At 43.5% G+C, this 72,089-nt stretch overlaps 2 protein-coding genes across 2 annotated transcripts; one reads left to right on the forward strand and one right to left on the reverse strand.

Annotated features, from left to right (window-relative positions):
- Nucleotides 1–254: 254 nt before the first annotated feature.
- On the reverse strand, nt 255–28,983 carry si:ch211-195m9.3. The gene is made up of 21 exons (XM_041940778.1): nt 28,639–28,983; nt 27,514–27,744; nt 17,277–17,325; nt 17,151–17,183; nt 15,692–15,731; nt 15,028–15,161; nt 13,881–14,003; nt 13,150–13,338; nt 12,115–12,213; nt 11,758–11,943; nt 11,169–11,354; nt 10,577–10,765; nt 10,270–10,283; nt 10,121–10,143; nt 9,202–9,293; nt 7,474–7,562; nt 6,579–6,658; nt 5,571–5,730; nt 2,371–2,533; nt 2,098–2,151; nt 255–2,006 (listed from the first exon to the last, which is right to left on the reverse strand). Exons 1-21 carry the CDS (start codon nt 28,981–28,983, stop codon nt 1,750–1,752), a joined length of 2,736 nt encoding a protein of 911 aa, XP_041796712.1. The 3' UTR covers nt 255–1,749.
- A 38,993-nt stretch (nt 28,984–67,976) lies between these two features.
- Nucleotides 67,977–70,197, forward strand: gemin7 (gem (nuclear organelle) associated protein 7). The gene is made up of 2 exons (XM_041941307.1): nt 67,977–68,017; nt 69,077–70,197. Exon 2 carries the CDS (start codon nt 69,098–69,100, stop codon nt 69,482–69,484), a length of 387 nt encoding a protein of 128 aa, XP_041797241.1. The 5' UTR covers nt 67,977–68,017; nt 69,077–69,097; the 3' UTR covers nt 69,485–70,197.
- Nucleotides 70,198–72,089: the final 1,892 nt, after the last annotated feature.

Raw genomic sequence — 72,089 nt, forward strand, 5'->3', positions numbered from 1 at the left:
TTTCTACTTCAGCTATTTCTTCCAAGTTAAAATGAGAGCAAACCTTGTTTCATATTTGATGAATGTTGTCCCTGCATCCCACTGAACACTACAACTGTATCTGAATCTCACTTCTAGTATTCCCTTAACAGGTATTGAATGGAAACATGCAGTCATTCACATTTTCTTTTGTCCCTTTGTGTAAATGGAATAAAGTCTACAACCTGCAATGTCAAAGCCCAAAACTAAGTAATAAAAGACACATCAGGTTTCATTTTAGGTGTTTTTATTTAATTAAAATGTATTCAAAAGACACCGAAGGCATCCTGTCATATATTAAAAATTAACATCAGCTACAGTACATCAGCAAAACACATTTAAAGTTCTGTTTTCACGTTGCTTCCACAGAAAATGTGTTTACGTTAAAATGGGTTTTCAAGCTTAAATTTCTGTCACTCACATATGTTGTAAACATAACTTTTACAGAGGAATGTACAGTACAACAGATGAAAAACCAACACCACTTCCAATACTGTGCACTACAGTACAGAAATCACATTCACATGAAAGGTGGCCAAAAAAATACTGAGGACTAGCTAACAACCTTTTATAGCATACTGTATTTGTATCCCTGATAGTTTTTGAGGAAATGCTTATCAATTACTAGCTTCATCAATCATGTTATTTACATACGTAGAATTGCATGAGAGACAGACGTGTACAAACAGTTGCCTTTTAATGTAGTTTAGTGCAAGAATATAATAATTACATATTATCTGTTTAGCTTATGTGAAAATCAAGCTATATGTTAATATTCTTGCATGCTCTTGCCATGACAGAAAGGAAATCAGCCACTAATGTGTTCTGCTCAGGTTCTGCTGCAGCTTTCGTCAATCTTAATCCTTGTGGTATACTTCACAGTCTACAGATGAATATGTCACCATGTCTCCATGTTGGGCAGTGTTAATATAGTAGTCGATCCTTTCGGTAACAAGTAGTGTGAGGAATAATCCCATGATGGAGGTTGAGGATGACTGCTGGCATCCATCAAAGGAGAAAGAATGCAGCTTCAAAGGTGTTTAAGTTGACATTCTATTAAGATTCCACTTTAATTATTCTATAAATAATTGTGTAGTATTTTCAGTTGATTTAATGGCGTAAAAGTAATGTCCAACTTCCTACCTTTCTTCTATAGATTTAACCATTGTCTTTAGCTTTGTCTTTACCAGAGTTGGCAAAAGGACGATATGACTGGTGATTTAGCCCTATGTGAGGTTTGTCCTGAGTTGGCCTCCCTTATCTCCTCAGAGTAACCGCTGACCGATGCTGGTTTTGCTGGAATATTAGGTTGTTCCTGAGTCAGCCAAACACATCAGGGAATGTACTTAAGTCGTTTTCAATTAGATAATGCTTCAATGTTTCAACAACTCCAAAATTTTGCAGTTAAGGCCCACCCATAGCTTATTTTTGCCCTAGGGCAAAAGTAGGTTAATCAGGCACTGCCTAGCCAGTGAATACTTCCAAACTGTACGCTGGCTGTATGTTAAAAGTCAGGGTGAGGAGGCGTCTGAGTTGTCGTAAGGCATCTTTAAGGGAGATGGCTGGAGTAACAGAGAGTAATGTAACAAGTAACGCAACTGATAACTGCTGAGTTATTAGTAAAGTAATGTAATTACTTTATGAGTAATAAGTAAGGAGTGACTGATAACATTTTTAAGTGAAACTGTCCAAGTAAACTGTCCACTCACCAACAGATTAACCAGTAGTGACCTAGCGACGATAACACTTGGACATAATGAAGTGGAGTGACTGGATAGAAGAGGCGTGGTTGAAATCAATGAAGAAATTAACTTCATCGAAGAAGTAGATCTCCCCAGGGATCAGTTTAGGGGAGTTGCAGTGATCGTGTGTTTTCAGGACGTATGGCGAGGGCAGAGCTTTCACAGCTGCGCTTCTTCCGTGGATTTTCAGCACAGCGCTGAACACGACGCTGTGCGGAGACACGCTTTCCACGATCCCGATGAGCACTGGACGGGGACACAAACAAACATTATATTTACATCAATAAACTGTGTTTGCTCCCAAGTGCGCTGGAAAATTCACACTATAAGCTCTTACTGTCTTTACAAAGATCTGTTTCATTCAGGTTGTTCATTGACTGAAGTCTGGATTCTGAAAAAGAAAAGATTTGGCAGTTATTTGTGATGCCATCTGTATGTGCATTCAAACACAGATATAGTCACATTTTTTGTGCTCAAACTTTCTATACTTTAGAAAACAGAATAATCTGGAAACACAACATTTTTCAATACTTATCTGGACCTGGACTCTGTGTAAGAACCCTGTCCCATACTATTCTGTGAGTCAACGTCCAAGCATTTCACAACTGACCTTTAATCCCCTTGTTCTGATGATGTCCTGGTTGGTGTATTGGATTCAGCTGCCCTGCACAGCATGACAGCAGAGAGGTGCTGTAGTAGAGGTGACCGCAGCATCTGTATCCTGTCTTGGCAGAGTAGAGCAGCTCCTCGTCATAATGTCTGCAGCAAACGTCCTAGTAATGAAGTAGATGTAAAAGTGCGTCAAGAGAGAGGGTGGAGGCATAGTGATGTTTGTGAACAAGAGATGGTGTAATCCATCACACCCCCAGGCCTTTCTCCTCATCTCTGGAGATTTCAACCATGCTTCCCTGTCTTCAACTCTCCCCACCTTCACCCAGTATGTCAAATGCCACACCAGAGACAATAAAACACTGAATTTAATCTATGCAAACACTAAGGACACTTACAGCTCTACACCCCTTCCCCCACTGGGCAGATCTGATCACAATCTGGTTCATCTGCTACCCACTTACATACCCTTGGTGAGTAAACAAAGGCCAACCATCAGGTATGTGAAGACATGGTCAGATGAGTCCAGTATGGCGCTGAGAAACTGTTTTGACACCACCGACTGGGAAGTGTTGTGCAGTCCTCACGGGGAGGACATTGACAGTTTGACAACATACATCACGGACTTCATTTGTCGACACTGTGCCGACCAGGAAGGTACGGCGTTTCCCAAATAACAAACCCTGGGTGTCCCCTGGACTGAAAACCCTACTGAACAAGAAGAAAAGGGTTTTTAAGTCTGGGGACAGAACTGAGTTGAAGAGGGTGCAAAGGGAGCTGAAAAGAGAGATCAGGAAAGGCAAGGATAGCTATAGGAGGAAGCTGGAGGAGTGCCTGCAGGGGAACAATGCCAGAGAGGTTTGGAGGGGCCTTAAAACCATCTCAGGCCACAGCATCGACAATGGCCAGTGGACAGTGCATCCAAGATGGCGGCGCGCGCAGACGCAGCGGCTCGTAGCTCCCGTGTTTACGTTTTTGTTTGTTTGTTTTTACTCGTTTCCACGTTCACCACTCTTCTGGAAGCTCTAACACAGTACAGCAGGTCCGAACTGTTGAACTTTGGAGTACAATTCGGACTACACACACCCCCTAAACTGGACTTTATTCCACCGGAGCTGCTACGGACCCCAGAGCCCACCACCATCCCCCCACTGCTGCCAAGGAGACAGAGGAGGCACCGTAAACAAAAGCGGGGCAAGAGAGCTTGCGTGCTAGGCTACATGCTAACCCTCACAGACCGGCTCTCCCCAGTCTCTTCCTCACCAACGCCAGGTCTCTCTTGGGGGACTTTAATCACGTTCAACTGAAGGCGGTGTTTCCCAAATTTCACAAATACATAAACTTTCCAACCAGAGACAATAACATTTTGGATCAGGTTTACTGCAACATCCCTGCTGCTTACAAGGCTGCAGCAGCTCCACACCTGGGCATGTCAGACCACATCTCAGTGAAACTCATTCCTGCCTACAAGCCTCTGGCCTGCAGAACAAAGCCAACCACCAGGACAGTACAGATATGGACTGAGGAAGCCTCCTCTGCACTTCAGGACTGCTTTGAGCTTACAGACTGGACTGTGTTCAGAGAAGACCTTGAGGAGTACACATCATCTGTATTGTCCTATGTTCAGTTCTGCACTGATGCTATCCTCCCCGTTAAGACCATCACAGTGTTTCCCAACCAGAAACCATGGCTGGACAGCACAATGCGGTCCCTACTGAAAGCCCGATCAGAGACTTTCTCACCAACAGGCCTCAGGTGGTGAGAATAGGGAACACAACATCATCCCCTCTGGTCCTCAGCATGGGCACGCCACAGGGTTGTGTGCTCAGTCCGGCCCTCTTCACCCTCCTTGGTCTTCCCTGTGTTCAGCACCACTGGGTGAGCTGGTGTATCTCCTCTCTGTAGTGGGTCTCGTTGTTATTTGAGATGAGACCTACTACTGTAGTGTCATCCGCAAACTTCACGACTGTGTTGGTGGGGTGGATGGCAGCACAGTCGTGAAGTTTGTTCAGCCAACAACCTAGTGCTGAACACAGGGAAGACCAAGGAGGTCATTGTGGACTTCAGGAGGTCTAGAAAGACATATCACGCCCCCCTCCTCATGGACGGAGAAGTGGTGGAGCGTGTGGACAACATCATGTTCCTGGGCCTCCACATCACATCTGATCTCTCCTGGTCCATGAACACCTCCTGCCTGGTGAAGAAGGCCAGCAAAGGCTCTTCTTCCTCAGGAAACTGAAACGGGCTGGACTCTCCTCTCGGTTGCTCGTCAACTTCTACAGGGCCACAATTGAAAGCATCCTCTGCCTTAGTGTGACAGTGTGGTATGGCAGCTGCACGGCACAGGAGAGGAAACAACTGGCACGGGTGGTTATAACTGCACAGGGCATCGTGGGCTGCCTCCTTCCTGACCTAGACTCTATATAGGCCGGGTCAGGAAGAGGGCAAGATCCATCGCCACAGACCCCAGCCATCTGGGCCACAGACTGTCTGTACCGCTTCCATCAGGAAAGCGGTACAGGAACATCCACACCACCACTAACAGACTGAGGGACAGCTTCTTCTATCACCCCCAGCAGCCCCTCACTAGAGTGAGAGACTGTGAGGACTATGAGCCACTGCACACTGCACTTTTATACCTTCACCCCCACCTGCACCTTCTGTGTCATGTCATTGACATGTCATGGTCAATGACAATAAAGAAATCTTGAATCATGTGAGGAAGGAGCTCAGGAGGACGAGGTGGGCTACTGGCCCTGATCGCATCGGCTCCAGACTGATCAGGGATTGTGCAGATCAGCTCGGTGGGGTTATTCAGCACATCTTTAATATGAGCCTCAGCCTGGAGAGAGTTCCTGCCCTGTGGAAAACTTCCTGTCTGGTTCCGGTGCCAAAGACTGTGCATCCCAGGGAGCCTAACCAATTCAGGCCGGTAGCCTTAACTTCCAACCTGATGAGGACTCTGGAGAGGATATTTCTGAATCACCTCCATCACCTACAGTTTGCATACCGACCAGGCATTGGTGTGGCAGACGTCATCATCTACCTACTCCATTGCTCTCTTTACCACATGGGGAGCACTGGCAACACAGTGAGGATTGTGTTTCATCTTTTTAGGTACATTTAAGGTTGTGGATGTATATTATTATAATTATTATTATTGAGAAGAAGAAGAAGAAGAAGAAGAAGAAGAAAACTTACTTTTGGTTCTTGCAGAACGGATCCACAGCACTGTACCTCATGTCCAAGCTTGCCTAACCGTGTCAGGTTGTACAGTGTCCCTGCGCAGCACTTCATCTGCTGGTTTTTAATGTTGTAGGCTTGAAGCCCACAGCAGTGCATGTTTTCTGCTTTGGGATGTCTGGGTGGAGAAACAGAGCTTGCAGTTAATATCAAATCAGGTGAGTGACGTAGAAGAAGTAATGTTCTAAGGATAGATCATTTACATTCAATGTAGAGTTCGATTATGCTTCGTCTGGGCACTAACTACAATGGATGTGAGATTGGAAAGTAGACTGAAAAATGCAGGTGAGAAGCTTCCATGTGTAGCATGTGAAGCATTAAATCATAGTTGGCGACAAGGAGGTAAAATATCTCTAAAACAAGCTGACGTGCAAAAGCCCTGACATGCTATCATTAATTGCACACATACACAGAGCAAGAGTCTGCATGTGACTCTTCTCTCTTCTAACACCAAAAGTGTGACCTAAAGGTTATGACCTGTGAGGTGGGTGATAATTCTCTTTGGATAAATCGCCAACAACAACTGCATCCATATTAACACACTTGGATTGTTCAAAAAAATTCATTAATGCAGCTTCATCCAAAATGCCAGACTAAAACATGCTGTAACTGTTAAATATCAGAGCCGTATTCAGAGACTGTGAACCCCTGGAAGATGAAGAGGCACCGCTGTAAAGGAGTCATTACATGCACATGTTCAGGGCCAGGACAAACACCCACACAAACATTCCACGACTCAGCAGCTGCCCAGAGACAAGAATTTTCCCTCGCCACTCCTGTCTGTATCTGCATCCTCAGTCAAACATTAACTATTTCCCACTCCCTTCCTTAGCTGTGGAAAACACACAAAACAGAACATACCAGACACAGCGACATACCAAGCAGATTGAAAAAGGTCTCCCCATTTCACTGAATTTCATCAGTGCTTACACGAATAAGTGTAAACAAGCATGCACATGTAACCACCTGCGTCCGGCGCAGCAGATCTGAGTGTGAGGCCAATAGACTTCTGTCCCACAGCAGTGTTGTCCAGGTGAGCCCTTAAGCTGAAAAAAAAAAACATGTAGTCCATTTAGCTGGGCTCAAGGAAAACTCGTGTCTGAACAGCCTCTCCGTCCTTGTATAAGGTGTTATCGCAAGAGAGAACTCTGCCTTGCGCCAGACATACGGTGCCTCTCTGCAGCACTTGCAGACTCAGAGAAAATTAAGTGCACAGCGACACAGAGATAAGTGGGCACAGCCACACAAACACAGATATGAACATATGGAAACATATTTATATGCAAGAATTCTGAGAAAAATTTGAGGAACAATAAAGACTCGAAACAAAAAAACTAATGCAAATATTAATTCTACACATTCTACACATCTAATCTGCTCAAGTTGCTTAAGTCTTACCAGGGCATTGTTATATCATCCTTTCGCATATGTGGTTACCGTTAGCGATGCCAATGGTAGCTGGGATTTTTATCCATTAGACCCAAAACACCCTCACTTGCTGTATAAAAGGGGCTGGGAGGAGCTCCCAGCTCTCTGAAGAAAGCTTTTTTTGACAGCGAGGACTGTGATGCACTGCTGTCAGAGCTCAACTCATGATTTGCGCTGGCTACATTAAAGAAATGTGTTGTTTTACCTCAACCCAGCTTATTTATCAATCAAATTCACTGTCAGAGGGCACATACAGGAGCCTCTTATAAAGAGCACTCTGCCTGTTTTTTTTTTTCTTGTTTTTTTAGGAAGACAGATGTGAACTAATTATTTAAAAACCTACAAACGTCATGAGAAAGGGTGGTTTCAGTTTCCCACAGAAAAAGTCTACACCCAGCTGAGCAGTCCAGAAAATGACATCCAAGCACATTACTTCTATTGAAGGCGTCCACTCAGATACACGGCCATCACAGCAGATCTGTGTGCTTGGGTTATACACCGTAGGGGCAGCCTCACACTGACCTAAACAGAGGGAGGTGGGGGTGAGGGTTGGACACAGGAAAGAGTAGTTAATGTAGAATGGGAAAAAGTGCGTGGGCTTATTGGATGCTGGAACAAGCGATTAGTGACGTCTGAAAAACATGACTCAGAGGCACGTGAGAACCTGATTTAAGGAGGTCTGAACAACAGGGAGACAGGAGCTGGTGGGTGGTCATGAGAAACGTATTTTTACAAGGCTCCACGAGAAGTAAGATACTGCCCAGTCTGATGGGACAGTAGTTATCTCAGGCGAGGGTGGAGACTCTGCATAGCTTATGGTGCACATCCCAATGTTACACTGTACTTTAAAAAAACATCTCAGTATGACTTACTGCTTACTTATAATCTACACTACAAAAGCTACAATGGCCATCCACCCCTAATTTCCCACATATACCATCCTTGATATCGACCTAGCAAATAGAAAATTCCCTAAAATTACTGCATTGAAACTTCTGTGAAGGTTGGCGGAGCATAGGAAAACCCTCCACCAGTGTTCCATTCATTATTTCAAGTCCAGCAAGCATGACAAGTTCACACGCCCAAGTTCATAAAGCCTCTTTGAAGACTGTTTTCAGTGTCCATGAAATGTTTCAGTCATTCCATGTTCAGCGTCAGCTAGCCTCAGGCCACTGTGCAAACTCATTTTGTTCTTGCTAGGCTTGTGACCGTCTTTTGGTGCAGCTTCTCCCTGTGTGCTGTCATCTTCTCTCAGGTGTGACTAACAATGGGAACAACGAGCTCGCTCCCTGTTTCATATCGACCCCCCTATCCCCATCAGTCCCTATCTTCTCATCTTGTTCCCATGTAGCTTTCTCTAGGTACTGTGCTGGTGCACCGTTAATATGTTAATAAGTCAATTTCTCTGCACATTGATACTGTGTTGTTAAGTATTACTGAGAGCTTTTATGAAATAAAAATGGATGCCTCTAGCAGATCCCATCTGTAACCTGACCACCCCTCATTCCTCCACCCATACCTTACTTTCTCCACACCCAAAGGACCCCAAGTAGCTGATTACACATGTAATCTGATCTTCATCATCGTGACCTCTCAGAATCACATGTTGGAGATTTTAACACCTTATATATTTGTTGTTTAGTTGTTCTGTTAAGTCGTCTCAGGGGGAAAATAATCTGGTGATCTGGATTCCTTGACAAGGGAATGCTATTTAGCTGTGTTATCTGCAAGTTAATGTCTATTTTAAAAGATGATTGATCTTTTGTCCAAATTATTTAAAGAAAGGGGGAACTGCTCATGCTTTAAAATATACCATAAAGATCTGGGATAACAGGCATTCATTATACAGTAAGCTGTTTAAGGTCTACTGTTTTGTCACTAAGTAGTTATGCTTACAGTTTCACAAAAACCTAGTTGAATGTCATGGGGCCCTCAGGGGGACTTTGTGGTGAACGTTGTTTGCACGTTCACACTGTTTCAGAGTGTTGACAGACAAATAGCTACCAAAACTGCCAACTCAGCTCATTTCCTTGGTGAAAGACCAATTATCTGTCTATCTCAAACAAAGGCTACGGTACCAGGCAGGCAGGGCATGGTGATGTTTGGTCCCATCAGATAACAACTGACAGCGCATGCAAAACAACCGCACCCACTGTCATACCTCCGGAACACCTTGTCTGATTTCTCTCACAGCAGCGAAATCCATTTGGATTGTAGCATGATGACCCACAGAGACTTGTTTGTGGCTTAGTGCTGTGGATGTGCAGACAGAACAGAAGAAGCCATTAGAAAAGACAAGCAAAAATAAACATAAAACCAGTCCAGACATGAATGAACACTAACATACAACACAAAGCATGGAAACATAGTTTTTTATACAGTACCAAAAGTGTGCATGACCCTGATCACACTAAACATCACATTAGCATCTTTGCAATACCTGGGTTAAAGCTTCCCCATGGAGTTTCTGACCTATAGTAGTGCTAGACACACATGCTCACTGGTTATGCGCTGCCCATTCCTGCCAATGGTTTTGCACTATTATGATCTACAGGTGGCAGTAATGAGGCAAGAAACACAGAACTGTGCCAGCAGAGGCATTAATAAGAAGACTGCATGTGGGTAAACATGGATGTAAACAATGCAGGATTTAAAATACTTAAAAAAAAAAATCACAAGGAAGGACCTCACAGATGCACGCAATGCATTTTTGGGGAGCAACACTCAATGTAAACGCAAGAAAAGTCACCTTTAACTTTACCCAGTACCCAGCCACCCAAGACAGGGGGTTGTTTTGATCCAGTTTTACTTTATTTACTCATATTGACCTGTTGCTATTAAAATAAATAAAATTTGGATCCTTTGCAGTTTTGGGAATGGCACATCATTTTGTACAATAGATTTGACCATTTTAAGGTAAAGCCTGAGACTGTTGTGTCTAACACTGGATCAAAACAACTCAAAGCACTGAGTCAGCGCACTACTGACCCCAGCTGAGTCAACCCGTATTCATTTGTGAAGCATGATTTGATGATTGTCAGCGGCTGGCAAGTTGTGTTGGTCTCAGTGCAACGACTTACCAGATGGGTTGAAGTCGAGGGTTCTTAAAAGAAAAAGAAAAGTACACAAAAATGTAAATATCACAGAGGTCCACCACTCATCACCAATCATCTGTGTCAGCTTTATTTCAGAACTAATGTAGAGGATTGCAGAAGATGTTGTTTCTCACCTGTGGCTGCACACCTGCGGACACAAAGCACATATTTTGGCATGCGGGTGAAAAACAAGCAACACGATTCATTAGAGGAGTAATGTCAACAAAGTGCTGCATTTTCTGTCTAGACATCATGAAGGAGCATGTGAGAGTGACTCATCCCGCATGTTCAGACATTTAGATTGATCAGTCTCTTGTTCCTGGAAAGTCTGAAAACCAAAAGTGAACTGACCGACAGGAATAAATATAATTTTCAGGGCACTCAGCGTCTCAGTTCACATCTGTTTTGTGATTCAAGATTTGCATGAAACTGCAGACTTACCTGATACCTGTACACTGCAGTTGGAGTTAATAAGATGTATCCCAAAAGTGTTGTTCATCCAGCTGCAGCAATGAGTCTTAGTGTTGTACTGTTCACGTCCGCAGCACCGGTGATGAAGGGACTTTCTGGTCAGGATTGTCTTGTTGTGAATGGGACCGCAACACAGCTGCTTGTTCTCATCAAAAGTTTCTGTGGAAAAGATCAGGATGATGTTCTCATGTTTCTCTTTTCACCAGTATGCTGTGCTTACATCTTAAGCAGACCTCTTTGAAATACTGCTTTGTTTCGCTAAAAGCCTTTTTCGTGTCTCATGTGAAAATTGACGTTCATGAGAGACACGTGGTCAAATCATTCGTTGTAAATCTTAAATGGCAATAAGAAATTCTCGCCACATGTAAGCACTAATAGATGATCAGTATATATGCAATAGACGGGCATTCGCTGCTCAATCTGACATGTCTCCTGGTTACCATGAAGTCTGATGCAGATTGCAAATTATACCAGCCCCATCTCACACGGTGTGACATTCACTTCTGAGATCACTGTTTTCCCACAGTGTTTACAAGCATTAAGAGTTAACGTTCTGACGCACCTGAATCTACGCAGCAAGTGGAATTAATAAAATCAATCTCCGGGATGTCATTCGTCCAACTGCAGCAATGAGTCTTAGTGTTGTACTGTTCACGTCCGCAGCACCGGTGATGAAGGGACTTTCTGGTCAGGATTGTCTTGTTGTGAATGGGACCGCAACACAGCTGCTTGTTCTCATCAAAAGTTTCTGTGGAAAAGATCAGGATGATGTTCTCATGTTTCTCTTTTCACCAGTATGCTGTGCTTACATCTTAAGCAGACCTCTTTGAAATACTGCTTTGTTTCGCTAAAAGCCTTTTTCGTGTCTCATGTGAAAATTGACGTTCATGAGAGACACGTGGTCAAATCATTCGTTGTAAATCTTAAATGGCAATAAGAAATTCTCGCCACATGTAAGCACTAATAGATGATCAGTATATATGCAATAGACGGGCATTCGCTGCTCAATCTGACATGTCTCCTGGTTACCATGAAGTCTGATGCAGATTGCAAATTATACCAGCCCCATCTCACACGGTGTGACGTTCACTTCTGAGATCACTGTTTTCCCACAGTGTTTACAAGTCTTAAGAGTTAACGTTCTGACGCACCTGAATCTACGCAGCAAGTGGAATTAATAAAATCTATCTCCGGGATGTCATTCGTCCAACTGCAGCAATGAGTCTTAGTGTTGTACTGGTCATGTCCACAGCACTGGTGATGACTGGACTTCTTGGTCAGGATTGTCTTATTACGATTGGGACCACAGCACAACTCCTTGTCCTCATCAAAAGCCTCTGTGGAAGAGATCAGGATGAAACCTTAAACTGCCTTTACCTAAAGCACAAGACAGCTCACAGGTTTTTCACCAAGACGCAGTGTTTCGATCACATGCATACTTCTTTGAATGCTTTGTTTAACTGAAATGTTTATGCTTGTTTTAGGATTTTTCTTCCAGCTCTACTCACTTTCACCGCAGCATTTGATGTTAGCTGCAGGTTTGGCCACAATAGTTGATTGACAGCAGAGTTCGCTTAATGCGTCATAGGCCTTTGTTCCATTGACAGCTGGAAATTACAAGGCAACGTCAACACACAGGCACCACCTTCACATAGAAAAGAATTAATTCTAACAATGTGCCGTCTAAGAACCAATCAGAATGGGGCATTAAATGATAAAAATACACTGGCAAATGTGACACTGTAAGGACTAACAGATGCTCAGTAGCAGGATGTGCTATCAGTGTTTTTCGATATCAGTGTTATTCCTACAACACCATAATTATGCACCAGGACCATCACTGCAACTGACCAATCACATTGTCGTGATGTCACAGTATGCAACTCAGGGAAAAGGACTGGAAAAATATGCACATTGGAGAAGTTAGCCTTTAACGTTGTGAAGGGGTCTTCTTTAACCCAAAACACGATTGTCTCCCAAGCATAGCCAGGTATTTTGATGCCTACACCAAACCAAACTGTGACAGACTAATGACGGTTAAAAAAAAAGACGCTGAAAATATTAAGTGGGCCAAGTCTCAAAACAATAAATCAACAATATAACAGTAAGATTCACACAGGACACGAACTCCAGTCTCACAGGTGAAACTCCTATTCTGGACTATCCACTACCACCTGCTCCCTACGTGGACTTTGCCACTGTCAGTTGCAATGATGGTCCTGGAGCAACATTAATTATGAAGTTATAGGAACAACACCAACACAGTGATATCAGATAAACTGTACAGTGCATTGTGTCAATTCTGAACTCTGTTTTTAAATGAAGTTAGAGAAAACGGTGGCAGAAAAAAAACCCAAAGCTTGTTGTCAGCTTCATTTTCATTACTGATGTGTCTCTGCTTGCATATTGTTTTTTTTTTTTTTTTTTTTTGCTATTTACGTCATAGAGGGCATTCATTGCTCAATCTGACATGTCTCCTAGCTATCAAACACTCTGACGCAGATTGCAGCCGAGTTTTTACTGGAGTTGACGTTGAGACGCACCTGACTTCTCTGCACAGCAGCTGGGATTGACAGAATGTATCACACTGGTGTTGTTCACCCAACTGCAGCAATGAGTCTTAGTGTTGTACTGATCATGTCCACAGCACTGGTGATGACTGGACCTCTTGGTCAGGATTGTCTTATTACGATCGGGACCACAACACAACTCATTGTCCTCATCAAAAGCCTCTGTGGAAAAGATCAGGATGAAACCTTAAACTGTATCGCCTTTACCTAAAGCACAAGACAGCTGACAAGCTCCTGTGTAGCCACAAGTGTCTGGATAGAAAACAACAGGACAGAATATGTGCTACATGGACAACTGTGTAAGACTGAGGTGAAACAGTTGCAACATTAGTAGAATCAAGAATTTTTTATGTCTACCTCAATAATTTTGCAAGAGAAAATCATCACATTTATGCATAAAGATTGCCCGAAGAGTTTTTAAGTATTTGTAGTTTCTTGTGACAAAAATAACACAGGTTCTAAGCTCTTTAGCTAAACTTCACCCTTGCTGTCCTTAGAGTTAATACTCTCTAAACAAACATCTGCATCATAGGTGTCTTGTTATACTATCCTGACTGGATGGAGTTGTTTTTTTTTTTTTTTGTTTTTTTTGAAGGAATGGCTTAAATTACAACAAGGTAACCTAAAAAAAAGGTATTCTGTTAGTGTATACTGAATGGTTATGTTATATTTTACATCCATCAGTAGTGTTCAGCTCTACTCACCTTTACCACAGCATCGGGCCTTAGGTGCAGGTTTGGTTACGACAGTTGACTCACAGCACAGCTCACTGAGTGGGTTATAGGCGTTCTGTCGACAGCAATTCGACACCTTTTCACTCAGGCCCTCTGTAGTGGCAGAAGACCAGAGATCAATCATCACCAATCATCTATGTGTTGCAACAGGTACATAAGTCAGTGCTTGGAAGGTCCAGAGTTCAGAGACAGACCAAAAGTACAATGAACAAGCTGTCTCTAGTGTGAAGGCTGCCTGTCTGTCTCCCATTAAACTGCAGCAGCACAGGTGTCAGGCAGAGGTGAGGCACCTACAGGCCTGGAGCAAGATGTGTTCTTTGTACTAGGACAGCATCACATCTGTACTACATGTACTGTATATTATGCAAGGATGAGTGAAACACAAAAATTAACAGACAAAAAGAAAAATTTTGATTGTGTGGAAACACCTAAAATACAATAGTCCACTGCAAAAAATGTATGTTTTGCTGCATCTGACTTGAGTCCAATGAACAATGGGAGACCCTTTAGATCAGCCAGAAGGTACAGTGATACCACAATGAACATCGTTAGAGATACAGTAGCCAGTTTATTCGCTAAAACTAATGAGATATTAGCAAAATATTTGACACAATAAAGCACAAATCAGCTGCATCATAAACTGCAGTCACCAAAATGGCCAGAAAGTTGAGTCCATACCTCCCAGCAAAAAATGAACAACCGTTATGGAGGTGGAATACACTGTAGAACTGTTGTAATAGACTAGTTTTCCCTAGCTGTACCTAATAAACTGGCTTACGACTGATCTAATGCTTCATTCAGCCCACTGGGGGGGACTGTGGGCACTGGGAGACCAGTGTAATTCTATGTATTGGTGATTTTCACCTGGTTTGTAAGTACTGAATTCCTCAGTAGGACGCCTCGTGACAATTATATGTTTCAATAAGTCTGTCTTAACCAATAGTGCAGCTCGATCCCATGTTGTATTTATTTCCGCTGCTGGAAGAAGAACACCAAGGCTGAAACTAGCTGCAATCCAGCCATTCAACATCTCCCCGCCTGTTTTTTTTTTTTTTGTAAAATCACCAAACCAACACTCCCATTACTTGCTAGCTTGACACAAATTTGCGGTCCTGACCTGTTAAGGTGTAATTGTGTCCATCTTTACAACAAGTGGCTGCGTTAGGGTTGAACGCCTTGTCTCCACAGCATTTGAGTGCTGCCCCTGGATGAAGGCGATTCTCACAGCATACAGTATCCATACAGGTTGTCCTGCAAGACACCATTTACAAAACTCTGACAGTCATCAGTACTGCATGGGGTATATAGGATATATGCATACACTTATTTTACAGAGGGTAGCCTCCTGTCATGTCTCTGCACATTTCACCTTTATCCTTTGCAATACTGCCCTCTGATGGACTTTTGAGAAAACACTCTTAGCTGCAAGAGTTACCCAGGTACCAGTGCTGGCACATGCACACATTTACATTACTGTAAGTTGCTATTCTCAGACGCTTACCAGCAGAGATGAGGAAATGTAATGGCTTCATTTGAACTATTATTCACCCTTTAACCATTTTTCATGAGGCATGAACCCGGTCAGGAACTGCCCATTACAGTTTGATATGGATCCCCTGAGACCATTAATAGACCCAATTTTATGGAAATCCAGTTTGGATTAATTGAAGTTATGTCAAGACGAGCTTGTCTGATGATCTCATTTCTCATGGGTTTTCTACTGTTATCTTCCCCCCCCCCCCCCCCACCACACACACACACACACACACACACTGACTCACCTGTCGTCTTTATAGGCTGCACTTGTCCCCACGCTGAACCCTGTCAATAAACACAAAACTTTCAAGTTATGAGTAACAGGCAATACGATTAGCCAAAAAAGTTCGGTAGACCGCGCAACGATCACGAGACACCTTTCTGATCAATCAACACATGGCCTACAGGTGTTTACCAGCGCGTGGCACGCAATACTGGCTACTTACAGGGATAAGCATCCAAAACCAATTTAAACCAAGTTATATTTTAGATATTGCGTACAGCCGGGATTATATCGAACTCACACCGGGGTCAAACCACAGGCTCAACTCCCACACACCGGTTGAGTCAGTTTCTCACTTTCTTCTAGTAAACAACTGCCACGTGTTGCATCATTACGCTGCACACGCGCCACACCAGGTCTCCCGAGGGCACGTCCGTTTTTTCAACTCAGAAGCATTTAACTGCGTGATAAAAGGGAGCCTGGCTTTACTGCGCGCTTTCGATCAATTCGAGACGCGCTGTGCGCAAAAAGAATGCCAATATTTACCTGCGTCTCCACAGGTGACTCTGCGCGCTGCGCTCAGCCGCCCCGCCGCTCAGGAGGCAGAGCGGTCCACGTATCAGGTCCGTGGTTGGACCCCTACCCCCCGCGGTCGACCTGTATCTGCTTATCTTTTGGGCAAGAAACTGACGCCCAAATTGCTACTGGTGCAGTGTCTGTGTGACTGGTTGGCACCTTGCCACCAGTGCGTGTGTGTGTGTGTGTGTGTGTGTGTGTGTTTTCGGCTCCCGTAGTGACGCTCTTTGAGTGAGAAGAGTACATAAAAATCCATCGTTGTTATCTTAACCTTGAAAGCTCATGTAGGCTACAACTGGTGGACAGGTGCCTAAGACTGAAACGTTGTATCTTCAATATCTTATTTATCTCTCTTCTAAAATCTAACATATTCTAAAAGGTGGATTCGTCACACACAAAGCAAGAAATTCCAATGATAATCTGCTCTCTGAAACAATACGATATACATAATACTTCCAGCCGAAAATGATTGTAATTAGTTGCAATCAACTAATTAAAGTATATTCTTCAAACAAAACAGCAACAAAACAAATAATAGATATTTAATCAATAAATATAACACAAAACAATGAATAGCTCCAACACACAGCATTCCTCTTTGTGTGTGTGTGTGTGTGTGTGTGTGTGTGTGTGTGTGTGTGTGTGTGCGTGTGTGTGCGTGTGTGTGTGCGTGTGTGTGTGTGTGAATGAGTACATGTGGGTTGTGTGGTAGGGCGCTTAGAGGAGTCTGTAGACCAGAAAAGCGCTCTATAAATGATGTCCACTCCTGCAGGGCCTGATGAGGAGGTATAGCATCCCAGCGAGGACGAGGATAAACGGAACAAACACAGCAGACAACTCAACGTCCCTTTGCGCCACGAGCTCAGCCATTGAAGTGCACTGAATCATTACAGGCTACTACTTACCACACACTGTGGCGAAGTGACAGGCCAGCCACACTGAAAGAATGCAACCAGAAGCATCATTATATTCTTTACAAACTACCATTCAAACCAATCAAAATCCGCGTGTGCCAGATACGCCAGTCTTACCCAATCCGGGAGCAAAAAGCAGCAGCATCTGGGAGCCCTTGACAGCCTGCTGCACCAGAGAATGATGCAAACAGATGCAAAAAGATAGGTCTAAATAGTAGCCTCACAGTGGCCCCTCCTACCTCATGATATCGCCTAAAAATATCACATATAAAAGTGAGTCAAGGTCGGGTGACAAATGTACCCTACCCTAAATGTGCGAGAAGCAACAACCGCAAAATACGTTTTTGTACAGAAACCATATGCAATGTAAATTTGCTGAATGGCCACACCAGTCATAAAACCTCTTAATCAGTGAGAAGTTGCTCTTAAGTGTTCAGTGTTGTGCTCCACTCAGGTAGGACACAGAAGGTGAGATCTGACAGCAGTGTCGGTGGGTGACATGTAGCTGTGGATCAAGTCTCGGGATCTCTGGGATATTACACACGCGTGCAGGCTCTTTCAGCACTGTCTGTGTATGAAAGTGAAAATGTTAAGCTCCCTCTTACCATTGACATGTCCACACACGTGTCTTAGTAATGTTGGCTTGACTGATGAGATTCTGTTTCATCAACTGGTTTGAAGCAGCGTCCAGCAGCACAGATCAAAGTAGGACGCAGGATCGTAACTGTGACTAATGTAACTAACACCACCATGCAAACAAGAGAAAAACAAAATGTTTTTCACTCCTGTGTTTCGCTGATTCTTCTTTCACTTTACCAGAATCTGAGCTTGTTTTGAAGAAGATGACAAAATACGGAAATTACCAAATAGTATTTTTTATTACACCGGCTGGGCTGTCATGTTTTTGTTTGTTATGGGCTGTGCAGATATGAAGAATACATCATTTACAAAACTCAACTAATGTGTCAGTTTCCGTTCGAAATCATGCTCGTAAGAAATGTTTACATTCACATGTAATCATCCATCCATCCATCCACCCATCCTGGAGGCTCTCCCCGCTGACGGTGGGCTGCAGGAAGCGGGGTGCACGGAACAGATAGTCATTCAGTCACTGGGTGCTTCAGTTACTGTACAATGCGTCGTATTTTACACGCTCGTCACACGTTTTCAGTTTTTGAATCTGCAAAAACTACATCAGTTCAACAAATGCGGTGGGGCAAAAATCGCGTTTTATTCTGAGATGTAGCGGAAGTGGAAGAAAAGGAGCAGATGGAGGAGAAGGAGATGGAGGAAAAAGGAGGAGATGTTTAACTTGTGGCGTGGTTATAGACAGTGCAGCCACTTGGGCCCGCATCACAAGTGGGCCCCACCCTTTAAAAATAGGCCCCTAGTAAAGCTCTGGTGAAAATGCTTCGCGTCACCCTCATTTACTATCTCCAAACTTTGCCTTCACTATAGTCTCAAGAGCGGATCAGTATCAGGTATATACAGCCTCAAATGTGCACAACCACGTCTGTCATGGTGTCAGTAACGTTTTTGAAAAAACGTCAGCGGTAAAGGAAGAATAACAAAATTCTAGGCTTATTCTACAAATACCATAAAAACTATGAAGTAACTATATAAAAAACGACGATTCAATTGAATGAATATTTTCGTATTTTCCCTGGTATTCATGTGATACGCGCTGCCACAGGCGCCGTATCCAAGTCCACTGCGCCCTGCCGGTGCGCGCTCAGTGCGCAACAGTTTCCACGTGGAAACAGTGAAGCCCATTCCTGCGTCACAATGATACCTCAGTCAACACTTTTTAAAAGCACCAGTCGTCCTGGCTCCTTGTGCTGTGTACCAGTTGTCTTATTTAGCCATCGAGAGACGAACGAAACCAAAGTCGGGGTGTTTTTCGTCAGTCGTGGGAAATGACAGTGTGCGTAAACAGCGACTGGACGCCTATGGCGCTCCCAGGTGCCATATGAGGGCCACATCTATTGGACATGTACATTTTTTTTTTTAACACTGGAGCAACAGTTCTGTCATCCCAGCCTCTATGTCTTCTAAACAACACAGGCGTTGAGAAGGGGACGTTATCTGTTATTCCTCTACACAATAGAAAAAAACGAAAGGCCCGCGCGCCATACCTCCACCCCATTCTCCTTCTCCAACATGCACGATTAATGCCCCAAAAAGAGTAAATATAAACTGCATTATATCTTTCGTTTCCTTCCTCCTCTTTTGTCCTGCAGTGGTCTGGTTAGAAATCCATGTCAGCGTGGACGTGCTTTGGCAGGCTGGGACATGATTTCAACCCCAGCATAACTCCGAAATAAATTAATAAATAAATAGAGCAGGACTTAGGGTGTTGACAGTGTTAAAAGTTAAAAGTTGAAGACCATTTGAAAACAAACTGATGGCTGTTGTCTATTTTACTGTTAGAACAGCCTAAAGGAGCGCGACCTGTTTTTCCAGGTGGGGCGGGTTTTTTTTTTTTTTTTCATTCATTCGCACAAATGTGGGCTACGATATTTCAGTGCTGCTTAGTTGTAAAGGAAGATATTGATCTAAATAGGTAGAATAATTACAATATATAAAAATGTGAATTTCCGGTTATGTGTCTCTTTACCGGCCAAGAAACGTGTGGAGGACGAAGTGGGTCCCTGCATTAGAATAAAATAACTCGTCAGGATCGAAGTCTGTCGACCCTTTGGCCTGTTACGACTCATAAAAGAAAAGCTTTGAATAGGCTGTGCCCTAATCGGCTAGACCTAATCAAGACCACCCCGTGATCAAATATTTCAAATACCGATTGTGTAGCAAATATTCTGGGATGCAATAAGAATGGCAATAAAATAAGGCCCTATTTGGAAACAAACTTGTGTGGGCCCAGGATTTAAAAAAAAACAAAAAAAAAAAAAAACCGAGTGGAAATGCAACCCGCTTCCCACAGCATTCCTTCCACTCCTCACTTCCACTGATCAGAGCAAAACGTGGGTGTCATTCCCTGTGCTGAGCATTAAAAACACGATCATAAAAAACTAGTCTGGACCATCGCGGGGCTTCCTTTCCGGATTTCGCAATTTTAATCAAGACTGTGCGTCGCTGTCATCGATGGTCGGCTGGCAGTTCCCACAGCAGTGAGATCGGAGAGGAGACATTTATAGCTTTTAATTCTTCCTCCTGTTGTGTTCCTGGCAACGCTGGCCCATCGTAGCATTCATCTGAAAACATTAGTATAAAAGTTTTACTGACCAAAAGCTTAAGGCGTTCAAGTAACATCAAATGGTACACTTGATCAAAAGCTGCACTGAGCTCCAAAAGCAATAAAGCGGACGTCGGGCTGGTGTTAACAAGACCCTGCCATGCGGCTGGATTTGCTGAGCTAAGCTCTGTGTTTATCTTTTCTGGGAAACAAATATAAAGGCGTTATCTGTGATTCAGAGGCGTGGGTGGACATGCGCACTGAAGCCTGGTTGCTGAGACTGTGAAGCTAGCTGTCACTTAACGTGACTAAGCCCATAACTATGCAGCCTAGCCTTAATATAATTTAAATGAGTCAGTTTTTTCAAAAGTCACCCACTACAGTTGTCATGACCGTTGAAATTAGCTATAGAGACTAAAAATGGTTTTGTGCCAGGCCGTAAACATGTTCATTTCTGCTGTAAATTTGGCCATTTTAATATGGGGGGTCTATGGGGATTGGCCTGTTTTTGGAGCCAGCCTCAAGCTCCCATTCGAGGAACTACAGGTTTTGGCACTTCGGCGTTGGCATCAGTTTTCAGCCCCAGAAGTTGGCCAGGCTGCAACAGAATTAGAAAAATCCTGGGCTGACGAGACAGCAAATTGTAAGGACAATTGCTGGATGCGATACCTTTTTAACAGTTCTCGAGAGGCAAACTGACGCCCGTCCTCACGATGACAATGTCTCTAAAAGGGGATGGGTTGTCTGATGTCCTCCTGCAGGTTTCTCCAAGAAGAGGCTCTGAATCCAAAGGCTCTATCTGATCAGGGGGTGTAACAGCAACAGCAGCATTCTGGACCAGTTGAGGCTTGAACATGACTCAGATTTAGTGGAGATCTGCAGTCTCCCCCTGCTTTTTTCCCCATTGTCTGTTGTATGTCTCTACCCTGTCTGTCTAGTGGAGTGACATCACTCCAGGGCGTGGCCAAATGAAAACTGATGGCGCACCATCTGAAGTTTGATTGGGAGGTAGTATGTAAAAGGAGAATCATATGTTCTTGAGATGAAAGCTGCAGTTGTTGCCATACTTGTTTACATCTGTGTGCAACCGGTGCTATTACGTCTTGCTTCGCTGGTCCCTGTTCTCCATAAATGGAAATAAGTCTTGCCTAATCAAAAGAAGACTTGAGTGAAATGGGTAATTGCATCCATGAAACTGTGAGGGCTAGTTCTTATTGTATCTTTTTACTTATTCTGTGGGCAGAATTTCCCCATCAGTGTTTACCTTGACGAGCCATAATCCAGTGATTATTACACTGGATTATGGCTCGTCAAGGTAGGCCTAATTGCATTAATTTAAACTTTGATGTAAGTCTGCGTTCTATTTTCATATAATCATTCTAGGTTTTGTCTCTGGAGAGACATGTCCTGATCCGCCACCATGAGGTTGCTGTTTTTGGCACAAGGTGAAATGTCTAAACAACTATTGGAAAATAAAAGTTCAAGTTCAAAAACAGGCAATAGTCAAGACATCGCAGGGGATACGAGGAAGGGAGAAGATCAGGCTGGCAAGCAGTTGCCTGGCAAAACTCAGGCAGGCAGAGAAAATGGCTGGAACAATTAAGCAGAAGCAAAATATTTGATCTTGCAGGAAATTAATGGAGGTGAGCTTGTATATAAACTACCGGACCGATGCAGAAGTGGGAAGAGGTGTGCAGATGGGCAGGATCTGAAACGACAGGCAAGTTAGTGCATCACAGGGAACAAGACAGACAAGGAGAGTGTGAAGCTAGTAACTGGCTGGCGTTGTGACACCTTAACTGTAAAGTGCTAATTAGCAAACGTAAGATAATTAGCACAAAACTCTAAAAGCAACAACTATTTTATAAACAGCAAAAAGCTTTCAGGCATTCAAGTAATCTAGCAGGTGTATGTGCCTGCTTGGTCAGTGCAGCCTCTTACCAAATCAATCAATTAGCCTTTTACTTGTATTTCTTTATCTTTTTAAGTACTTTTTTAGTGTAATATGATTTGTGCACAACCTTTGTCTTGTTACTGTGGGAGTGGTAAACCTGTCGTAAGTTCCATTATGCCAATAAAGTAAAAAAACACACACACACACAAAAAAAACATTTTGGTTACCCCAATTCCTGTTAGTGAACGTGATGGCTCTGATACGTAATACAGTTCAGTAAATGCAAGCTCGACAACAAGAATTGACTTGTTCTCTTTTTTATATTCCAGGATTTATATTCATGGTCTGGGAATGAGACCAGGAGGCACCCACGCTGTGTCTGGTACACTCAAGACACTCAAACTGCTCTCTCTTTCCATTGTCTCTCTTTTGGACTGATTACATACCTCAATATACTGTATATGTTCATATATTTTGTTGTTTATTCTACATATATTTATACTACACCTACTATATCAACCATACTATACATACCATGTTAAACCTCATTGAATTGCTGCTTAGAAAGTTTGTACAAACAGGATGTACAGGACACAATCCCAGGTCACCGGAGTGAAACCTTTGTGTGTGTTTGTTTGACCCATCCACCAACCCCACTGCGATTTGTCCTCAAACAAAATAATAAAAACAAAACAAAAAAATCAACTAAATCAAAATCAAACGGCCACTGCGGTACCAAGGGTGCCAGCGTAAGGTTCGTTCACCTTACGCTGGGAAAAATGAGACCATTGTCCAGGCAAGCATCACCTTTAGTGCAGTTTATTTTACCATTCAGCAAGCGAACAAAGAACAATTGTGTCAAAAAAACCCCCCAAAAAACCACATAAACCCTTTCCAGTGCCTGCTCATCCTCTGCCTGCCCACCCATATATGTAAATTCACCTGACATGCCCAAGTTGCCCAGTTCCTTCAAAACAAAAGCATTAACAAGTACACAAATTAGATAAAATAATGATACTAATGTTGCTATCAAACTAGTTTAACTATATTCTTCAAACAAATCAGCAACAAAATAAATAACAGATATTTAATCATTAAATATTATAAAACAATGAATAGCTTCAACACCCACCTTCCTCCATTTGTGGACTGTCTTGCTCTTGATACTATGTCACCTTGTTTTGACCAAGATGGTCAAAGAAGATGACCCCTGGCACTGGATGAATCGACCTCTCTCCCTCACAGGATGAATTGCAGCTGTCAAAATGAAAATACTCTCCTGTATTAACTGCTATTTTCAATGCTGCCTTAGTATGATAAATGTTTCAAATCTATAGAATCTTTCATTACACATTACACATCGACTGTACAAAAAGGTAAATCTCAAGACAGGCTTGGCGCTCCGTCCAGAGAGGATGCTGTCTCCATCACCATGCACACAGCCCTGACCCACCTGCAGCAGCCCAACACCTTCGTCAGGATGCTATTTGTAGACTTTAGTTCAGCTTCCACCACTGTCATCCCAGACAAGCTGGCACTGAAGCTACATGCGGTGGGTCTGCCTGCGACACTGTGCCACTGGATCAGAGACTTTCTCACCAACAGGCCTCAGGTGGTGAGAATAGGGAACACAACATCATCCCCTCTGGTCCTCAGCACGGGCACGCCCCAGGGTTGTGTGCTCAGCCCAGCCCTCTTTGCCCTGTTTACTCATGACTGTGCTGCCATTCACCCCACCAACACAGTCATGAAGTTTACAGACGACACTACAGTAGTGGGTCTCATCTCAAATAACAATGAGACTCACTACAGAGAGGAGATACACCAGCTCACCCAGTGGTGTTCAGCCAACAACCTGGTGCTGAACACAGGGAATACCAAGGAGGTCATTGTGGACTTCAGGAGGTCTAGAAAGACAGATCACGCCCCCCTCCTCATGGACGGAGAAGTGGTGGAGCGTGTGGACAACTTCATGTTCCTGGGGCTCCACATCACATCTGATCTCTCCTGGTCCATGAACACCTCCCGCCTGGTGAAGAAGGCACAACAAAGGCTCTTCTTCCTCAGGAAACTGAAACGGGCTGGACCCTCCTCTCGCTTGCTCGTCAACTTTTACAGGGCCACAATTGAAAGCATCCTCTGCCTTAGTATGACAGTGTGGTATGGCAGCTGCACGGCACAGGAGAGGAAACAACTGGCTGGAGGAAAAAACTGCACAGGGCATCGTGGGCTGCCCCCTTCCTGACCTAGACTCTATATATGAAGGCCGCGTCAGGAAGAGGGCAAGATCCATCGCCACTGACCCCAGCCATCCGGGCCACAGACTGTTTGTACCGCTTCCATCAGGAAAGCGATACAGGAACATCCGCACCATCACCAACAGACTGAGGGACAGCTTCTAGCCCACAGCTTTCAGAGCTATCACCCCCAGCAGCCCCTCACTGGAGTGAGAGACTGTGAGAACTATGAGCCACTGCACACTGCACTTTTATACCTTCACCTCCACCTGCACCTTTTGTGTACTTAACATTTAAGTACACTCACGCCTACCTAATTATCATTTCAGTAAAAATGAGTGCATTTCAGTAAATACATTTTAGTATATTCTCAGCTGTTCTTGGTATATTTTATTATCTTAGTATATTTTTATTTCTGGTATATTTTTATTGCATTTACGCATATTTTTTACTGCATGTTAGTTTATTCTATTATCTTTATTTTATTTTATTATCTTTCTTATTATCTTTGTTTCTAATACGGGGGTTGCAATGAAAATTTCGTTGACATGTCCATGCTCAATGACAATAATGGCAATCTTGAATCTTGAATCTTCAGAAATTTACAATTCAGCTAAATATAAGAACAGCTTGCTCATTGCCAAGAAAAAAAATATTTTAAACTTGAAATCAAACAAATCTATAAATATCAACCATCGGACCAACTAGCTCTCTAAATACACATGTATGGAGTTAATAACTGCATACATTAATAACAACATCACAGTCTTCACAGAGAGACGGTCACCATTCTTGTTCCGGTTACATTCCTAGACACACATTGTATTGTGACACACAAATAAACGTGTATACGCGCACACATGGCACCCCGTACTTAAACTCTTGATTTCTTGGTTTCACACTTCATTGTACAGTGGAATTTAAGAGTTTCGCTGGAAACAACTGCCTCCTGCAGCTGGAAAATGTTTGAATTAAAGCATGAGTTTGGATCAAAACAGTGAATTTATGAGCCATGAAATCAAAACAATGTGGACAGATGCTAAAACGCTTTATATAGTTCAGGGAACCTGTAGAGTGAGGTGATAATTTTCTGTGGGTTTGCCACTGTGAGCAACCCCTTTTAAAAACACGCAGTCAGGGGATTGTTAATATTAAAAAATTCAGATTTTATTTAAAATAATGATCAGTAAGGTTTATGGTTGAGATTTCTCCGCAGTGGATCACGGCATTGCAATGCCACGATTTACCACTGACAGTCCAACATACTAAAAGATGGCTTGTGGGTATCGCGTATTTGTACTTTTTCTGTCTATACTATCAGCAACTCAGTGGCTCGTCCCTCTGTATAAGATTTAGCCCTCCAGCAGGGGGAGATGTTATTCTAGCGCTACACACCCAGCTGACGGTGGAGCAGGTAATCCTTAAAGCCATGGTTGAAGGTTCTGCGAGGATATAGAGAAAGCGGAGCAGATATAATTTTCTGGAACGTGCTGAAAGAGAGGAAGGGAAGGCAGCACGTTTGTCTGAAAACATAAATTTGTCACATAAAGGGTCCACTATTTGCTTTTTTGGAACATAAAACATCTTTAATTGTCACAACAGTTGTATCATGAATGTCAGTCAGTGAACACATACGCTTTCGTAGAAATGCAGGAAATTGAACAAAGCATGGAGCACGTAGTCTGTCCTTCAGCCTCCACAGTGCGTTAATACCCAGCCTCGACGTGGTTATACTATGATGTCATATAGTCTATAAAGGCAACGGACTCAGAGTCAAACCCAAAGTTGCACAAAGCAAAGCATAAATAGCTTGATCATCCATCATGTAAACATAGTTAAATCTTTTTTGTCTCTTGCCAATGTATGTATTTCAGTACTTGAAGCACAGCTACAAGAACCAATTCTTAACCATTCCGTACTTTTGTTTGTCCAGCTTTTTGGCTGTATGTGTGTTCCTGTGTAAGCACGATGCGAGTGAAGAAAAAACAGACTCGCATTCTTTTCTGCACACAGACTTGGCCAATAAAGCCAATTCTGATTCTAAAGTAGCAAAGCCCTGATTAAGCTTGACTTGAGTCAACAAGCTAGCCGACCTTGCTATCAGCCTGCACCATCAAGACTTTATCAAATGATTATAGATTTCACTTTGCATATCCTGTTGTAATGTCAGACCTGTGAATATAATCAAATTATAGGTCCATCTCCCGTGCATCATAGCAGTAAAACTCACATTAAATTAAATGTAAGAAAAGCTTGCTGTAGGCCTTCGTCACGGGGGACTTCTTGACATGTCACTCTGGGAAAAGAACAAGGGTAAATAATGAAATTAATAATGACTAATTTCCATTTTGCTGCTTCAGTTTCCGGGTCCTGATACTGTGCAGCTCTGCTTTTCCTAAAGTCAAAATATCTGCTGCGAAAAATATTGCAAATATATTGGATTTAACTTTTCCCATTCTGTCTGCTAATGATGCTTTTACGTGTGGACTGTAGTCACAGCGAACAGGTTGACATGTTCTGAAGTGGGGGATAACTGTAGCAAGGCCAATGAAAACACAGCCAACGGTATATTAACTTTAGACAGGAGGTCAAGCCTGAACGCTTAAACACTAATCTGAAATGTGCCCTCCATCTCACAATGGAGAAGTACACCAAGTGTCTGCGAGTGTGAGTGTCTGCATACGGCTGAGCAGCAGCTGCATGTGTTCCCATGAGATCCTAATTACTAAGACTGGTTTATCTCAGCACAACGTTATTTTTGGATGTACAGTCATTGCTACAAAAACTCAGGGTTATTATCAGTGATGGAGGCAGTCAAACCGCTGTTTTCCCAGCTGTTTACACACCATTAAGGTCTGAGTGTCAGGAAGGTAGGGTTCCAGGGAAATGAGGATTGGACCCAAATACAGACACAAGGGTGAGATGGAGCAGTTCAAGAGAGTTTATTAACTAAGATGATGGTAAAAATGGGGAAGCAGGTAAGAGTCTAACAAAAATCCAAAGTCTCAAAAGGTCAAGTAGAGTCAATGCTGAGGCGAAATCCCTCTGGAGGTCTGGCCGGTGGCCGAAGAAGGAAGCGGACTCCCTCTGGAGGACGGTGGCAAAGACGGACTCCCTCTGGAGGTCTGGCCGGTGGCCGAAGGTGGAGGAGGACTCCCTCTGAAGGACGGTGACAAAGACGGACTCCCTCTGGAGACCGGCGGCGAAGGTGGAACCTTTCTGGAGGTCTGGCAGATGGCCGAAGACGAAGGCAGAACCCCTCTGTGTCACACCGCGGTGAGGTTTGTCTCGTCTTGGGTTTTTGTCTTGTCATTTCCTGTTTTATTTTGTAAACCTAACTCTCCTCTCGTTTCAGAGCACTTGCCCTCCCTCATGTGTCACCGGTGCGTCCGCCTGATTACCTATTGTCTCCACCTGTTGCCTATTACCCTCCATGTGTTTAAATTGTCTGCGTCTCCCTTGTCTCGTGCCGGTGTGTTTTTTGTCTGTAGGTCGTTTCACCCGTGCCAACCAAAGATCCACAGCCACAGTTCAAGTCCCTAGTAAGCCTTTGATCCTCTTTGTGAGCGTTTTATGTTTGTTAAAGTTTCATTGTTTAGTTCTGGGTTTTGTGTTCCTTTGTTATTTCATTGTTGATCCATAGTCCTCTTTAAGAGTGTTTTGTTGTTCGCGCTTAGTAGTCTTTGTTTTCTTTCTAGATATTTCATAGTCCTCCTTGCGAGAGTTTTTTGTTATTAAAGATTCTTAATCGAGTTCTGTAAATACCTCGTAGCCAATTCTCCTTCCTCCTTGTGAGCATTTTTTGTTCTAATCCTTTTCAGCGATAATTGTGATAATCCTCTGTCATTTAAGAGCGGAGTGTATTTTGGTTTCTGTATAAGTGAATTTTTTGCGTTGGTTAATTTTGATAGCCTTGTTAAATTTCCTCCTTCTGTTTTTGTCAGTTTTATAGCCTCTATTCCTCTTTCAGAGCGTCCTGTGTTATTCAAAGTTTTATGTTCCGTTGTGTCTTGACTACAGTCTGGTCCAGAAAGTAATTATCAAACATAATTTCATAGCCATTGAGTTCACGCTTGTGGATTGGTTTATTGTGTGAAATAAAGGCTGTTACTGTTTAACTCTGCACCTGAGTCCTTATTCTAGTCCCGGCCTGACTCTCTGGAGGTCGGCGGCGAAGGCGGAATCCTTCTGGAGGAATGGTAGGTGGCCGAAGACGAAGGCTAGGTCTGCTCTATACTTAGCTTTCGGCTGGCGCTTCTTCCAGGTGGATGGTGGATCGAGGACCGGCGGAGGTCCCCAGAATTGGGCACCCAGAATATAGTCCTCGTCCGAGCTAAAAACTGGGTCTGCTCGGTACAGGACCTGAGGTTGGCACTTCTTCCCCGAGGAGTATGTGTTGAGGACCAGCGGAGGTCCCCAGTATGGGACACCCAGGAGATCGTCTGAATCTGAGACGAAATCCATAGAGTCGGACAGGAAATAGAAGTCTGCTGGGTTCATACTGGTCGGGTTGTTCTGTCAGGAAGGGTGGGGATTAAAGGGAGTTGAAACAAGGGCTGGACATGAACCAAGACGACACATGGATAAACACTCACTGAAGGCAAAGGCAAGGGATTCACAGATAGCAAGATAACGCAGACAACGACCCGACAAAGACTGGGGGGAAGACACGGACTTATATACACAAGGCAGGAACACTAATGACACACAGGTGAAACACATCAGATGATCACAAGGGCGGGAAAACAGAGGAAGTAAAGCAAACAAAGAAACATAACATGAACCTTCACAAACCTTGACAAAAACCAGACAAAGACAACACACAAGGGGAAACTATAACAAAAAAACGGTGTGCACAGCACGGGTCATAACACATTCCTGTTTCCCTCCTGATTGCGATGACTGATTTAATCCTCTTTTTCGATCATCCCCATTATGTAGAATCAGTTAAGCCACAAGCCAATAATTCATCGCGTGTGGAGTGATGCATTTGGAGGTGATTAAGACGTTGTGGAAGTGGAACGGTTTTCCTCATTACCTCCAAGTTAGTTGAAAGCACTGAAAGGCATCAGCTGGTTCATTCAGGCATCAAAGTCAGTGACACATTCATTTTTAAAGCGGATGTATGATGTTTAAAGTGGGCTTCAGGGCATTCAGTCGTTCGCAACTGGACTTTGTCTGTCAGTTTGTCTTGGAAGACGTTTCGCCTCTCATCCGAGCAGGCTTCATCAGTTCATGCGCACCAGACAAGATAGGACAGCTCTAGTCCAATGATATGGTGTTAGGTTCAAGTATTTATCCTCTGAGTGAGGCCAACCCCAAAACCAAGGATGGTATCACTCTATTGTGAGGCAAACGATCTCCCATTAAGGCGGGGTAAGGTGCAACCCTTGGGTGTCAGCGACAGTCGTCTGCCTCGTTAGTATCCCATTCTTGTCATTGGGAGCCTCCTTGAGCCATGTGTGAATGGCTTTGTTGTTTATTTTTAGAGGCTAATTTTTTTCATCTTTTAGGAAGAGATGAAAGGACAGCATTGTATGTGGGAGATAGGTGGTGTCTCAGACCTCCCCCTCTGTTCAAAGACGGTTTTTCAACCTTGACACAGATTCCCTCTGGCTTCTCTCACCCCTTTTTCAAACCATATGTCTTCTATGTCCAGAATATGCACATTTTTATCTTCAAAGGAGTGTGCTTCCTCCTTGAGGTGCAGGTGAACAGCTGAGTCTAGACCTGAAGAGTTAGCCCTTCTGTGTTGTGCCATGCGTCTGCTCAGTGGCTGTTTTGTTTCCCCAATATTTAAGTCTGTGCATTCCTCAGTGCACTGGACTGCATACACCAGATTGTTCTTCTTATGAATGCTTGCACTTTTTGGCTTTGGATTTTTACCCATATGTCATCCACATATCTGTACCAATGACTTGGTGTTGTTCCTTTCTTTTGATGTTTGTCTTGTCTTGGATTTTCTGTCTTGTCATTTTCTGTTATACAGTGAACCGTGATTACTTTTCACGGTTTCGCTACTTCACGGATTTGCATCGTGCATTGTGTTCTGCATTCTGATTGGCTAAAAAGTCACTCCGCTTCTTCTCTACCTGTGCGTCAATAACGTTGCAGTTTAATATGTACACGTACGTAAAACAGCTTGCCAAATTTACATTATGTACGTGCAAATTCTCTTGTAATTTCGAGTTTTGCCTATCACTATGTTCTTCTCCCGAACAAACACACCTGCACAGCAGGCTTCAAAAGAAGAAAACACTGCAGAGCGGAGTCAGGATGCAGCGGCTCAGTCTGAGGAGCAGTGAAATACACCTGAGTCACTATTTGTCCGACTGTACTTTGTATTTTTTCATAATCATTTTTAATTTTCTCCCGTTTAATCCAATTACTCGGGTCGCGGTGGGCGGTGCTAATCTCCGCAATTTAAAGCCTTCTGTTCACATCGACGATTAAAATTATCATTTAGTACAGTACAGAAGTTATTTGATGAAAAAAAGTTTCTAAAGTACTTTTATTTGTGAAACAAATGCTTGAGCCTGTAAAATGGTTTGTTCTTTCTTTTCAATTTATAATAGAGTATTTAATTGTACAATAATTGTAAAAAAAAAATAAAGGTTTCTACTTCACGGATTTTGCCTATGACGGGTTCTTTTTGGAACGTAACCCCCGCGAAAAACAAGGGTATACTGGATTTTGAAAGTCTAACTCTCCTCTTGTTTCAGAGCACTTGCCCTTCGTCATGTGTGACCGGTGTGTCCGCCCTGATTACCTATTGTCTCGACCTGTTCCCCATTAGATAGATAGATACTTTCTTAATCTCCAAAGAGAAATTTACAGTGCCAGCAGCTCAAAGGGTGGAAACACAAGGGCATGCAAATAAGAACAAGAACAACTTTCAAGTAAAGAACAACTTTCAAGTAATGAACAACTTTCAAGTGAAGAACAACTTTGAGGAGGCAAAAATACAATACAAATAAAGAGTGGGAGGCAGTCAATAGATATTTATCAGTCATATTAAGCAGGCTTAGAGGAGATGTAGTGGAGAAATTGGATAAAATTGGAGATGTGATCTACTCCTATGGTCTAGAGAGATTTGGGGTGCTTGTCAAAAGGAAAGGCGAGAGGGTGCAGGTCGGCAAGTCTAGGCGGCAAAGAGAAATAGAGAAGTTAGTAAAGGAAAGGAGGCAGTTAAGAAAACAGTGGAGGAAGGCGTCAGAAGAAGAAAGGGAGGGAATTAATGTGTTGCAGGAGGAACTGAGAAGCAGATTAGCAGTACTCAGAAGGGCAGAACACCTTAGGAAGAAGAGAAAGAAGAAGGAACGTGCAAGGTCAGCATTTTTTAGGAACCCCTTTAATTTTGTGAAAGGCTTGTTTAATCAAGAAAAAGGAGGGCAACTTAAGGCAACGAAATCAGAGATGGAACAGTATTTGAAGTCGACGTATTCAGATTCAAAGGAGAATAGGAACATAGGTCTTCCACCTGACATGCCACCATTAGGGGAAGTGGAGCAGGAGATGGATGTGAGCCCACCTAGGTGGAGAGAAGTTGTGGAGGTGATTAGGCGTGCAAAGGCTTCTTCGGCCTCAGGGCCTAATGGAGTCCCCTACAGTGTCTAAAGGAGTGCACCTGGCATCTTAAGGACACTATGGAGATACCTGAGAATAGTTTGGGAGAAACAAAGTATTCCAAGAGCATGGCGCAGGGCAGGAGGTGTCTTCATCCCTAAGGAGAAGGAGTCATCGGACCTTAGCCAGTTTCGGATGATTTCTCTCCTAAATGTTGAGGGAAAGATTTTCTTTAGTATCGTAGCACAGAGGCTGGCTAATTACTTAGAAAGGAATGGTATGATAGATTCGACAGTGCAAAAAGCACTGATACCAGGATTTGCAGGATGCTTAGAGCATACTAGCATGATTTCGCATCAGATTCAGACAGCTAAGAGGGAGAAAAGAGACTTGAATGTTGTATTTTTAGATCTGGCTAATGTGCTTGGGTCAGTGCCGCATAGCCTTATTTGGAGTTCCTTTCACTACTTTAAAGTGCCGGAGATAGTTGTTAACTGGCAAGGCTGGCAAAGATTGAAGGTTGGTATTATGGCAAGATGTACAGTTTCCCCGCTAGCTTTCACAATGGCTATGGAGGTAATTATTAGGGCTTCCAAGTGGGTCTTAGGTGGGGAGAGACGGCAGAGTGGAATGCGTCTTCCACCAATTAGGGCTTATATGGATGATATGACACTGCTAACTTAAACAGTGCCATGTACAAGGAGGTTGTTAGATAAAGTCAATCAGAATCTCAAGTGGGCTAGTATGAAGATTAAGCCTAGTAAGTCAAGGAGTATTTTAATATACAGACGGAAAGTAAGTGATAGGAAGTTTGCTATAGATGGTGAGGAAATCCCAACAATTAGGGAGAAATCAGTCAAGAGCTTAGTTAGGACGGTGGTATAATGTGGACCTGAATGATGTTGAACAGGTTGTGCAATTTAGAAAGGATGTTGCAGAAGGGCTGGAGAGAATAGATAAATCAGGGCTCCCAGGAAAACCAAGGTTGTGGTACTTGCAGTTTGGCTTGTATCCCAGGTTAATGTGGCCAATGTCAGTATATGAAGTCCCATTATCTGTAGCAGAGAGAATGGAAAGGCTAGTTAGCTCTTATATTAGAAAATGGTTGGGTGCTCCCAGGTGCTTAAGCAATGTCGCTTTGTATGGGAAAGGAATGATCCAGCTGCCAGTATCCAGTCTAACAGAGGAGTTTAAATGCACTAAGGTTAGGACAGAACTTCTGTTATCTTGGAGTAAGGACATGTTAGTTAGCAATGTGCTTCCGAATCCTCCTGGGGGGAGGAAATGGAACCCAAGGGCAGCAGTGCAGGAGGCAGAGGCCGCTCTTAGGCATGCAGAAATAGTTGAAAATGTTCAGTTTGGCCGGGAGGGCTTGGGGCTTGGCCCAGGCAAACCAGTGTGGAACAAAGCAGGTCTAAAGGAGAAAAGAAAGCTTGTAGTGGAAGGCCAAACAGGGACAATGGTTGAATTGGGAAGGTGTTGAGAAGAGGAAACTTAGTTGGAGGGACCTGTGGAATATAGAGGAAGGCCGTATTAAATTTCTGATAGGGGCGACATACGATGTGTTGCCAACCCCGCAGAACCTAAGTCTCTGGATACAGGGCGATCAATTGTGCCCACTCAGGTACAGCAAGTTTAAAGCACATTTTGTCAGGTTTAGAATTAGCTTATCACAAGGCCGGTATACATGGCGGCATAATCAGGTGCTGAGAAGCTTAGCCACAGGCATTGAAGAGAGAAGGAAGCAGGTGAATTCTGGAAGTTCTAGAAAGGAGAGGTTAGGCGTGCAGTTTGTTTGAGAGGGGGAGAAAAATAGAGCCACTAAGTCAGGGAGAAGGCAGGTAGGTGGCTGCCTGGTAGGGGCTGATGATTGGCAAATGCAGGTCGACTTAAGAGGAAAGCTAGTTGGGCCCCAGGAAATAGTTTATAGTAATCTGAGGCCAGACATTGTCTTATGGTCCATGAGTAAAAAGACTGTGTATTTTATTGAGTTAACAGTCCCTTGGGAAAATTCAGTGGAGGCAGCTTATGAAAGGAAGAAAACTAGGTATGCAGATTTAAAGACAGAATCTGAGCAGAGGGGTGGGAAGACCAGGGTTTGTCCAGTTGAAGTGGGATGTAGAGGTTTTGTTGCAGGGTCAGCTGTTTCACTGTTGATGGAGCTGGGAGTGCAGGGGCAAAATTTAAGGATGTGGCCTGTTCAGGAGAGTTTGTGTTGTTAGATACAGAGTTGGCTTGTTTGTTTGTTCTTTTTTTGTTGTTTTCCTCTTTTGTTTGCTTTTTGAAGGAAATGTTAGAAGAGGCTGTTAAATCTAGTCTGTGGAATAGGCCTCCCCCTTCAGCACCCTCTAAACTTTCTACCCCCTACCCGAACAAGGGTCTGTATCCAATCTATACTTTCATCTTTGACTCTACCCCTTTATTTTCTACCACCTACCCGAACTAGGGTTTGCATTCCCACACCCCGCTTTTATTGGTGCAGTTGGTGAGAGGCAGGGGTAGATGATGGTAGTGCGGCAATTGGCAGTTACATGTGGCATCTAGGCCTGTGCTAGCATTGTAGCAGCTAGCAATAGCTAAAGCGGTGATAGTATCTTAGCAGTTAGTATTGGCATCTAGCAGTTAACATTAACAGTATAGGTGAATCTAGCTTATCTTAGCAGGTAGCGGTTAGTGTTTAGCATTAGCATTAGCTAAATGGTAGCATCGGAACTGTATTGTCTTCTTCTGTTCTTCTTAGCAGTTAGCATTAACATTAGCATTAGCTAAATGGTAGCATCGGTACTGGCCACTACCTGGAGCATCTCTGGGTCAGTTGAACGTGGCAGTGCTGTTTGGATTGTGTAGGAGCAGTGTGAATTGGCACTAGGGGGGGTGACTCTGGGACGCTGGAGTTCACCGCCTAGCCTCCTTTAGGTGTAGTGGGACTATGTAGGCAAAACACCGTTGAAGGGAGGTATCCACCTGATGACCCCCAGAGACGTGTTAGGAATCACTGCTCTTTGGCATGTATAGAGGCAGATTAGGGGTCCAAGGTTCTTCACTGAGAATGAATCTTCTTTTTGAGCACAATATCTTGTGTTTAAATTAACAAAATAACAACATACAACAAAAATAGTGAAATAAAAATATGGAACTAAGTTATACAGGATAAACATCTGGTAGTTAAATATGGGCACAGTAGTGCAGTTGTGCAAAATGACAGAGTGCAACAGTCGGTTTGTCCACACTTAGGTCCAGCATATAGATGTGTGTGTGACAAAGTCCAGCATATAGATGTGTGTGTGTGATAAAGTGCGTGTGTCCATGGTGTGTGGGATGAGTGTGTAGTGAGCCCGGAGTTGTTGTGTTGATTATTGTTTTTGTCGTCCTCCCCCGTCCTTCATGTCCACAGCGAGATTTCTACTTAAGCCTTTGTTCCTCTTTATGAGTGTTTTGTTTGTAAGTTATATAGTCTAGATTTTGCCCTTCTGTTTTGTTTTGTTCATAGCCAAATCCAAGTCCTCTTTAAGAGTGTTTTTTGTTTGCTAGTTCTAGAGATTAAGAGATTGTAGGTCCTCCGTTTTTGTTTTGTTTTTTTTTAAACTTTTTATTTAAGCGTTTTCAACATTTTACAGAACACTGAACATGACATTTCCTGACACATTACACACACATCACATCACAAAAACAAGTGGTAAACGCATGTAGCAGAACCAGCTGCCAAATGAACAACCAGGTAGTCAATAGAAATTTATAAACAAGTGACAATAATGGAGAGAAAGAGAGAGATTTCACTCTAATTTCACTCCATTCCTTCAACCCCCAGATATCTTGAAACGCGAGACCATCTTCGAACAAAAGTGTCCACCTTCAGCTGAACTGGCCGTCATTCTTTCCATCAAATATACATTTTTCAGTCTCTGGGTCCATTGTCCTATAGTTGGAGGCTTTACCTCTCTCCAGTTTACTGTTGACATTTTCTTTGCTACTAATAAGAGAATCCTCAGTGTGTAGCGTTGCTCTGCATTGTATACATCTTTGGGTATGATTCCTAACAAAAACAGCTTTGGTTCTAAAGCAACATCTATCTCCAGCATAGTATCAATCTCCCTTTTGATGTCATCCCAGAATCCTCGTAATACCGGACAATCCCAAAAGATGTTTGTGGTGTCTCCAATATTTCCACAGTTTCGCCAACATAATGCAGCACTGGAATTCTTCACATACATAGAAACAATTAGGGGAGTATTAAAAAATCTAATTTTTACTTTCCAATCAAATTCTTTCCATAGTTGACTATTAATTCCCTTATGGCATCCTGCCCATATGTCATTCCATTCAGAGTCTTCAATTATAACATTCATTTCTAGTTCCCATTTTTCTTTAATATATTCCGTATTTTGAGAAGTATATATATATATATATATATATATATATATATATATATTTGAAGTATATATGATAAATGTTTTTTTGTTGGGTGTTGTTTCTCCAAAATATATTAATTAATAACTCTTCTATCTCATTGGGGTTATTTCTGACCATTTCCCTTTCAGGTCCTCCATTTTTAAGGAGTGAAATTTAATTTTATCTTTTCTAGTTGATTTCTTTCCTTTGTCGTTTTCATTGCCTTTTGTGTTATTCCTCCCTGAGTGATTTTGTTTACTCAAGTTTTGTAGCCATAGTTCTTTTCCTTATCCTTCTCTTTGGAGCGTTTTTTGCTATTTGTCCTTTCATTGTATTGAATGTTTAGATTTTTTAACCCTAGGTTAATTTCATAGCCCTTTGGTTTGAAACTCAACAAAGAGGTCTCTGGGTTGCGTGTAAATAAACCTGTGTTTTTGAGATCTTTGCATTTGAGTCCCAGCCTGACATAAAAATAGCGTACAATCGTAAAATGTGGCCATTGCAGCCCAACATTTCTTGCCATTGCTCTGTTGCCTAAATTCCAACATTTCCTGCCACAACTCCCTCCACTCCCAGTTTTTAGTATTGATGATTTACAGTGAGATTACATAACTCTTAACAGAAGTAGGCCACACTCTTCATCTCACGCATTAAAAGATGAATCCACTAAAGCACATCATTACTCATTTAGTTGGGCTCAGATTTTTTTTTTCGCCCCTACATTGTGCAAGCCAATGTATTGTTTCCGAGCAGTCGTTGCTCATGCCAGCCGTTCAAATGATGACGCCTCAGGAAACCCGCAGGGAGACCGGGCAGTGAAGTTGGAAACAACTGCTTCAAAATGAAACTGCAGGACAAGCACTTCTCAAACCCTCAGTCTGCATCAACAGCTCCGAGGATGAACATTAACCCTGAACTGAACCCTGAAATGAAGACCACATGTGTGACCTACTCCTTTTTCCTGTCAGACTCATTAGTGAAAAGATAATTTTGCAGATTCTTTTTGCTGAAATGGTTTCTGGTTCATGTGTAATTGGTCAGCAGTCGCTGTTTTTTATCAGCTCACCGACCTACAGATGGATTCAATTTACCAAGTGACAGAACGGTCCAGGAGAAGAAGCCAAAGAAGATCATCATCCTCCTTTTCAGCATCGTCAGAGATTACAGGCTGTGAGACCACCTCATCCTTCGATGACGGTTAGATACACTCAGTGCACAACACGCCACAGCCCTCAGCTAACAGAGCTGACACTGGGCACAATCTCAGTTTATTTTGACAGTAAATCCCATGAAAGTGTCGAACAGTACGTTAGACCTAAGACATGACTCTACTTCTCTCTTAAACAGTTACAACATGTTGAACTTGTTAGCAAGCAGTTGCTTATTTTCACATCCAGCAGCATGGAGCAACTTTGTCAATCTCGTGTTTGTGGCCACCCGATGAGTCAAATATTCACTCTCCGTCAGTTCTGTTTCCGCTCGCTGCTGACTCCCGAGGGAAATATCTGCCTGCTGCGTCCAGAACAGCTGAGCAGTGAACTGAAACTCACTGTAAAGCTGATTCAGGCGAATACCTTTCACGATATTACTTGGTTTTCACATTGATTCATTCTGTTCTAAAAACATAAATCATGGCAGTTTAAAAAGACCACTTCTTTTCTTTTTTTCTTTCAGACTTTCTTCCAACTAAAGAGTCAGGTTAACGCCACTGTTTTATCGACCTTAGCTTATTGAGCCAGGTCCACTTAAGCGTTAAGTCCCCCTTCAGTCTGAATTTTAACATTTTGCTTAAACTTGTCAGTTGAGTACTGTGTGCTTCACCCACTGGTAGCCTGGGAGGTGCTACTCTGACAGTGAAATGGCCTCACTCTCATTAAAAGTAAGACTTATGTTGAGTCTGAAGCTCGACAAAGGATGGGGGTATCTGTGCTTTTATAGGCATGAGTCCCTTCTCTCCAAGTATTTTATACATAGTCAAATACAGGCCACCAAAATACTCATCACTCAATATGTGACTCATAATAGAGGACAGACTCTTGAGCGAGTTATACTACGAGTATTAACATTGCAAATGTTACTGTGTCTCTGTCAGGCCATGTCTGTGTGTTCTTTGATCCGTCCATCACACCAAAAGTAAACGTTAGATCTGAAACTGTAAAAAGAAAAAAGAAAAGCATACTGTATTGTATTTTGCAGTTGTTTCCATGCTGAAGTTTATTTTTCACTCCTGAGATCTGTCCATCTATTTTCAGTGTATACGTCAGAGAGGAAAAACAGCCACTGAATACGGCTCTGTACATCAGAAAGTTGAGTCCACACATCAGCTTTCTGTAGTTTAGCTTCTGGACAGGGGGCATATGTGTGACGACAACAATGCACAAACCAGAGGAAGGGATGCAGCAGCGCCAACTATCTACGTCAGAGCCTGCATTTAAAAAGTGAATCTGGCGAAACGTGGTGTAAGATCACTTCACAGCCATTCAAACCCAACTAGAATGTAAGAAATTGGTGCAAACATGCATTTAAGAGTTCAGGGACGTGTTTATGTTTGATAAGAACAGGAAGCACGACCTGTTTCAATGCTCCTACAGACACTGGACTGTTGTCTGCAGACTGACGTGAAAAATGTGGCCCTGCCCTTTAAAATTGTCGTTTTGAAGTTATTTCGGTGAACTTTTAGGTTTGGCTAGGTTGGATATTGTTGCCCTGCTGGAAAATAAATGATCTGCTCCTGTAGATGGCAACTGTCTTGGAGACTGGACTGAACAGATGAGTCAAAGACATTGATTAAGTGTTCACATTTAGGCCATATTTCACCTGGATTTGCATTAGTGAAAAGCTTCATTCTCTGCAATATGCTAATAATATCATCATCATGTATATATTGGTATCAGTGTCATTCTGGAGCCAAGGGAAACAAATCCAGATGTCTCAGTTTAAAGCTGATACTGCAAATCCCAGTTAAACAGGGTGTAAATGTGAACGTTTAGTCTTCAAATAGTCTGTGATTTTTGTCGTTTTTATTGTTTAAAACAATAAACATCTTGTCACCATTGACCACAGACATTTTTAAAACATCTATTCATTGGAAACATGCTCACTGGGAATGACTATCCTCTCCAGTCTTTGCTTCCAGAGGAGTACCTCCTCAGCATGACGCTGCAGCCCCAGGCTTCCCTGTGGGCCACAGTCTGTGGCTAACGGACATTCCTGTGAGCACAGCCAGAAGAAACTAACCACACCAAGCCTTATACCTCGGCTATTTTTACAGCAGCTCACGCCTCTGAATGCTGGAATGTGATGAGTCACGCTGCTTCCATGTGATCTCAACAAAGATGAGAATCAGGAGGAGACATCATGATAATACGGTGTTCATTTTTTTAATCTATATGTATCAAGACAATCTATCAGAAAATAAGAATAAAATTGTTGTTTACTTTGCTTCATAATGGCAAAAACACTGAAATATTGGACTTCCGGGTTTGGACATGGCGTGGTAGGCTGCGTTACATCAGAGCTCGTGATAGTCAAATGTAAAAACCCCCGAAAACTCAAAAAACTAAAGCTAGAAATCATACTGACGGTAATGTGATCGGGGAAAAGTTGGAATGGGAAGGAAAACTCGACTCACTCAGGCTAAAAACACGACGACAGATGAAATGGAGGAACCGCTAGCTAATCATGCTATGGATGAGGACGGTGGCCACGAAACGATACACCTCGCTGGAAGCGATGCTGAAACGGGCACGGATCTAGGAATTATCAGTAAGGAGATAAGAGACTTGAAAACAGAAATAAAAGATGCCCTTCGCTCATTTGGTGAAACGTTGAGGAGCGATGTGAAAAAAGACTTGAATGATTTCAAACAGGATATTAACCAGCAACTTGCTAAAGTCGCCACTGAACAGCAGCTGCATAGCAGCAAGATCAACGAAGCTGAGTCGCGGATCGAAAAGCTGGAAGAGTGGGCACAGGAGGCTAACAACGCTCTTATCATCTCACTGAGTGAACAAAAAGCCCTTCGTGATAAGTTAACTGACCTAGAATCCAGATCAAGGAGAAATAATCTCCGTATCTACGGAGTTACAGAGGGAGAAGAGGGCGAGTCCGCGGCCACGTTTGTTCAGGACCTGCTTAGACGTGAACTCCACCTGACGGAAGATTTTAAAATTCAAAGAGCGCATCGGTCACTTGCACAGAAGCCTGCAGACGGAGCCCAGCCGAGACCCATTATCGTGAACTTTCTGGAATTCTCTACCAAAGAGAGAGTTCTGAGAGAGGCATGGCGAAAGAAAATACAGCTGGGGAATAAAGTCCTATCATTTGACCACGACTACGCGACAGAGGTTGTGCAAAAGAGAAAGGAGTATAATGTTGCTAAAAGAATCTTGAAGGAGAAAGGTGTCTGGTTCCAGACTCCATTCACCAGGATGAGGATCCACTGGGCGACGGGAACTCGAGTCTACAACAACGCGGAGGAGGTGAAGCAGGAACTCGAGAGACGCTTCGTACCCGGCGGAGGTCGGACGGGAGTCACGGCTCCTCACGGCCATGGAGTGGCAGCGCAATGCGGGATCCCGGAGGACCCACACACCAGCAGCTGCACGAGCCAAAGAAAAGCTGCAGGAGTTCCGAAGATTGTTGGACTAATATCAGCGATTATATAATGAAGCAAAACCGGTAGGAATGTTCTGATATAGCTTGTGTTTTTAGTTGTCAGAATATTGGTTACCCTGTTATCCCTATGCTAAAAGAAAAGTGACTATCGGAGGTCTGGGTTATTTTCTTTTTGTCTCTTACTCTTTAGTTCTAAAGTTGGACTCATTTAGAATTACTTTAATCCTCACCGTAGGACCTGTCATTACTAAGTTAGGTCCCTCTTTATTGAAGAGGGTTTTCCCTCGATCCACCAACGGGATCAGACTGTTAGAGGACGCAAAGATCCTCAATTGTCCGGAAGTTCAACTATTATATTTACTGTGTTTGTTCTATGCCACCGTTTTGGCATTATCAGTGGGGCCATCGATGTTTTCGTTTATTTTAATTCATAATGCAGTGTAACAACGTGAGAATAGCATCCTTAAATGTGAATGGCTTAAACAATACAATTAAAAGAAGAAAAGTAATGGCTAAGATGAGGAAAGAAAAAATCCAAGTATTATATTTACAAGAAACACATCTAACTCAGCATGAACACGAAAAATTGAGGAGATTTGGATTTTAAAATACCTTTTTTAGCTCATTTAAGAAAGGTCCAAAGAGAGGAGTCGCTGTATTAATCTCCAACTCTGTCAGTTTTGAAGTCATCAAAGAAATAAATGACAAAGAAGGGAGATATGTAGTAGTAAAAGGGAGATTGAATAATACTCTAGTCACTTTGGTCAATGTCTATGTGCCACCTAACTCTGATCGAATATTTTTGAAATTATTGTTTGAGATCATAGCCCAGGAAAATGAAGGAATTCTAATATGTGCTGGGGATTTCAACATGATTTTGAATGCTAAACTGGATACAACAAATAACAAGAGACCTAAGACTCATCTATCAAAACTTGTCAGCACCTCTTTAGCTGAATTGGGGATGTTCGATGTCTGGAGAGAACTCCATCCATTAGAGAGGGACTACACGCATTACTCTGCCCCACACGCAGTGTACTCCAGAATTGACTATTTTTTTATGAACACAATAGATAGATATAGAGTACAGGAATGTAAAATAGGGGTAACTGACTTGTCCGACCACAGTATTACTTACCTCAATATTCATCTAACTAGGAGAACCAAAAATACTTTATGGCGATTAAATGTGGGTATGCTGAATAACCAAAATACACAGGAGGAGATTAAGAAAGAAATTAAACGCTGCGTGGAGGACAACTTGAACAGCCCAGTGGATCCTACTATATTATGGGACACGGTTAAAGCTGTAATGAGAGGGAGGTTGATATCGAGGGCAGCTCACCAAAAAAAGACTCAAGAAGAAGACTATAAGAAGTTAGTTAACCAACTAATAACACTGGAACAGCAACATAAAAATAATAAAGATGATCTGGTTTTGCAACAGATGATCGGTGCAAGACGGCAGATAGATGACATTCTAGGTCAAGAGGTTGAGAAAAGACTAAGATTCATAAAACAGACCTATTATGAATCTGGCCCCAAGGCAACTAAATATCTGGCAAGAAGACTTAGGGTCCAGCAAGCCTCCCATACAATACATAAGATTAGAGACCCCATAACGAAACAACTACTATTCGAGCCTGAAGAAATAGAAAGGGTTTTTAAAGATTACTATGAAAACTTATATACCCAACCCACAGCAAAAGGAGAGTGCGAAATGAAAGAATTCCTTGAATCTTTGGACTTACCTGCTATTGGAGAAGAGCAAAATAGAAAACTAATTTCTAGCATCACAAAAAAGGAACTAGATGCTGCAATTAGCAGATTAAAATTAAACAAAACGCCAGGTAGTGACGGATTCCCCAGTGAGTGGTATAAAACATTTAGGGAGGAATTAACCCCACTACTTCTAAATTCTTTCAATCTGACTCTTATGGAGGGCAAACTGCCCCCTTCTTGGAAAGAGGCCATAATTTCGGTTATTCCAAAACAGGATAAAAATAAAGAACTTTGTGAATCCTATAGACCTATTTCAATTCTAAATGTGGATTATAAGATCTTCACTTCAATAATTTCCAAAAGATTTGAAAATTTTATGTCTGATTTGATAGATGAAGATCAATCAGGTTTTATTACAGGCAGGCAGACTCAGGATAACATTAGACGCATTCTCCACATAATAGATCAGATGCAAAGACAGGGCCTGAGAGGAGCACTAGTGAGCCTTGATGCAGAAAAGGCCTTTGACTGTGTCAATTGGAGGTTTCTGTATCAGGTTCTGGGAAAACTAGGGATTCATGAACAGATAATACAATGTATCCAAGGTCTTTACCAAGAGCCAACAGCGAGGATAAAAATTAATGGAAACTTAACAGACAGATTTATTTTACAACGGGGAACTCGCCAAGGATGTTGTTTTAGCCCTACTTTGTTTGCCTTATTCATCGAACCGCTGGCACAAATGATCAGACAAAATGACAACTTAAAAGGAATCCATATAGGAAAGCAAGAGCACCGGATAGGGCTCTTTGCTGATGACGTTATTATTGCTCTCCAGGACCCGGACAGGACATTTCCTATTCTGATGTCGATATTAGAAGATTATGGCAAATACTCAGGCTATAAATTAAACATAGCAAAAACACAAATTCTTACACTGAATTATTCTCCTGGTCGAGAACTTAGAGAAAAATATAAAATCAAATGGAATTCCAAAGTAATTAAATACCTGGGCGTGGTATTGGCAAAAGAACACATCAAAACATTTGAAATAAACTATAATAACATTAACAATAATATCAAAATCGATATTGGGCGGTGGTCGGCCTTTAATATGGACTTTGAGACACGAATTGAGGTAATAAAAATGAATGTTGTACCGAGACTGTTATACCTTTTCCAATCCATCCCACAGATGATTCCAGAAACACAATTTAGACACTGGGACAAACTTATATCGAGATTTATCTGGGCTGGAAAGAGACCAAGGGTCAGGTACAAAACACTTCAACTACCAAAAGAGGAGGGGGGGCTGTCATTGCCTAATCTGAAACAATACTTCTACGCAGCCCAAGTAAAGTTCTTGGTCTGTACATGCTGCCCTCTGTATCATGCAAGATGGAAAGACATAGAGGCCAAGATGGAAAACTACCAGATTCAGGCAATACTAGGGGAGATAGGAAACAAATTGGCTCAACAAAATGAAAATGAAATTATCAAACAAACACTGGTTATCTGGAGCAAGATGGTAAAAGAATACAATATGGAGGGAGACATCAATTTATTAATTTGGCCTGCTCTAGACCCCAGATTCGAACCTGGAATCAGTGATGCTGAATTCAGACGATGGTGGGACAAGGGCATTACAGCAGTATGCACATTAATTCACAAAGGGCGCTTTAAAAGTTTTAGTCAGCTACAAAGAGAATTCGGACTAGAAAACAAAGATTTTTTCCGATATCTTCAAATAAGAGATTATTACAATAAAAGAATCAAACCAGCACTGTCCAGAGAGGGCAATACAGTGATAGATATTCTGACTGAAGCCTACAAAAAGAAGAATATGAAAATAATTTTGAAAATTTACCAGGGTCTTCAGAAACAGAATGGGATCAACACAGGATACATTAGAACAAAATGGGAGAAAGAACTAAACATAGAAATATCAGAGGAGGTTTGGCGTTCTATGTGGCGTGCACAGCATTCATCTACAAGCTCAAAGAAGTGGAGAATATTTGGCTGGAAAAATTTGATTCATTTTTTCATTACACCTCTTATAAAAAGCAAATTCTCTCAATCACAAGAACAATGCTGGAGGCAGTGCGGAAACATGAACGCAGACCACTCCCATATATTCTGGTTATGCCCAAAAATTCAAACTTTTTGGGGTATTGTATGTATTACTGTGGGAAAGATCTTGGGATACACAATTCCTAATGATGTCATGGTCCTCTATTTTTGTGTTTTAAACGAAAATGTGATTATTAAAAAAGACTGGTATTTATGTAAAATAATGTTGATGGCCTGTAAAAAAGCTATAACAAAATGCTGGTATAAAACTGAATCTCCAAGCATTAATCAATGGATTGACAGAGTGAAGGAGATGTGTTTAATGGAAAAGATGACTTTCTCTCTCAGTTCTAGTGGAGCAATCTTTCACAGGAAATGGAAGAAATGGACTGCTTTTATCAAATCGATTGAGGATGCCACACACTAACAAGTAAAGACACTGGACAATAATTATAGTATTACCATTCAAGGAGCCCCCATGTTTTTGTTTGTGTTCTTGTTTTACTTTCTTGACAGTCTGTTGTCAACTTGTTCATTTGTTCTTTCTTGTAATTGAAAATATTAAATAAAAAGTCATCCTAAATCATTTTCAGTTTTCTTCCTGATACTTTATGATATAATGTTGTATTGCATTTCTGCAGCAAATAATACTGTCATACACTTGCTTGTCTTCGACTGATGTTGAATTCTAGTGTTGTATCAAATATGAATATTGTATAGATCAGAGCTCTCGAACAGTGATGACACATGTTTTTCCTCTTCCTCTTTCAACCTCTTCCACCTTAAACACAACATCATTTTGATGTTTTAGGATATCCTGAAAAAATCTAAGTGTGACGTGTAATCTGAGGGAGACCCAAAAGTGGAAACGGAGAAGGTTTGAACAGTGTTTATTTACACAAACAGAAAAGTAGAGGTTCAGGCGATGAGGCATGTGGTCCAAACAAACACAAAAAGGCTTCAGAGAGTGCTGGGCTGTGTGGGCGCAGGAGGCACTGGAAAACAAACGAAAGAGAGACAGGGTTAATCCACACGGAAAGTTCACAAGCAAAATCTCAAAAGGTTTTTGTTGTGTCCGAGTAAGGTCATGCATACACATAAGGAGGCGGAGAGTGAAGTGCTGAACATTATAAAAGAGCATTTATTGATCACTGTATCTCGTACAGTAACATGACGCTGTACATATCTGGTCCCCGCAGAAGAGAGTGAAATGGGGGCGCTCTATTCTTACATAGCGCCCGCCTGAACACAAGGCATTATGGGAAGGGAAGTTTTTAATATTCATACACAACATTCCTCCCCGGAAACCTTTAACCTCATTAATTTCTGTTAAAACAAAACAATAGTGTTTCCTTACACTTACAAATCATGGTCAGTCCATCTGAACCCATAACAAAAAAAACATCTGTATCTTTTACAGAATAACCTCATGAAATCATTAGATTTCAACATTAACACATTACATTTTAACACTGTATGTTAAACGTTCAGGAGCACGCCTGATTCTCTGTGGTCGTGTACTGACTGGTTCATCCTCAATTTCATTTAAATCATCTCCTTCCAATACAATCAATTCATCTCCTTCCAGTTCAAGACTGGGTACAATCTCTGTTTCAGGAGGATCACACAATTGTTCGGCCATCACTTCATCATTCTCAGTGTTTGTACATTCACCAGAAATCTTACTAGCAATCAGTTGATCAATGTGCTTTTTGCTTATTTGTCCATCTATGTTAACCATGTAAGTAAGAGGACCCAGCATTTGTTCAATTACACCATGTTTCCATTTCTTTCCTTCTCCTCCCCGGAAATTCTTAACCAGCACCCTTTGATTTGGCTGTAAGACTCTCACACGAGTTTGTTCTTTTTTCACTTTTTCTTGTTTTTCTTGCATTTGCACAGAAAACTTTGGTGTCACTTGTGACAACCTGGTTCTGACATTTCTTTTTAGAAACAACTGAGTTGGTGTTTTTCCTGTAGAGGAGCATGGGGTGTTTCGGTAACTGAATAGAAAGCTATCTATACAGTGTTGCAATGATCGTCCAGAATCTTTCTGTTTATCCAGTGACTGTTTAAATGTTTGGACCAACCTCTCAGCTAATCCATTGGAGGCTGGATTGTATGGAGCTGATTTGATATGTTTCACTCCATTGGCTTCCAAAAATGTTTCGAACTCTTTTGAAACCAACTGTGGGCCATTATCTGAAACAACCACTTGGGGGAGCCCATACGCTGCAAAGAGACTCCTCATAGCTTCAACAGTAGCTGTAGCTGTGGTACTTGTCATTAATTTCACCTCTGGCCAACGTGAATATGCATCAGTAACCAATAAAAATTGGTGTTTACCTTTTTCTGCGAAATCTATGTGAATTCGCTCCCATGGCAGCTCTGGCCATTTCCATGGGTGCACTGGTGCTTTGTTAGGTGCATGCCTATTGTTCTGGCAAGTAGGGCAGCTTTCTACCATGGCTTCAATTTCAATATCCAGGCTTGGCCACCAAAAATGGCTCCTAGCTAAAGCCTTTGTCCTAACAATGCCCAAATGTTCTTCATGTAGTTCTTTCAACATTTTAGGTCTCAATGCGGTAGGTATTATTACTCTTAACCCCCACAAAACACAATCTGCTTCCACGGTAAGTTCATTACGTCTGTTCCAGTATGGTTTTAAGTCACCTTCACTCACATGTTTTGGCCATCCGGTTTGTATAAGATGTCTCACCTTGGTAAGTATTTTGTCTTTGTCTGTCTCTTTCTGTATGTCTTTTGCTGACACAGGGATAGATTCTAGCCACGACACTCTGAATTCTGGGTTGCTCTGAGGCGCTTCTTTCTGTAGCGGTAATCGGGATAACCCATCTGCATTGGCGTGTTGTAAAGACGCTTTGTAGACTATGTCATACTGATAAGCTGACAACAATAAAGCCCATCTCTGAAGACGCGCAGCAGCTAATGCTGGTACTCCTGTCGTTGGTCCCAGTATTTTTACAAGTGGCTTATGGTCCGTGACCAATACAAATTTCCGGCCATAGAGATAATCTCTGAATTTTTGTACACCAAAAATGATGCCTAACGCTTCCTTCTCAATTTGTGAGTAATTCAGCTCTGTTTTACTCAGGGTACGTGACGCGAACGCTATTGGTCGTTCACTACCGTCTGTCATTTGGTGTGATATCACAGCTCCTAACCCATATGCACTTGCATCACAAGCCAGTAAGATCGGCAACTGTGGATCGAAATGTGTGAGAACACTAGAAGACACCAGCTGTGATTTTGTCTTCTCAAACGCGGCTTGACATTGGGTGGACCAGTTCCACTGACTGTCCTTCTGTAGTAACACTGTCATTGGTTTGATAATGGTTGAGAGATTTTCCATAAATTTCCCATAATACGTCAGTAAGGCTAAAAAGGCCCTAAGCTCTGTGACATTTTTCGGAGCTGAAGCGTTGACTATTGCTTCAACTTTCTAGGTTACAGGGTGTAACCCTTCACAGTCAATTTTGTGCCCCAAGTAGGTTACACTTGGCTGGCTGAAGCTACATTTGTCTCTGTTCACCCGTATGCCTCTGTCTTGTAAGCGCTGTAACACCAGATCGACATTTTTCCAGTGTTCTGCCTCAGTTGATCCCGTGATCAATATGTTGTCAAGGTAGCATACAACCTTAGGTAAACCCTGAAGCACCTGATCCATAATACGTTGGAATATTGCCGGGGAACTAGCTATTCCATAGGGTAACCTGTTCATTTGGTAAAGCCCCTTTGGTGTATTTATGGTCAAGTATTTCTTGGAGTCTTCATCTACCTCCACCTGCTGGTAAGCTTGGGTAAGATCTAGCTTTGTGAAATATTTTCCACCAGCTAATTTGGCAAACAGATCCTGTGTTTTAGGAAGAGGGTATTTGTCTACCTCTAACCATGGATTTACGGTTACCTTGTAGTCACCACAAATTCTGACTTCACCATTTGTTTTTGGTATGCTCACAATTGGAGTTGGACTATACTCCACTGGAGTGTAAACTCCCAATTCCTGCTGTTTGTCTAACTCTTTATCCACTGCTGCAGTCAGTGCATAAGGCACTGTTCTAGCCTTGCAGAATTTTGGATTGGCATTTTCCATCACTCTAAGTTTTGCTTTTACACCTGAAATGACCCCACGGTCTGCATTGAACACAGTAGAGTATTTCTCATACATCTCTGATAGAGGATCAGTAACTGGTAAGTGATTCACTCTAGACCAGTCTAAGCGCAGGTGCTGCATCCAATTTCTGCCCATTAGTGTTGGACCACTCCCCTTTGCCACTAAGAGTGTCAGCTGTTTTGTTTGCTCACCACACTGTACTTTCACTTGGATTTGACCCATAAGCACAATTGGCTCTGAGGAGTACGTTTTAAGATGCACCTCACATGGTTGCAGTTTACACTTTTTAAACCGCTTTATGTACAGCTTTTCAGATATTACACTCATTGCTGCACCTGTGTCCACTTCCATCTTAATTTTGACACCATTGCATCTCACCATAACCATATATGGCTTCACATACTCACTGTCACCTTTCAATGTAAATAGTTCAAAGTCTTTTGAGACCCCTGCTACTTCAGTGTCTGTACAATTCTCTGCGTCTGGAGGCTGTCCTGGTGCGTATGCGGCTCCCTCGGGAGGCGATGCTGGCCGTTGGCTCTGCCCATCACCTGTCCCCTTGTCCGGTGGCTCTCTCAGGACGGTGTGGGTCTCTCGCTCGGTTGGGGCGCTCCTCGCTAACGCTCGCTGACCACCGCCTTGCTTGCCGGATTCCTTCGTTCTGCAGGCTCGCTCCAGATGTCCTTTCTTGTTGCACGCTCTGCACTGGAAATCTTTGTATTTGCAGTTCGCAGGCGAATGCCCTTCTCTCTGGCAACGGTAGCACTGGTTGTTGTCACCGCCGCTGGCACTTGACTTTTGTTTCCTCTCAGAATCGTTTTGGCGCGCGTGAGGTTTTCCCTTGTTGTAGCTCACGCTGTCGGTTCGAAGCGGTGTTTGCTGAATTGTTTTCAGACTGCTCGTGGTGGACTCGAAATTGTGAACAATGTCCATGACTTTCGCCCACTTCAGCTTTTCTCCATAAGCGGCACTTAACAGCTTGCTTCATAGCTCTTTGCTGCTAATTCCATAAACTAGCTGGTCTCTCAGCTGCTCATCCAATCTATCACCGAACTCACAGGTTGATGCAAGTCCTTTTAACGCAGCCACATATTCAGCCACAGTCTCTCCATTTTGTTGCTTTCGAACACGGAATGTGTAACGTTCACTTAACACATTTTTCTTCGGCACATAGAATTCTCTCAGTGCTTTTAACAAGTCCTCTAATGTGCAGTCAGACAGCTTTTTCGGTGCTAGTAAGTCTGTCAGTAATGAGAAAGTCTTTGCACCTACCACGGATAAGAAAACAGCCCGTTGTTTTCCTTGCGCAATTCCGTTGGCTTCCACAAACTGTGCAAATCTTTGCTCGTACGTCTTGAAACTTTCGTTGCTTTCATCAAAGCACAAGCCCGTCTCGCTGCTGTACACTGCCATCGTTGTGCTAGCTTCTTCTGCTAACGTCGCCGTCCGTGTAGCAACTTCCATCCGCTTCCAAAGTCGTGGTTAATTATTCCACACCTCGTCGCCAGTATGTTGTGTCCGAGTAAGGTCATGCATACACATAAGGAGGCGGAGAGTGAAGTGCTGAACATTATAAAAGAGCATTTATTGATCACTGTATCTCGTACAGTAACATGACGCTGTACATATCTGGTCCCCGCAGAAGAGAGTGAAATGGGGGCGCTCTATTCTTACATAGCGCCCGCCTGAACACAAGGCATTATGGGAAGGGAAGTTTTTAATATTCATACACAACAGTTTTACCACTGGCGTCGAGGAGCGTCTCCGCAGAGTATAAATAGCAGTCCTGATTCGGAAGTGAATCCAGGTGTGACCAATCACTCCTCGACGCAGCAGGGGGGAAGGGAGCCTCAGAAGATAAGGGTAAAGTTAGCGCACACAGACAGCAACACCGGAAGTAGCAAATAAAAATAAAAGCACCGGAAACACCAACCGTCACAGTACCCCCCCTTCAACGAACGCCTCCAGGCGTTCTACCCGGTTTGCCCGGATGGGCAGCATAAAAGTCACGGAGAAGTGTCTCATCCAGAATGAGACCCCTGGAGACCCAGGAGCGTTCCTCCGGGCCATAACCCTCCCAGTCAACCAGGTACTGGAACCCCCGGCCGCGCGGGCGGACATCCAGGATCCGAGACACCGTGTAGGCGGGATGACCGTCAATGAGTCGGGGGGGAGGTGGGGCGACGGTCGGAGGGCTGAGGTCACTGGGCGGACTCCAGGTGTTGATTTGCACGCTCTGTCTGGGCGTTAGTCTGGGGGTGATAGCCGGAGGACAAGCTCGCCGTGGCGCCCACTGCCTTACAGAACTCCCTCCATACCTGTGACGCAAACTGGGGACCCCGATCCGAGACCACATCGAGGGGAATCCCGTGGAGCTTAAAGACATGATTTACCAGTAGACTAGCAGTCTCGAGGGCAGAAAGCAGTTTAGGCAGGGGGACATAGTGAACAGATTTAGAGAATCGATCAACAATAGTCAGAATGACAGTGTTACCTTCAGAAGGAGGTAGTCCGGTGACAAAATCCACGGCAATGTGGGACCACGGTCGACTCGGAATGGGTAAGGGGCGTAACAACCCCGCCGGAGGCTGATGGGAAGCCTTACCACGGGCACAGACGGAGCAAGCAGCAATAAATTCCCGGGTATCCCGGTACATCTGAGGCCACCAGAAGCTCTGACGGAGGAACTGGAGCGTGTGATTGAAGCCCGGATGACATGTCAGCTTGGAGGAGTGGGCCCACTGGAGAACCTGGGATCGGACGGAATCAGGGACGAACTTACGATTGGGGGGACCGGACCCTGGGTCCGGTTGTTGCCTCTGTGCCTTAAGCACGACGGACTCAATCTCCCATGTATCCATGCCCATGATGCAAGCCGGCGGAAGAATGGGGTCCTGGAGCTCCGGATCCGAGGGAGAGGCGTATAGGCGGGACAGGGCGTCCGGCTTAACGTTGCGAGAGCCAGGGCGAAAAGAAAGGGAGAAATTGAACCGACTCAGGAAGAGAGCCCACCTGCCTTGACGGGGATTAAGTCTCTTAGCGGACCGTAGATAAGCGAGATTTTTGTGATCGGTCCAGATTAAAAAGGGGACCGTAGCGCCCTCCAGCCAGTGCCTCCACTCCTGCAGGGCCCAAACCACAGCCAGCAACTCTCTATTTCCGACATCGTAGTTTCGCTCTGCCTGGGATAGTCGTCTGGAGAAAAACGCACAGGGCTGCAGCTTGTGAGTGTTGGGGTCTCGCATCCACCTCGACCACGAACTGGAGGGCGGGGTCGGGATGTTTAAGCACCGGGGCTGAGGTAAACAACGTCTTGAGCCGGGTGAAAGCCCGGTGTGCTTCCGTGGACCACTGGAAGGGGATTTTCACTGAGGTGAGTTGGGTTAGAGGGAGAGCTACTTTGCTAAAGTCCCGGATGAAACGCCGGTAAAAATTGGCAAAACCAAGGAACCTTAGTAACTCCTTACGAGTGGTGGGGACAGGCCACTCCGTGACCGCACGTACCTTGGCTGGGTCTGGTCTCAACTGACCCTTGGCTATGATGTAACCGAGGAAGCTGACGGAGTCAGCGTGGAACTCGCACTTCTCCGCCCTCACATAGAGTTTATTCTCCAGGAGTCTTTGAAGAACAGACCGGACATGCTGCTTGTGCTCGGCTAGGTCACGGGAGAAAATCAAAATGTCATCGAGATAAACAAACACAAACCGGTTTAACATGTCTCTCAGTACGTCGTTGATAAGGGACTGAAAAACTGCAGGGGCGTTAGTGAGACCAAAAGGCGTAACTAAGTACTCGAAATGACCTAGGGGAGTATTAAAGGCAGTTTTCCACTCATCGCCCTCCTTTATCCGAACCAGATGATAAGCGTTCCGCAAGTCCAGCTTAGAAAAGATGGTGGCAGAGCAGAGGGGCTCGAAGGAGGGATCGATGAGAGGAAGGGAGTACTTGTTTTTGATCGTGATGTCATTGAGACCCCGGAAGTTGATGCAGGGGCGAAGGCAAGAGTCTTTCTTCTTAACAAAGAAAAAGTCTGCCCCCAGAGGCGAGGAAGAGGGACGGATGAGACCAGAGGCGAGGGAATCCTGGATGTACGCCTCCATCGCTTCCCTCTCGGGACGTGAGAGATTATACAAGCGGCTCGAGGGGAGAGGAGCGCCGGGGAGGAGGTCTATGGAGCAGTCGTAAGGATGATGGGGAGGCAGAGTCAGGGCCAACTCTTTACTGAACACCGGGGCGAGGTCATGGTACTCAGGAGGCACGGAGGTAAGCCCCGGGGGTGAGGGGGGTGGCACAGAGGAGCGGGCCGAAAAGGGGTTGGCTGAACGGAGACACTGGGCATGGCAAAAGGGACTCCAGGTGGTTATGCTGGCAGTCTTCCAGTCGATCACGGGGTTGTGTTTAACCAGCCAGGGAAGACCCAAAACCAGGGGAACATGGGGGGAAGGAATGACTACAAACTGAATATCTTCACGGTGGTTACCAGAAATAATAAGCGTAACAGGGACGGTGCGTTGTTTAACATGAGCTATAAGTCGACCGTCTAAGGCGGTTACATTTCTAGGGAGGGGCAGCGGCTCCAGGGGCAATTTAAGTTGGGCGGCTAGTTCGTCATGGATAAAGCTTTCATCTGCTCCGGAGTCAATCAATACTTTTAAAGGTAGAGAGTCGCGGCCCCAGAGCAGGCAAGAGGGAACCGTAAAGCGGGAGGGAGAGCTGGAAGAGGGGGAAGTCTGACTCACCAGTGCGCTCTCCGTCACGGGTGAGCCTGACCGTTTGGGGTCTGAGGGCAATTTGCCAGGAAATGACCTCCCTGGCCGCAGTAGATGCACAGTCTTTGGTTGAAGGGGCGCTGTCGTTCACTGGGGTGTAAGCGGGTTCGACCAAGCTGCATGGGCTCCGTGGGGGAAGGCGTGGAAGGAGCGGTGGCAGTGGGGCGAGGAGAAGAGCTGGGGCTGAGATTAGCTGGTGGGAGTGCACAGGGGGTTGGTTCAAAAACACGAGAGGAGCGGATCAGAGATTTCTCTCTCTGTCGCTCCCGTAAGCGATTATCTATGCGAATGGCTAAGGAAATCAAAGTTTCTAAGGAATCAGAATCATCTCTAGAGGCCAATTCGTCCTTAAGTTCACTGGAGAGGCTCTGTAAAAATACTCCCCTTAACTCTAGCTCCCCCCACCCACTCTCCGCGGCTGCGATGCGGAAATCTATGGAGTACTCAGCCACTGATCTTGAGCCCTGACGGAGCGAAAATAAGCGTTTGGCTACCTCCTGTCCCTGCCGGGGGTGGTCAAAAATCCTACCCAGTTCACTAGCAAAGTTATCAAAAGAGGAAAGGATAGGTGACTGCTGTTCCCACAGAGCGGTAGCCCACTGCGCTGCCCTACCTCGTAATAAATTAACCGAATAGGCAATTTTAGCTCGATCAGAAGGATAACTAAGGCTGCTGATCAAAAACTAACAAGAAACGTAGAATAAACCCCCCGGCACTCCCAACCTCACCTGAGAACGGCTCAGGAGCCGGCACATGGGGCTCACGCTGTGAACCAGACTGGGGGGCGGCCAGGGCGGAGGTAGGCGCTGGGGGCGGTGCTGGTGTAGCGGGGATCACAGGGGAATGAGCCGGGTGTCCGGGCGGCTGAGTTGCGTGGAGAGGTCGCGGACTTGAGCACTGAGAGTTTGAACGGTTTCCAGAACTCCTTGCAGCATGTCCTCATGCTGACCGAGATGTTGTCCTTGGTGGGCAAGGGCAGTCCGAATAGGGTCCGGTTCCGCTGGGTCCATTGTGGCCAGAGTATTCTGTGACGTGTAATCTGAGGGAGACCCAAAAGCGGAAACGGAGAAGGTTTGAACAGTGTTTATTTACACAAACAGAAAAGTAAAGGTTCAGGCGATGAGGCACGTGGTCCAAACAAACACAAAAAGGCTTCAGAGAGTGCTGGGCTGTGTGGGCGCAGGAGGCACTGGAAAACAAACGAAAGAGAGACAGGGTTAATCCACACGGAAAGTTCACAAGCAAAATCTCAAAAGGTTTTACCACTAGAGAGACGTGAAGCCACCGGTACCACGGAACGACGTAGTATACTCTGGCGTCGAGGAGCGTCTCCGCAGAGTATAAATAGCAGTCCTGATTCGGAAGTGAATCCAGGTGTGACCAATCACTCCTCGACGCAGCAGGGGGGAATGGAGCCTCAGAAGATAAGGGTAAAGTTAGCGCACACAGACAGCAACACCAGAAGTGGCAAATAAAAATAAAAGCACCGGAAACACCAACCGTCACACTAAGCTTCATATTTCGCTGGCAAGAGTTTGATCGGACAGACACGCAGCAGTTAGAGCTCCAGGCGTCAGAATGTTAATGTGGCACAAATAAGCCTTGCTTTGGTTTTGAGGGCAGTTGTTCCTGAGGGTTGACATTAGTTGAGATGGTTCTTTTTATTTCTACTGTGTGTTTGTATGTGTTCATTAAGAGGAATGTTTCAAATTTATTGAGAAACGAGGGGTACAGTGTTTTCATTATCAGTGACGATGTGATTCAGCAGCACCTGTGGATCGCCAGTAGGTGTCAGTATGGCTACACGAGTGAGTGTAGAGGAAGCGCGACAGGAAAATCTCGTTATCGTATCTGATAGCGAGAGTATCTGTGGTCAAATCGAATACTGACAACGCTGTGTGGAAATTGTAACAAGGAATGAATATATTTTGTATGTTACAGGTAAGCTGATGATGATATAATGTTCTCACGGGCAAGGGTAATGTGGACACTGTACCTGTGTTTCACTGTTCTCAGTTTTGTTGATTAATTAGGATATCGTTGTTGATGTTAGCATGTTAGCGGCTAATGTGGTAGACGGAGCGTGGGGCGGCCACCAGCAATGAGCCCTCGTGTGAGGGAGCCCACGCCACCGATGTTTAGATGTTACATGACCGCTAAATAAGAAATGGGGGTCAATGGAAAAGATGTCAGGACAAGAAAAAATGTCGTTATCGTATCTGATAGCGAGAGTATCTGTGGTCAAATCGAATACTGACAACGCTGTGTGGAAATTGTAACAAGGAATGAATATATTTTGTATGTTACAGAAATTCATATTAAATATGTGGCACCAGATTGAGCCTCTGTGACGTCATTCTGTGCACCGCTACATATTTTGGCGAGCTAGCCAGGAGGAGTGTGATCCAGCCAGTGGTCCAATCCAAAGGAGACGAGCCTGAACTAGTTTGACGGACCATGGAGCAGCTGCAGGACGAAGTAAGCAGAATGTTACTGCTACTAGAAAAGTCTGAGCTCATCTCTGTGTGCGAGCATCTAAAGTGTAGTGAGCCAGTGGGAGGGTTTGCAAGCCAAACTCGACGAGCCCTCATCAGGTTGGCAGAGAAAACTTTAGATGACATAGAAGAGGAGGAGGACTCAGAATCATTTGAGCAGTTCCTTCAGCACCTGCTGTCTGTCATGAGCTCCCTGAAACAGCCAAAACTAAATACATCAGGAACGGAGTTAGAGGAGACCAGTGAGTCAGACGCCCAGGATGAGGAACGAACAAGGCCAAAGCAGGAACAGAATGAGGCCCAAAAACAGTTGCAGAAGGAAATTGGGATATTAGGTGAGAGACTGAAAATAAAGACAAGAGTAGAGGACACTTTGACTGCAGTTGGACCGCTAACCTCACTGCCAGAGGTGACTCTGAGAAGGGAGTTCCGGATTTGTGGACAGATTGGTGAAGCGGGTCAGCGAGACAAACTGTCCTATACAAGTCTCATCAACCAAATAGAGTCTGGCCAACGGAAAGGACATTCTGAATCTGAGATCATTGAAGCAGTCATACGTGCAGTAAGCCCAGGCCTTCACCTGAGGGAGATGCTGGAAATTAAGAGAGGACTGACACTCCCCACACTCAAGACCATCCTCAGAGGTCACTTCAAAGTGGGCTCCTCCTCTGATCTATTGCACCGACTAATGAACATCTCACAAGAGCCAAAGGAGTCTGCTCAGAATTTCTTATTTAGGGCCATTGAACTGAAAGAAAAATTATTGTGGAAATCAGATGATGAGGATGAAGGTGAGAAGTTCAGTCCAGAGCTAATTCAAAGAAAATTCCTTCGCTCTGTAGACACAGGACTGTTGAGTGATGCAGTGAAGTTCCAGCTTAAGCCTTATTTAAGTGATCCCTCTGTAACAGATGATGTGTTAATTGAGCGAGTAAGTGAGGCTTCAAACCTAGAACAGGAAAGGCAGCATAAACTGAGAAAGGCAGTTATGAGTAGGCCCCCAAGAGTCAGTGAAGTGCAGGTAGAGGCATACCCACATGCCTGGCAACTGTCTGTTAGTGCAGAAACTGAAATGAGGGAAGGCAGAACTGAAACAGGAAATAACAAAGAGATAGCAAAGAAGGGTAAGAAAAATCAGGGGCGAAACACAGACCAGGGCGAAGATACCAGTCAACTCATAGAGGGGCTGAAAGCTGAGGTGCAGGAAATAAAGAAGTTAGTGCAAGAAACAGTGGAAGCTACTAAGAAAAATCAGACAGAGGGAACGGACACACAGAGCCGTAGAAGGCCAAGGGGTTGCAGAGCATGCCAGGACGCCCAGTTAGGTGAGTCATGCAGGCATTGTTATAGGTGTGGTCAGGAGGGGCACCTCTCCAGAGGCTGTCGACGAAGCAGAGAGCAGCAGGGAAACTGGAGAGGGCTGCTGAGCGGGGACCCTCAGTAGCCCACGACTCTCCTTCCAGTCCCGTCAAGCATTGCACCACCCCCTCTTCTACACCTCCCCATGCAACATCAGTCAACTACCTTCCACCTCGACGCAAAGCAAAACTCCTGAACCTCATTGGTAAAAGATGCATCGTCCATTGTCAGCTGGGTGGGGTTCCAGTAGAAGCATTATGGGACTCAGGGGCCCAGGCGTGTCTCATTAATGAGGAATGGAGAAAAATGAACTTGCCATACCACACGGTTAGAGTCAGATACACTGATCGGACTAGCTGCCAACCAGACACAAATTCCTTTCCTGGGTTGGGTGGAAGTGGAATTCAGACTAGGCAAAGATTCAGCTCAGTCAGAGCCCCTGTGGGTACCCATTCTCGTGTCTAGTGACCCAAATGTGGCTGAACAACCTATCATTGGCTATAATGTGATAGAAGAAGTGGTAGGTGGAGCAGCCAGTCAGCACCCAAAGGCAGAGACCATCAGAAGGGTATGTAATGCCTTTTCGGTAACATTTAAAACAGCCCAGACATTGCTTAAGATAATCCAGAACTCAGATAGTGATGAAGGTGTAGGAATAGTGCACATGGGGAAGAGGAGAATCAGCTTAGCGGCTGAACAGGTCACTGTTGCCTATGTTAAAGTTAATACTGGGGCTCAGTTCAAAGGTCAGGATCTGCTTTTAGTCCCAAGTGAGCAGTCAAATCTACCACAGGGTGTCACTATCGAGGAGGGTCTAATCACTGTCCCTAATGATAGGTCAGGTTATGTGCCCGTCCCCATTGCTAACACCAACAAGCAAGACGTAATGATCAACCAACGTATGGTTTTGGGTCACCTTAAAACATTTAAAACCAGTTACACTGTTAGAACAGAACAGATAAATGTAAGTGAGGGTGGAAAACAGCAAGAGAATAAACAAGGTGACACAGTACCTATGGAAAGAGGAAGCCAAGCAAGTGGTGGCAAAACAGAAACACAGACTCCAGCTCAGTGGGATCCCCAAGTTGACCTTAGTCACTTAAGCAAGGCCCAAAGAGAGATGGTGAGACAGTTACTAAGAGAAGAGTGTCATGCTTTTTCCTATAATGAAGATGACATAGGCTCTATTCCCTCCTTGAAACTCCACATCACCCTCCATGACACCACCCCTGTAAAGAAAACATACATGTCTGTCCCAAAACCTTTACATCAGGAAGTCAAGGAGTATCTACAGGACCTGCTCAATCGGGGGTGGATCACTCAGTCACAGTCACCATATGCATCACCAGTCGTATGTGTGAGAAAGAAAGACGGGACTCTGAGGTTGTGTTGTGACTACAGAGAGCTGAACAGAAAATCAGTCCCTGATCGCCACCCAATTCCCCGTATTCAGGACATGCTTGACTCTCTCACAGGCAGCTCATGGTTCTCTGTGTTGGATCAGGGGAAAGCTTACCATCAAGGCTTTCTGGACGAGGAGAGCCAGCCCCTGACTGCCTTCGTAACACCCTGGGGCCTCTATCAGTGGACTAGGATTCCATTTGGTTTGAGTGCAGCTCCCGCAGAGTTCCAGAGAAACATGGAAGAGTGTTTAGTTGGCTTGAGAGATATCATGTGTCAGCCTTACCTGGACGATAACCTGGTCCATAGCCCTACCTTTGAGGACCATGTCTCCCACATGAGGACTGTGTTGCAGAGGTATCAGGGACATGGAGTAAAACTCAGTCCACGCAAGTGTGAGGTGTTCAAAAGGAAGGTGAGGTTTCTAGGTCGTTTGGTGTCTAGTGAAGGCTATACCATGGATCCTGATGAGGTGGCCCCAGTGCAAGCTTTAAAGGAGAGGGTCCCAAAAACGGTTGGAGATTTGAGGAGGATGCTTGGTTTTCTCTCATATTACCGGGCATACATACCAAATTTCTCCAGAATAGCAAAGCCCCTCTACCAGCTGCTCTCCACATCGCCTGTGAAATCACTGCCTGGGAAGCCAGAAAAAAAAGAAAAGTTGGTCAACACCAAAAACAAAGGTAACCTCCCACCTAACACCCCCATACACTGGACACAAGGTCACCAAGAGACTCTGAACTCTCTCCTTGACAAACTAATAGAGCCTCCCATCCTGGGATACCCAGACCTTACACAACCTTTCATCCTCCATTGTGATGCCTCTCAGGAGGGATTGGGAGCAGTACTTTATCAGAGACAGAATCACAAGATGGTAGTAATTGGGTACGGCTCCAGAACACTGACTCCACCTGAAAAAAACTATCACATGCACTCAGGGAAGTTAGAATTCTTAGCACTGAAATGGGCCATATGCGAGCGTTTTAGGGATTATCTGTATCATGCACCTCACTTCCAGGTATATACAGACAACAACCCCCTTACATATATCCTGTCAACAGCTAAACTTAATGCCACTGGTCACAGGTGGGTTGCTGAATTGGCCGATTTTAACTTCTCCATTAAGTACAGGCCTGGTAAGCACAACGCTGACGCAGATGGCCTCTCCCGCATGCCACTGGACATAAATGAACTCATTCAGCAGTGTACAGAGGAAGTGAACCAGGAAGTGATCAGCGCATCTGTTCAGGGAGTCATGGCACAGAAAGATGCTCCACCCCCTTGGGTAACGACAGCTCGCATAGATGTGCTGGCCTTGGTGAGTGATGCATGCTCACCCACACAGCCATTAACACCAGAACAGATCAAGGAAAGTCAACAGAAAGATTCAGTCATTGGTAAAGTTTTACAGTACAAGATGAACAACAGGCCCCCTTCCAGAAAGTCTCTTAAAAGTGAGCCTGCAGATGTAAGAGCTTTGCTGAGGCAGTGGCAAAAACTGTACATGGATGAAAATGGGATTCTCTACAGGAAAGCAGGAGGCAAAAGCCAGCTTGTCTTACCAAAAGAACATCATCAGACAGTGTTTCATGAGCTGCACAGAGAAATGGGACATCTGGGGGTCGAACGGACTCTAAATTTGATCCGGGACAGATTCTACTGGGCTCACATGTACAGTGACACTGAACATTTTGTGACTCAAGTGTGTGAGTGCCTGAAAGCCAAGCGACCACACAGAGCAACCAGAGCCCCTTTGATACCCATTGTGACTACACACCCATTTGAGTTAGTCTCTGTTGACTTCCTGCATTTGGAAGCTTGTAAACAGGGATTTGAGTACATTCTAATTGTCATGGACCATTACACCCGTTTTGCTCAGGCCTATGCCACAAGAAATAAATCTGCAAAAACTGTTGTGGAGAAACTGTTCAATGACTTTGCCCTTCGTTTTGGGTTCCCCAAAAAGATTCACCATGACATGGGTAGAGAGTTTGAAAACCAGTTGATGGCCCAGCTGCAGAAGTCTTGTGATGTTCGAGGTTCTCACACCACCTGTTACCACCCACAAGGCAATGGACAGGTGGAGCGCTTTAATAGGACACTCCTGTCAATGCTCCGCACACTCACCCAAAAACAAAAGGCTGACTGGAAGAGCTCGTTACCCAAGATGGTGCATGCCTATAACTGCACCCGCAGTGAGGCCACCGGTTTCTCTCCATATTACTTGCTTTATGGGCGCTCTCCCCGTCTCCCAGTAGACCTGCTCTTTAACCTCCAGCCCAGTGAGACATCAGAAAGTTATGCTGAGTATGTCAGGAACTGGCAAACCAGAATGCAACAAGCTTATCAGATAGCCTCGAAAACTGCAGCCAGAGAAGCCTCCCGAGGCAAAAGGGGATATGACAAAAGAGCTTATGGAGCTGAACTTCAACCTGGTGGACGTGTACTGGTGCGTAATTTGTCAGAAAGAGGAGGACCTGGGAAACTGCGATCCTACTGGGAAAATAAAATCCATGTGGTAGTATCAAGAAGGAGCAGTGATAGTCCAGTGTATGAGGTTGTCCCAGAGGGTGGAGGCAAAAGTCGTGTTTTGCATAGAAATCTGCTACTCCCATGTGATAGCCTGCCCCTGGATGAACTTGAAGGGAATGCTAAACAGGAAAAGGTGGGACGACAGACACAGTCAAGAACAAAGAAGAAACACACAAACAGACAAGTGGGGAGTTCAGACAGTGAAAACAGTGAGGATGCTGAATTGGTTTGCCGTTTCCCACACCACCAGCGACCAAGTCATGGAACTGTGCGTATGAATCCAGATGCCGAGCCTTTTGTGCCAGAGATGGTGCATCAAGAGAGAGGGTCAGGACGAGAGGAAGTGGAGAGAGATGTCATGGACATTACACCAGCGGCAGGTGGGGAGGACCATGTTGCTGAACCTGGAGAGAGTCTGCAAGAGTCATCTGAGGAACCAGCATCCGAGGAAGATGTTCCAGCCCCGTCATCTGCAGCCGCCTACCCGCAGAGACAGAGACGGCCACGGAGGATGTTGACCTACAGAGCCTTGGGTGAACCAGCCGTCGTGGAGGTTGGTGTCGACAGCCTGAACGTGAGTATGTCTCCAGCCTGCAACAGACTGTGGCGACCGTGGATAACACCAGGTATTGGGGTAATGAGTTAATCACACTGCATAGGGACATCTTACAGGGTGGGAAAAAAAGACACATGAATGAGAAGAGACTGAGTTGTGACAGTGAAATGAACACTGCAAAAGACACTTGTGCCAAGTGAAAAAAAAAACAAAACATATGTGACATGTGTGGTAAACGAGAAAAGGGACTGGTAACAGACTAAGAGAACTGAGGCCGAAATTTGAGTTCTGTTACACTGCAAAATGGTCTGTATGGATTTTGAGTTTACTGCCACTGAAAATGTATGGTAAATGGTAATGGATGTACAGAAAAAAAATGGAAACTGTGGATTCATCAGTTTATTACAAGTGCAATAGATGTCATGTAGCAGTGAGACCCATTTAGGAGTAATACCGTGATTTCAGTGAGAGGGAAAGTCAATATGTTAAGTGGAAGTGTTCTTTGATAACTAAATGTCTGTGGACATTTAAAAATTGAGGGGGAGAGTGTGGCACAAATAAGCCTTGCTTTGGTTTTGAGGGCAGTTGTTCCTGAGGGTTGACATTAGTTGAGATGGTTCTTTTTATTTCTACTGTGTGTTTGTATGTGTTCATTAAGACGATGTGATTCAGCAGCACCTGTGGACCGCCAGTAGGTGTCAGTATGGCTACACGAGTGAGTGTAGAGGAAGCGCGACAGGAAAATCTCGTTATCGTATCTGATAGCGAGAGTATCTGTGGTCAAATCGAATACTGACAACGCTGTGTGGAAATTGTAACAAGGAATGAATATATTTTGTATGTTACAGGTAAGCTGATGATGATATAATGTGCTCACGGGCAAGGGTAATGTGGACACTGTACCTGTGTTTCACTGTTCTCAGTTTTGTTGATTAATTAGGATATCGTTGTTGATGTTAGCATGTTAGCGGCTAATGTGGTAGACGGAGCGTGGGGCGGCCACCAGCAATGAGCCCTCGTGTGAGGGAGCCCACGCCACCGATGTTTAGATGTTACATGACCGCTAAATAAGAAATGGGGGTCAATGGAAAAGATGTCAGGACAAGAAAAAAATGTCGTTATCGTATCTGATAGCGAGAGTATCTGTGGTCAAATCGAATACTGACAACGCTGTGTGGAAATTGTAACAAGGAATGAATATATTTTGTATGTTACAGAAATTCATATTAAATATGTGGCACCAGATTGAGCCTCTGTGACGTCATTCTGTGCACCGCTACATTAACACAATCTTCAAATGAAAGACAGCTTTTGAAATGAAGAAGACCTTTATTTCACCAAAATCCAGCTTGGATCCCTTGTTATTAGTTGCTTCTCCTCTAATTATTAATAACTGATATAAATTGTGGAGTGGAGGGCATCAGTTGTTTTGGCTTCTGAAGGGGACCACTGCTTCAATTTAAAGTACAAAATGGACACTCAGGCTAAGGATGAGTACAACCCCAAGAACCCCATCCCAACCGTGAAGCATGGAGGTGGAAACATCAGTCTTTGGGAAAGCTTTTCTGCAAAGAGGACAGGACGACTGCGCCGTATTGAGGGGAGGATGGATGGGGCCATGTATCGCGAGATCTTGGCCAACAACTTCCCTCCCTCAGTAAGAGCATTGAAGATGGGTCGTGGCTGGGTTGTCCAGCATGACAACAACCCGAAACACACAGCCAGGGTATCGAAGGAGTGGCTCCGTAAGAAGCATCTCAAGGTCCTGCAGTGGCCTAGCAGTCTCCAGACCTGAACCCAATAGAAAATCTTTGGGTTCAGGTCAGCTGAAAGTCCATATTGCCCAGCAACAGTCCCGAAACCTGAAGGATCTGGAGAAGATCTGTGCGGAGGAGTGTGCAAACCTGGTCAAGAACTACAGGAGACGTCTGATCTCTGTAACTGCAAACAAAGGTTTCTGTACCAAATATTAAGTTCTGTTTCTCTGATGGATGAAATACTTATGTCATGCTAATTAATTACTTAAAAATCATGCAATGCGATTTTCTGGATTTTTGTTTTAGATTCCATCACTCACAGTTGAAGAGTATCTATGATAGAAATTACAGACTTCTACATGCTTTGCAAGTGGGAAAACCTGCAAAATCGGCAGTGTATCAAATACTTGTTTTCCCCACGGTAGCTGTTACAAAAACAACAGATTATTCATAGTGTATGCAGGTAAACTACTGGCAATATTACCAGTTTAGGTTGAGGAGAACAACAAAAATACTGTGATAGTAACCTTGTTTTGCATCTGTCTTTAGTATCAAGTGTGGGAAATCATTGCAAAAATTCTGTTTTTCACAGACTGCATAGTAATGCTGATTGTTTGCTGCCTGCGGCCTCCTACATTTGCACACTAAGTGTGGGAAGCAATGAGAATGTGGACATGCAGGCCAAACATTAACATAAACCAGAGTCAACATACAGTTTTTATTAAAGATAGCTGAGGTTAAGACTCATAAAATGTCATATTCAAACAGTATGATATCAAGACATGAATTAGAGGAAGACATCTGTGTGATACATACACAAAACCGTCTTATGCACGCACTGCAATTAATCATATCGACTTGCCTGTACTTGAGATTTTAGATTGTACATAAGTAGCTATATGCAACTTAAAGGATAACTTTAGTTTTTTACAACCTGGACTTTATTTGTAGCATTAAATACGACCATTTAGACACCCAGACAACTTTGGTGGCATGTGGAGTCGTTTTGAAGAAATTAGCCACAGAAGAGCGGCGCGTATATCCGTATAATGCGAGTAATTAGGGCACCCGTGCGTAGCCTCTATAAACGCATAATCTGCGGCGAAACTCGTTCATATTCCAATATTGTGTTATGATATGCTGGCGCTATTCCCCTCTGAGCCCGTGGTGGCATGTTATCAACATCCAGTGTCTCTAGACAACTACTTCTGACGTGGATGACGTCATTTTCGAGCGCTGCGCACTGCGAGCAACCAGCCACAACACGGCTAACTCTGCGGCGGTCGGCTAGTTTAGCTGTAGTTTGCGATTGTTATTTTTCACAAAATGGATGAATATTTTTCCGAATCTGAGGTGGTGGGCGATGACTTTGTTTACGATGGACGTCCTTACCGTTTTGAGCCAGAGTACACGGACGAGGAGCTCGTTGAAAGGTGGACGAGGAGGCAGAGAGAGGAACAGCTGGCCAAACAACAACAAACGGCTGCGCGTCCACGAGTAGACGATAACTGGTGGTGTTCTTGTGGACAATGTTCATCGATGACAACAGAGGAGGAATGCCTCTGTTGCTCAGAGTAGGACTTGCGGCCAGGAGATACGCGTCTGGATGTGTCAATAAATGTCCGGATCACAACACTGGAGGATTTCCACGCAATGATAAACTTATGTCAAACAAAACCAAGGCAAATAAACAATCTATACGTGTGTGTAAGCTACTTACTCAATCGGAAGTTGCCCACTTGGTCCTGCAGGCTTTGGCTGGGTCTTCAAGTTCACTTTAGGGACACGAAAAAACGTCTCCACCACAGCCCGGTTTATCATTGCGCGGAAATCCTCCAGTGTTGTGATACAGACGTTTATTGACACATCCTCCTCTGCTGTCATCGATGAACATATCCTCCTCTGTTGTCATCGATGAACATTGTCCACAAGAACACCACCAGTTACCGTCTACTCGTGGACGCGCAGCCATTTGTTGTTGTTTGACCAGCTGTTCCTCTCTCTGTCTCCGCGTCCTCCTTTCAACGAGCTCCTCGTCCGTGCACTCTGGCTCAAACGGTAAGGACGTCCATCGTAAACAAAGTCATTGTCCACCACCTCAGAGTCAGAAAAATGTTCATCCATTTTGTGAAAAAAAACAGTCGCAAACTACAGCTAAACTAGCCGACCGCCGCAGAGTTAGCCGTGTTGTGGCTGGTTGCTAGCAGCTCGCGGCGCTCGAAAATGACGTCATCCACGTCAGAAGTAGTTGTCTAGAGACACTGGATGTTGATAACATGCCACCACGGGCTCAGAGGGGAATAGCGCCAGCATATCAGAACAAAATATTGGAATATGAATGAGTTTCGCCGCAGATTATGCGTTTGTAGAGGCTACGCACGGGTGCCCCAATTACTCGCATTATACGGATATACGCGCCGCTCTTCTGTGGCTAATTTCTTCAAAACGACTCCAAATGCCACCAAAGTTGTCTGGGTGTCTATATGGTTGTATTTAATGCTACAAATAAAGTCCAGGTTGTAAAAAACGAAAGTCATCCTTTAACCTAGATATCTAAATGCAACTCAAGAAGCAAGTTGTAAAACAACCCATGTCCTTCCTGTGAACCATGTGTCATGATGAGGAAATCATGTTAGGTTATGTTTACTTTTTTGTCCTGTGTCTATGTCATCTTGTGGCTTCCTGTTTAATTTTTTACATCTAACTTTCCTTTCATTTCAGGTAACTTGCCCCTTCCCCTTGTGATTTCCGCTGGTCTGATTAACTGCCCTGACCTGATTGTTCCCACCCGTTTCCCATTGCCTTGTGTGTGTGTGGGTATATATAGTCATCGTTTCCCTTTGTCCTGTGCCAGTTCGTCTTGTCTTGTGAAGTCTGAACCTACGCCAGCCCATGCCACATTCTTGTGAAATCAGGTTTTATATTCTTTTGATACTTTGTTTGTTTTTGTTTTTTGTTTTTTTTGCCTTATGTTATTTTGATACTTTGCCTTACCTTTTCCTTTGTTATAGTTGTCTTTGCAAAAGAGTGATTTTTGGTGGCAGTTTTTCCTCCTTGAGAGCGATTCTGGTTTATTAGTGTAGTTTGATTTTTCTCTGTAGGAGTGACTTTCCTTTGATACTTTGTCTTTAAAGATTGTTTATTTGTACTTTCTCCCGAGTCGTGGATTTGGGTTCAAGTCCTAAATCAGTTGTGACACCATATTTGAAGTAAAGGTCCTGCACTGAAAATGCTTCATAGGTAGAATAATGTAATCAGGAAAATGCACTTAAATTAATAAAAGTAGTCAATGCAGAAAAACTGAGCCTCGTGCATTCATGCACAAGCAAGATTTTACTGTTTTAATTTGTTGATGTTGGCTGGATTGGCTAGTTTAACTGCAGCTAATGGTTATTTCTGTTACGGATGAATCTGATTATTTTCTCAAGGAATCGGTTGATTGTTTGGCTTGTAAAAACCCAGAGTCCAAAGTGTGACATCTTCTTTCACAATACTTGTTTTGTCTGATCATCCGATCAAAAGTACAAATCTCAAAATTAAGATTTAAAAGAAAAGCAGCAAATCATCACATACCTGAAGCTGGAATCATGAAGTGTTTTGCACAAAAATGACTCTCACTTTTATCAAAATAGTTAAATGAATTTAAATAATAGTTACATTATTAGAAAATAGTTATTTTCCAGTTTCAGCTATGCGTGTATAAATTGTTGGGTTCATACGCTCTGCACAAAAATGATCTTTATTTGTATTGTAACTGGCAACTTAACTTTTCAGATATATGTTATAATAACTTTATTTGTATTGCACTTTTCACACTAAGGAAATGTAGCTCAAAGTGCTTTACAATCAAAGATAAAGAAGAACCCACCCACACAATCAACACTCCAGTGTAGTGAAGTCAAAAGTAGAAAGTGGTATAAAAAAGACAAGATTCGAGTAAAATGCAAGTATCTCAAGTTTATACTTTAGTTCAGTTCTTGATTAAATTTACTTTTACATTCAGTTACACTGGCAGAGTTGAGTTTACCCCCAAGCTGCTGTTTTAACGCTCCAGTCCGCAAGGCGGCGGGAATGCGCGTGTAAGCTGCTTTGTCATTCGCCAATAAATACAACGAAGAAGAAGTGCTTCCGTTTTACTACTGCTGCTGACTGGAGGAAACAAACAGTAAGTAAAGTGTTCAGATACAAGAATTGGGGGGTTAGTGACGCTTTAGAGCGGCTTTATTTAGAGAAATTTGCCGCCTTGTATTACTCGCCACTGTGGCGAGAAAGAATCGTGTTCGGATTTAAGCAGCTTTTATCAGAGCTGGCTGAGCAAAAGCAGCGTGCTCACGCCAAGTTGCTAACTTTTAGCAAACTAAGCAAACTTAAAGCCTTAAGTGACACGACCCTCTCTGGTAAAATGCGTCTTTGCTCTGTTGGCTTTCCTGATACTCAGTAGGCAGATATGTTGTTATTTAGCTGTTGCCACCTACTGAGACAGCAGTTCAAGCATCAGGCGAAGAAGAGGCTTTTTATTAATGAACTCGCCACGTGAAGCTTGTAAACTGAAGTCTTTAAATGCACTAGTTCTTGAAAACTGATTCTGGATAATCAGTGTTTTCTGATGCTGTTAAACGTGTTAATCAGAAATTTAAAAACAGCAATATTGTAACGTGTTGCAGCTAATGCCTGCTTTTATTGTCAGCTATTTTTTAGCCAAATCATCCCATAAATAAGCAAGAAAATGTGCAAAAATAATGAAGAATACCCATCAGTAGTTCCCAAAACACAAGGCGACATCTTAAAATTGCTTGTTTTGTTAGGACAACAGTGAAAATAGAGCAGCAGTATTTTTGTTGTCCGTTTACCTGTCGATTATTTTCCTCAATCAATTCAGTAAAAGGAGAAAAATGTCGATTAGAGTTTCCCAAAGCCAAAGATGACATCCCCAATGTTTTGGTTTGTCCATAACACAAAGATATTCAGTTTTCTATTATAGAGGGTAGAAATTCACATTTAATCTATCAATAATAATAACTGACCATTAATATAATAGTTGACCCCTAATTGATTAATCATTGCTGCTGTAGTTCATTGATTTAGAGAAAACATGAAATCCATATTTTCAGTTTGTAATTAATAGTTATCTGTGTGAATATGTGCCAAATTAATCTTATTTTTTTCTTTATAGTAGCGATATTTCCTAGCTAGTGTGTTAATGGTGTGTATTCTTCTTTAACAGGTAGAGGCTGAAAGATTCAACATGGCAACGCCAGTGTCTGTGCTCCGCCTGCCGAGAGGACCCGACCCCAACAGCCGCGGCTTTGACCCCAAATCCCCCCGCTTCATCGCTCTCTGCCGCACCTCCATCCCCACCTCTGCTGCATCAGAGGTGGACGCTGGGCAGCTGCAGAGTGAGCAGCACGCCAGATCTGTGCTGAGAGAGAGCTTCCTCCGGTGTCTCCTCTCCATGGCCAACAAAAAGGTTCACTTCGACATGCACGAGAGGGTGAAGGTGGAGGCCACGTTTGGAGCGTCGGACATCGACGTGCTGAACTTTCAAGTGTCAGACCTGCACACTCCCATCGGGGTGCAGAAAGAAGCGCTGATCAGGTCTCAGGATGTGATTTCATTCACCTTTGATTTATGAACACTTGATGCTTTTGTAAGCTGTTTACTTGTGGAAAAAAGCACTTTGGAGTCTCATTTGTTGGTGCAAGTGAACTCTATTTTCTCATTCTGTAAGAGTTCATAAAACTGGTTCTATTTTTGATGATCAGCTTGTTTGTTCATTGCTTTTTTCAATGCTGTCGGCATAGCTCAGTCACTGTGACTGCATTTAAAGAGAGAACTCTGAAGCGATCCCCCTTTTCAGCACAAGAGGGAGCCGTACGCCTGTGTTTTAAGAGAGAGGCAGAAACCTGATGTGAGACGATAATTTCTGGTGCTATGTTTAACCACAAGAACATCTTGAGAATTAGAGGCATTTTCTGTCATTTCTTTTACTTGTGAGAATCTAATTAGACCAGAAAGGTGTAATGCTGCCTTTAAGGCCGTCAAATTTATCAGTGTCTCCCATTTCTGCTCTATACCACAAAACTTTCTGTCCATCTTCTTTTGTGACATCCAGAAAGAGGTTTGTTACCCATCTGGTGCTTGAGTTGAGAAGTTATGTCTTTTTGTCAGTGATACAAGTGAAACGTTGCACTTTAAATGTTCTTTTGAGTTAACTGTTTTTGCATTTGAAGGTGTATTTTGTCTCTTGTTAGGGGAAAAATGAAGACTTTGTCATAAATAAACTAGAATTGTTTTTTGTAAATTATAAATCTTCGAGTTTTGAACAGGTTGAACAAAATAAAAACATTTGACAACACCTTGGGCTCAAGGAAATTGTGATTAACTGTTCTTTCGTGTTTTATAGACCAAATGATCAATGGATTAATTAATCTCAAACAAATGATCATTAGATGCAGCTTTATTAACAATATTAGCAATTCTCTAAATGTTTTTTAAGCTGCGACTGCACAATAGTTACCCCAGCAGCACTTTTTAGTCCCCCTACTTGGCATGTAGAAGCACTACAACCCCGATTCCTAAAAAGATGAGATTCTGTAAAATGTCAACTGTTAATGATAGTTTTACAGAGTGTTCCTGAGCCCATGTAGTAATCTAAGCATATATTTACAAAAATCCATGAAGCTGATGATGTAGAACATTAAATATATCGTCTTTGTACTGTTTTCAGTTGAGTATATGTCAAAAAGGGATCAGCAAGTTATCACACTCTGTTTTATTTATATTGCCCAGCATCCGATCTTCTCTGGAATCAGGGTTGTATATACACATTGATTGGTTTAAATGGTTTCTAACACACTATAATGTGGTTGTAAGCAGATATAAGTGTTCATTAATGTATTTGTCAACAACTACAAGTCCTCCCATGGGCACCTATAAGTGGAGGATATAAAATATATCCCAGTAGGAGACATTGACAAAACCACAGTACAGTGTGTTATAAACAATTTCTTAAATATTTGTATACTGTTTAGAAATTCTAAAAAGGGAGACTTGAAGTGAAGTATTGCTGTCTGAGTAACACCACTAGAGCTGTACTTGCAATGAGTGACTTATATACGTGTAATAAGAGGAAAATCTTATGTCAGATACGTGGGATATGGTGGCTGTCATGGTGGGCAGCAGTAATGTGGAAACTGACCTTCAGCAGAGGGAGTCGTGGTCATGCACCTGTGTCAGCAAGTAGCCGCCCCGCTGGAGGGCTCTTGAGAAAGACCTTCCTGCAAGTGGAGGGGAGCTGGAATGAAAGTTCAGTGTTCTGACAATTTACACTCTTTGATAAATCCTACATCTGTGCATCTACACATTATTTGCCCCCTGGTAAAAGCCCAAGAATAAATTGCTCAAATTTTGGGTAATTTTGGTCCAAAAAACAGAAATGTGTTAAATATTCAACCCAACATCTGCAATGCAGTTGCGGATTGTGGATTATGAGACAATGGGCCCCTGGCCACAGATATGTGACAGGGTCCAACCCCTCCTACGCTGGAACTGTACACCAAGCACTACGTCTTGTTTTTTAGTTATTTTGCATCTCTTTGTTGTTGTCATGCATCATTTTGTGCCTCTGTGCCCGTTTTGTGTCTTTTGTGTTCGTTTTTCATCTGTGGTCATTTTGTGCCTTGTCTCCTTTATTTATTTTTTTTTTTTTTTTGTCTTGTTTGTTTGCTTCTCTGTGGTCATTTTGCATGTCTTTGCACTCATTTTACATCTCTTTGTAATCGTTTTGTGTCTCTTCTCGGTTGTCTCATGTCTCTTTAGAGCCATTCTGCCTCTCTCGTAGTCATCTCATTGGCTTTTCAGCAAGAAATGTGCAGGCGCTTCAACTGGGTTTGGGCCTAGGGTTTCCATGACCCCCTGATCCCCTGGGCCCGCTGCCCAGTAGACCTGTTGAACAATCCATTCGTGAATACAGAACTTCAGTAATATGTGAACCAGGAAAGAGGAAACATTTATATAGTGGGATATTAACCTGAATCAAAGTAATGGGCCCTCAATTATATTGAGGTCTCAGATGGATCAGGTGCACATCAGATCAATTTTCCTGAATGGCTCAGTACTATAACGCAGCCAGCTCTAGGCCCATGATGGCAGCACAGATGTTAATTAGTTATTTAAATCCTTGGTCAAAGATATAATACAGAGGAGCAGGATTCATCATTGTTTAGCACCAGCCTCAT

This window comes from Chelmon rostratus, chromosome 7, assembly GCF_017976325.1.
Source record: "Chelmon rostratus isolate fCheRos1 chromosome 7, fCheRos1.pri, whole genome shotgun sequence".
NCBI classification, from domain to species: Eukaryota; Metazoa; Chordata; class Actinopteri; order Chaetodontiformes; family Chaetodontidae; genus Chelmon; species Chelmon rostratus.

What these genes read in the sequence shown, in the direction of transcription:
- si:ch211-195m9.3 (XM_041940778.1), bottom strand. Translation starts at nt 28,983, where the DNA reads ATGAACCCAGCAGACTTCTATTTCCTGTCCGACTCTATGGATTTCGTC. An exon ending in ATCTGCTGCGCCGGACGCAG is followed by an intron (nt 5,731 to 6,578) that starts GTGGTTACATGT and finishes TTCTCCACCCAG; the next exon opens with ACATCCCAAAGCAGAAAACA. An exon ending in AACAGATCTTTGTAAAGACA is followed by an intron (nt 2,007 to 2,097) that starts GTAAGAGCTTAT and finishes GTCCCCGTCCAG; the next exon opens with TGCTCATCGGGATCGTGGAA.
- gemin7 (XM_041941307.1), top strand. Translation starts at nt 69,098, where the DNA reads ATGGCAACGCCAGTGTCTGTGCTCCGCCTGCCGAGAGGACCCGACCCC.